Source organism: Pelophylax lessonae (genome assembly GCF_965119305.1).
Source record: "Pelophylax lessonae genome assembly, chromosome: 2".
NCBI classification, from domain to species: domain Eukaryota; kingdom Metazoa; phylum Chordata; class Amphibia; order Anura; family Ranidae; genus Pelophylax; species Pelophylax lessonae.
Genome location: NC_138769.1, coordinates 652,879,858 through 652,943,109, shown reverse-complemented (window position 1 = coordinate 652,943,109; position 63,252 = coordinate 652,879,858). Strand labels below are relative to the sequence as shown.

The following is a 63,252-nucleotide window of genomic DNA, read 5'->3' as shown; positions in this document are numbered from 1 at the left end:
GCCCTTGCACTACATAGAAAAGGTAAATCTGAAGGAAAAAGTCTACGGAAAATCTTATAGTGTGTATGGCCATACATGTTCAATTTTTGTTGTACAATTTTCTGATAGATTAACCACAAACCACATAATGTGATGTCAAAGCTAAACAACACTTTCACTTGTATCCAATTAGGCAGGCCTTTGTACTACATACTTGAAGGTAAATTTCAAGAAAATTGGACAGAAAATTGTAAGAAAATTGGATCATGTATGGCCATACACACTATAAGGTTTTCTGAAGACTTTTTCCTTCAGATTTACCTTTTCTATGTAGTGCAAGGGCCTGCCAGATTGCATACAAATTGAAAGTGTTTAGGTTTGACCTCATATTATCTGGTTTTGGTAAATCTAAAGGAAAAAATCTTCAGAAAATCTTATAGTGTGTATGGCCCATTAGTCTAAATGAAAAAGCCACTTTATGCTCATTCTGAGATTACTGAAAGCATTTCCTATGTGTGTTGACTTGATGTAGTAATTTTTTTATATATATATCTACATATCTTTTTTTGGGTTGTTGAATTCTGAGTTCTGGGGTTGCACTGCATATGTTCAATCAATTTGCAAATTCTCAGATTTGCAAGCTCAAACACTGCTATTTTTCAGAGTGTAATGTGGCTCTATATAGGAAGCAACAGTAATATGGCCCCCCACTCAACAAATATAATAATTTCACACATATACAATGTTTTATTTTTGGGGCGTTGCTTGTCATATATAACAACAGACAGTTGTAGGTAGTTCAGGGATTTGAACACCCAAATACATTGTTGCAAGGCAGCTGTGCTAACCACTTAGTTATTTTGGTCAGTTTATTTAATCAAGCTCAAGCTCAATACATATTTGCAACATTTTTGCAAAACACAATTTACACAAACATAATCACTTTGTTACATTTATTTCATAATATATGCCACTGATAGTTTCTTAGCCTATCAATTTAAGTTTAAAATACTAATTTTTCACAGAAATAAATGTTTTAAACACCTATATATAATTTCCAGCATGCAGGATTATTTTTAAAAATTTGTTGATTATATACAGTTTTACTAAACTAGGTTAATTATTTGGGAATTGTGGTCTCTGAGGTTTTTTTTTTTTTTTTTTTGTTATCTTTATACCAAGCATACATGCACTGGCACCTTAAGAGCCCATTCACATTGAGGCGACACGACTTCGGGGGGTGACCTGTGAAGTTCGCGTGCACCGCTGTGCACCGCGACTTGCAGAGACTTCACATACTGGAAGTCTATGCAAGTCGCTCCGAGGTCGCCCCAAAGTAGTACAGGACCCTTTTTCTAAAGGCCCGTACACACGTACCGATCGTCGGCATACAAACGTCGGTGGACGAAGGATCTGCCGATTGTACGCGTGTTAGTATGGTGCCTCCGACAGATGTCTGCGCACAATCCGCGGACAAAAGTCTTTCGTGCAAACATGAAAATATTTGTATGCCGACACCAGAACGGACGATTGTTCGCCTGTCAGTACACAATTCGGCCGACAGACCGCAGATTTGCAAGACTGGGCATGCTCAGAAAATAGAAAACACAGGGAAAGTTAACCATTACATGACATCACTTCTGCAGTCGGCGGACAAAATTCTTGTGCTGTCCTTGTGCTGTCTTTGCACTTTTCAGCAGACACCGACATCCCGGGGAGAAAAGAGGAACATTTGTAAGCCGACCATCGGTACGTGTGTACGGGGCTTAAGTCGGAGTGACTTGTGTCGCTCCTATTAGAACGGGTCCTGTACTACTCAATGGACCGTGACATACCGCGACTTGTCAGGCTGACAAGTCGCCTGACAAGTCGCGCTAATGTGAATGGGCTCTAAAAATTAATATAGTTTGATTAAATTAGTCCATCAAAAAATTTTAATAAATAAAAATTATTTGAGCTTGAATTGGGTCTAAATAGAATATATATATATATATATATATATATATATCATTATTTTTTTTTAAAAGTACAAATCACACATGCTTTGAAAAAAATGTCATTAGCTTTAGGTAGTTAAGTGGTTAGCACCGCTGCCTTGCAACAGTGTATTTGGGTGTTCGAATCCCTGAACTACCTACAACTGTATGTTGTTATATATGACAAGCAACACTAATACGGCTTCTCCCCAAAAATGAAACATTGTATATGTGTGAAATTAATATATTTTTGGGGTTGGTTAGATATAGGAAGTAACAATAATATATTGTTTTTTGCATATATATATATATATATATTATTGTTACTTTCTATATCTAACCAACCCAAAAATATATTAATTTCACACATATACAATGTTTAATTTTCGGGGAGGAGCCGTGTTAGTGTTCCTTTTCATATATATATATATATATATATATATATATATACATACATACACATAGGCAAATCAATAAATAAAAAACATATATATATATATATATATATATATATATATATACATACACATATAATTATTTTTTGGGTATCTATATACACATACACACACACACATATATATCTATATATATATATATATATATATATATATATATATATATTTATTTTTGTGATTCATATATATATATATATATATATATATAGACATACATAGATATGTGCAAAAAAAAAAAAAAAAATTATTAGCGCCGGAATAGCGCCGTTTTACCGCGAATTTGCGGCGGTATTTGCCGCAAATTCAATAAAACTCCCACTAACGTTTTCAAAAACGTTATTTTCAGCCTAGTTTTTGGTTTGGAGCATGCTCACATGAGCTATCTGCCAGAAATTGACTCTGGAGCTATTTTTGCAATTTACACTTTTATTAATATCTTTTTTTCTACTTAACATTTTCACACAGTTTAAAAGCAGTTTAGCTCAAAATCATATAACACATCTTTCCCACACATTTTTTATTTTTTTCCTGCCATATTTTGTGATTTTGAAAAAATTAGTCCACCTTTTACCTGGACTGTTTTTAAGTCCAGTCCTGACATTAGTTGATCTTAATGAATCTCACAGTTGGCTTTATTTTCCGCCCGCCGTTCTTTGAATACCAATTTCAGACTTAAAAATTCACTGGTTCGCAAAATCCAGCCGAAACGCCAATTCTCCGTACTATGAATCAGGCCCTTGGTGTCAGATTTGTCTGCCACAATGTCACAGTCCCGCTAAAAAGCACAGATCGCCGCCATTACTAGTAAAAAAAAAAAAAATTCAATAAATATATCCCATAGTTTGTAGACGCTATAACTTTTTGCGCAAACCAATCAATATACGCTTAATGGGATTTGTTTTACCAAAAATATGTAGCAGAATACATATTGGCCTAAATTGATGAAGAAATTTGATTTTTTACATTTTGTTATTGTTTTTTTAAATTGTCTGGGTTTTTTGTTTCTAGCACAAAAAATAAAAACTGCAGAAGTGATCAAATACCACCAAAAGAAAGCTCCGATTTGTGGGAAAAAAGGACATCAATTTTATGTAGGGACAGCGTCACATGACTGCACAATTGTCAGTTAACCACTTAAGCCCCGGAGGATTTGGCTGCTCAAAGACCAGGCCCTATTTTGCAATTCGGCACTGCGTGAATTTAAGGGACAATTGCGCGGTCGCGTGACGCTGTACCAAAATGAAATTGGCGTCCTTTTTTTCCCAAACACAGAGCTTTCTTTTGGTGGTATTTGATCACCTGTACGATTTTTATTTTTTGCGCTATAAACATAAAAATAGCGACAATTTTGAAAAAATAACAATAGTTTTCACATTTTTTTATATAAAATTCTCAAAAAAGAAAAAGGAAAAATCAAAATGTAACATTTTAGGCTAATTTGTTTTCTGCTACATATTTTTGGTAAAAAAAAAATTGAAATAAGCGTATTTTGACTGGTTTGCGCAAAAGTTATTGCGCTTACTAACTACGGGAAAGACTGCGGGACTTCGACATTGGGGCGGACAGATCGGACCCCTGACTGACATTTTTGACACTTTTGGGAGTACCAGTGACATTACTGCAGTAATCAGTGCTATAAATATGCACTGTTACTGTCAACATGACACTGGCAGTGAAGGGGTTAACTTTATTTGTGATCAAGGGGTTAAGTGTGTCCCTAGGGGCATGATTCTAACTGTCAGGGGGCGTGGCTTGTTAGATCATCACAGAGATATACAATCCTACATAGCAGGATCGCATAGCCTCTGTGATGATCTAAGGGAGAATGACAGACGGCTGTGTTTACATCAGCCGTCTGTCTTTCTCCCTCTCCTGAGGGAGATCGCGAGTGGCCGGCGGACTTCGGAGCCACCCGTCACACGCGCGGGGATGGTAGGGAACGAGCGGGGGAGGGAGTGCGCCGGCGGCGGCGCGCACTCGCCCCCTACAGGCTCGTGGGCCAGTGACGTACCCATACGTCATTTTGCCCAGGAGAGGCTGACTGCCGCAGTATATAGTCGTGCGGCAGTCGGCAAGTGGTTAAGAAAATGCAGTGCTCTATCACAAAAAATGGCCTGGTCATGAAGGGGGGTAAACTTTCCGGGGCTGAAGTGTGACTTTCTAAGCCTAGCAATTGGCATTTTCAGAGAGGCTCAGACATGGCAGCCCAATGGTTTTTCTCAGTACAGGGGCTTTGTATCAGTCAAGGTAAAATTGTCTGGGTTTTTTTTTTTTGTGCTTTTGTTTTTCAACCTAGGTTTCTGTGCAAATATGTAAATGGAGCTATTTATCTTTGTTACTGAATTATGTGCCTGAAGCAGTCTTTCTTAAATAGATCAACTTCAGAGACATCAGGTCTTGGGAGTCCACTTTAATTGACACTTTAAAAAAAAAAAAAAGAAGTAAATTAAACAAAAAAAAAATGTTTTGGGTTAAAAATTTACAGTTGAATAGTATTTAAGAAAAATCTATTTAACTATGAATTCCTAACCACAGAAAAGTCTCTTGTGTTGCTCTCCTCAAACTCTCCAAATTCCTTTTTTTTTTTGTTTTGCTGCTGTGATCCAACTACCTGTTAGACTCAGAGTGTGGCTACATTATTCTCCATGTTCCCACTGTATTGTAGGAATGTAGCCACACTCTCCTGCAAACCTGGGATGGACTATGGGATTTGTATGATGCAGGGGGAAAAGGAGAATTTCAGGAACTCATGGAAAAAACCTAAACCACTTGGTTACCGAAACAATTCTGACACTTCTCACATACATGTAAAAATCTACTTTTCTGTGCTAGAAAAATACTTAGAACCCCAAACATTTTATATATATATATATATATATATATATATATATATATATATATAATATATATATATATTTTTTTTTTTTTAGCAGAGGCTCTATAGGATAAAATGATGGGTGTTGCATTTTTTTATGTTGCACGGCATTTGCGCAGCAGTTTAAACACAAACGCAATTTATTTGGAAAAACTACACTTTAATTAATTTTATTGCACACAAACACAATATAATACTACATTTAAAAGATGATGGTAGGCCGACGAAATACATACCTAACATGTCATGCTTTAAAATTGCACCTGGTTGTGGAATGGTGCCAAACTACGGTACTTAAAATTCTCCATTTTTATTTTTTATTTTTTTTAGATATATAATCTTTATTTTCAAAACTTATACAAAGTTTACAAACAAGATCAAGGCGATCATCAACCATTTCCATCAAAGCCAGGCACATAATTAGAAAAAAAAACATATCACAAATCGCCTTGATGGTACATAAAATATGAATAGAACAATAGAAAACAAAAAAAACAAATGACATAACACAAAAAGGATAGAAAAGAGTGATATAAACTTTGAAGTATCGCCTTACCTGGCCTGAGATATAGACCAGGAGTTAGCAACATTGCAAGTAATGATGCTGGACAAGGACCGATTCAGCAGGATAGGAAGGCCATCTTGACCATCATAGTAGTTACAAAGACAGTCAGCGGCCCCCGAAATAGGAGCACCACACAGGAGGTTTACCCTGGTGTCCATAGTACGGTCTGCCGAGTGCCATAGGTCACCAAGATACCAAAATTTAATTGTCTTTGTCAATTGAGCATTATTCCCCTGGCACCTATTGTCTTATGCAAAATAGACAATAAACAAACCAATAAACCAAAAAGTAAAAGAAAACAGGGGGAAAGAGTAAGGTTGGACACCTACTTATACATGATTAGAAGATCGAGACCAATCACACCGGCATGTAACATTATGCAGGAGTTTGTAATACCTTGCATAAAGAAATTAATAAACATCTCCACTTGGAGATCAAGTTGGTAAACCAAAGTTAGGGTCTGCTAGCTTTAAGGGGCGACATCAAGGCTGGATGGAACATAGTCTGAATCTTTGGTATGTTCCCTCCAAGTCGCCCAAATCGTATGCAATTGTTAATATGTACCTCTGCAGGTCGCTATCCACTCCTCTGCCTCCATGATCTCATTGACCTTCTTAATCCATTCCTCATGTCTAGGAACCTGTACCCACCTCCAATATGTAGGTCTTACTCATTTGGCAGCATTTAAAAGATGCGGCAATGCACATCTATTATATTGGCTAAGCGGTATAGTAGGCACATGGAAGAGGAAGTGAATTGGAGATCTATGTTCAAAGCTTGATTAATCTGAGTCTTAACATCCACCCAGAAGATTTGAATTGTTGGAAACTCCCACCATTTGTGTAAAAGCGTGCCCTGCTGGCCACAGCTCCGCCAACAGAGGTTGGGGACAGAGGAGTAGACTCGTGCCAAAGCAGTTGGGACACGATATTGACGAGTCGAAATTTTGTAATTATTCTCTTGGGTCTTAGAGTCTATAGAACTAGAGTGGGTCAACTGATACAGACATGCTAATTGGTCCTCAGAGAATTTGCTTCGTAAATCACGCTCCTATTCCCGGATATAAGCTGGTTTGATTATGGGAGAGACTAAAGTAAGCAGCTTATATAGCTCAGATATCATATGAGATGCAGGTTCCTCAGCAATAAACAACCTTTCAAACTGGGTAAGGGTGTGCCCGTATTGAGCCCCTGTGTGTGGAGAAAAAAAATGTGGAGCTGTTGGTACCTCTAGAAGTCCATGGGGAAGCCACCGTATCGCCCTCTAAGGCAAAAGTTTCCCATTTACTATAAATTTATGCCAAGTAGTGTTTCCATCATTGGCCCACGACACAAAAAAGGCCAGGCATTCCCCCCCAGTGGAAACCAGGTAAAGCCCCCCAGTGGTGCGAACGGGGACACAGAGGGTGCCAGGGAGTATAGGCGATTGATGCAGTCCCAGACCCTTAAAGTGCGGGTCGTCAAAGGAGACAAGCTTCTGTGCTCCCTAGGCATCCAGGGGGCATACGATAAATTGCACCGTGCCTTGAACTTCTTCAAGTTGACCCACAATTTAGTTTTAATATGGTGCCTTCATTTGAGAATTCTCTTAAGGGCCACTGCTCTATAATATTGTTTAATATCAGGTACACCTAAGCCACCTGTCCGTTTTAGATCGCTTTAACACTAGCATGGCTATCTGCGCTTTCTGATTGACCAGATAAAATCGGTAAACATGCTTGTGAGCTGGGTGAGACTCGGGTACCATCTGCAGGAGGAAAACATAGGCGCCTTTAACGCCTTTACAGGTTACCAGTTTAGAGATACACAGGAGGTCTGGTGCTACAATTATCACTCTCGCTATGACATTCGCAGTGATACCTCACATGGGTGGTTTGATCACAGTTTACATATGCATGCAGGACTTGCGTATGCATTCGCATTTGTTTGTAAGCAAGGGGGGACAGGGGCGCTTTACATTTTTTTTTATATTATTTATTTGATCCTAAACTTTTTTTTTACACTGTCTCTTTTAAAGAAAATTGTATTAATTATTAGTATCACAAGGGATGAAAAACATTCCTGGTGACAGCCTGGGCCATGACAGGTTCTCTTTATGGGGGGGATCTGGGATCCTTTTAGACCCCAAATCTTTCCTCTTGCCTCCAATGCAGGCGATCAGACACATAATTATCCATCAGCTGTGCACCTGCAGGGCTCTGAGGAAAATTGCAGGGTCTGCATCCCTTTAGATGTGTTCCCATTAAGTATCTCACCAAAAATGACATTTTTGTTGCAGGGGATGCCTGAAATCTGACTTGTATCTTAGTGCAGACTTCTGGGAAAAATGGTGAGCCAATCACACAAGCAGGAAATTATGTTTCTGGGGGGTGTTCTGTACACATTCTTTGTATTCAATACCTCCAGCTAGCCATATTGCATTGCATTTCCAGAAAATTACAAAGCTGCTGATTAAAAAAGAAAAGGTAATTTTTAATAACCATTTCAACCCCAGGTTTACCCCCCTTCAGGACCAGGCCATTTTTTGCGATACAGCACTGCGTTATTTTAACTGCGTGGACGTGCGATGATGTACCCAAAAAAAAAAATTGATGTCCCAATTTTCTCCCCACAAATAGAGCTTTTCTTTGGTGGTATATTTATTTGTTTGTGAAAAAGTTATAACGTCTACAAACTATGGGATATTTTATGAAACTTTTATTTATTTTTACTAGTAATGTCGGTGATCAGTGATTTTTACCAAGACTGAAACATTGCGGTGGATAAACTGACACTGTTCACACTTTTTTGGGGACCAGTGACACTAATACAGTGATCAGTGCTAAAATAATTGACTGTCACTGTACTAATGGCACTGACAGGGAAGGGGTTAACATCAGGGGCGATCAAAGGGCTAAATGTGCTCCTAGGGAGTGCTTTCTAACGGTGGGGTTGGCTTAACTGTGAGAAGCAGAAAGACAAGATCTCCATCTTCCTCTCTGACAGAATGGCGGTCTGCCTTGTTTACATAAGCAGACTGCCGTTCTGCCTCTCCTGTGAACGATCGGCGGGTCACTGTGGACATTGCATCTGTTGGACCCACTAATTGGCTCCCACTGTGTCCAATCACAGCAGAAGAAGGTCACCAGCAGTGCATGTGTGCTCCAGACCCTGTGAACGAAATCACGTACAGGTATATCTGCGTGGGGTGGTCCAAAAGTGGTTAAGCGAAGTAGAAAGCTATAGTAAGAAACCGTTTAATCTAAAATATAAGACAGGGCCACCTAATAGTAAATATATATGGATTATTTTTGGAGTATAAGGATGGTGTCACTGTAAGCGGGCCATAAACCAGCACACCATTTATATAGAAATTCAGAAAAAAATCTGAAAAAAAATTTCCTCAGAACTTTGAATATTACCATTATGGACACAACAAATTTTATCTGAAAACCCTAAAAAAAATGTGTTCAACTGCCATGACAAGGTTTTCAATTCTACGTTCAATTTCAAGACCCACGTATGATTCCCCCCCCAACCAAAAACTACATTCACAGTTAGAATTTCATTCATTCATGAAAAGTGTTCTATTCTTTGCTTTTCCTTGTCTCTGAGACAAACACAAGTCATTTTGACAATCTGCTGGTAACTGGGCAGCTTTAGTCTCCCCACTATCCCTGTGTACCTGTCACCCTGCATAGTTACATAGTTACATGGTTAGTGAGGTTGAGAAAAGACATCAGTCCATCCAGTTCAACCTATGGTGTGTGTGTGTGTTTGCTGTTAACCATACATTGTATACCTCTGTATGTTGTGATCTTTAAGGTGCCCATCTAATAGTTTTTTAAACTATTGATGCTCCCTGCTGATACGACTGCTTGTGGAAGCGAATTCCACATTCTTACCGCTCTTACAGTAAAGAACCCTATACGCAGTTTAAGGTTAAACTGCTTTTCTTCTAGTTTTAGCGAGTGGCCCCGTGTCTTATTAAATTCCCTTTCTCTGAACAGTTTTTTTCCTTATGCTAGGGTCACTAGTACCATATTTGTACATTGATATCATATCCCCTCTCAAGCATCTCCTCTCCAGAGAGAATAGGTTCAGTGCTTGTAGTCTTTCCTCATAGCTGATGTCCTCCATTCCCCTAATTATCCTTGTTGCCCTTCTCTGGACTCTCTCTAGTTCCAGCACATCCTTTCTAAGGACCAGAACTGGATTGCATTCTCAAGATGCGGCCGGACCAGAGTCTTCTAGAGTGGAAGAATAATCATTTTATCTCTGGAGTGAATCCCCTTTTTTATACATCCCAGTATTCTGTTGGCTTTGCTTGCAGCAGTTTGGCATTGCATGCCATTGCCAAGCCTGTTGTCTACTAGGACCCCTAAGTCCTTTTCTATCTTCGATTCACCCAGAGGTTCCCCCCCAGTGAGTAACTTGTGTTCGTGTTTCTGGCATCCAAGTGCATTACCTTACATTTTTCAACATTAAACCTCATCTGCCATGTAGTTGCCCACCCCATTATTTTGTTCAGGTCTGCTTGTAAGTTTAACAGGTCCTGTATAGAATATATTGGCCTGCTTAGCTTAGTATCATCCGCAAATACCAAGATTGTGCTGGTTATCCCATCCTCTAGGCCAGTGGTTCTTAACCTGGGTTCGATCGAACCTCAGGGGTTCGGTGAGTCACTCTCCGGGGTTCGGCGGGGGGGACAAAGGGGCAATTGCTCCCCCCGAGAAAATATTACTGATTGTGAGGCCGAGCGCACCCCGGGAAATCAGAGCTGCAGTCGGGACAACTCACAGCCATTACACATAGACACTTGACACTCCGCCCCCTGTACCTCCCCCAGCAGGTTTCCAGCCTATCTCCTGCAGGCTGCTTGCTGCGTGAGTGGGCGGGATGGGGATGTACCTGACCACGGAGATCGCACCCACCTGGAAGAGGGAAGTGTGAGCAGATGAGCAGAGGGAGCCGAGTGAATGTTCCTGGAGGTAGGCTCAGCTAGCTGTACATGGTGGATTCGTTTACAAGGACCTCTATGCTACGTCTGCTGAGTTACTGCAGCTTAGCATAGAGGTGCTGTTAGCTGACAGATGGAAATGCATGTCCTTTTCATTTAGCTCAATAAAGCATTGTGAATACCCCCCTGGTGTGTGCCCTCCTGATACCCCATGGAATGCTCTCCCAACACCTCCCCCCAATGTGTGCCCTCCTAACACCCCATGGTATGCCCTCCAAACACCTCCCCAAAGTGTGTTCCCTCTTGACACCCCATGCTATGTCCTCCCAACCCCCCCAGTGTGTGCCCTCCTGATACCCCATGGAATGCCCTCCCAACACCTCCCCCCAGTGTGTTCCCTCCTGACACCCATGGTATGTCTTCCCAGCTCCCCCAGTGTGTGCCCTCCTGATACCCCATAGTATGCCCTCCCAACACCTCCCCCCTCAGTGTGTTCTCTCCTGACACCCCATGGTGTGCCCTCCTGACACCCCATGTTTTAATGGTTTTGTTCTTTGTTCTTAATGGTTTTGTTTTTTGAGATACAGTCGCCAACTCTTGCAGGGAGGCCCCAGCGAGATTTGAACTCGCGACCCCTGGTTTACAAGACCAGTGCTCTAACCCCTGAGCTATGGAGCCTTTTTTTTTTTTTTTTTTTTTTTTTTATGGTTTTGTTCATTTTGTGCACCTATGTATAAATATATACCTAAATATATACCTATGTTTTGAATTTGAAAAAATCATATTTTATTTTTTCAATTAAGAAGGGTTCGGTGAATGCGCATATGAAACTGGTGGGGTTCAGTACCTCCAACAAGGTTAAGAACCACTGCTCTAGGCCATTTATGAATAAATTAAACAGGATTTGTCCCAGGAAAGATCCTTGGGGGACCCCCCTTTCCACTCCTGACCAATCCAAGTACTCCCCATTTATCACCACCCTCTGGACTCACCCCTGGAGCCAGTTTTCAATCCAGGTGCTCACCCTATGGTCCATACCTACGTACCTTAGTTTGTACAGTAAGCGTTTGTGGCGAACTGTATCAAATGCCTATGCAAAGTCCAGATACACCACACCCACAGTCCTTCCTTTATCTATATGGTAACTCACTTCATCATAGAAGGTTAGATTGGTCTGGCAAGAACGATTCTTCCTGAATCCATGCTGATTAATACTAATAATACCGTTTTCATTACTAAAGTCTTGTATATAGTCCCTTATCATCCCCTCCAATATTTTGCGGACTACTGATGTTAGGCTAACCAGCCTGTATTTCCCCAGGATATATCTCAGCCCTTTTTTAAACATTGGTTCCACATTTAGTTTTTTCCAATCAGCTGGCACCATTCCCATCAGTAGACTATCCATAAAAATTAGGAACAATGGTCTGGCTGTCACCTGTCTGAGTTCATTAAGTACCCTTAGGTGGTAAGCCATCTGGTCCCAGAGACTATTTTATGTTAGGTTTTTCAAGTCTAGTTCTGAGTCTGTCTTCTGTTAACCATGAAGGTGCTTCCTGTGATGTATTATAAATATAAACATTACAAGCTGGGTTAGTGTAGCCTGCTAATTCTTTTGTGAAGACTGAGCAGAATTCATTTAGCACCTTTGCCTTCTCTCTGCCCTTTGTAGCCAGATTCCCTTCATCGTCTTTTATGGGGCCAATGTGTTCTGGCCTCACTTTCTTACAATTTATATGCCTAAAGAATTTCTTGGGTTTTTTTTTTTTTTTTTTTACTCTCTTCCACTATGGACCTTTCGTGTTCTATTTTAGACACCTTGATTGTGCATTTCTTATTGCACTCTTTGTAAGACTGAAATGCTGCCGATGACCCCTCAGCTTTGCATTTTTTGAAGGCCTTTTATTTAGTTTTAATATGCATTTTTATGTTGGAGTTTAGCTACCCAGGGTTTATTTTAGCTCTTTTAAATGTATTCCCCGTTGGAATGCACTGGCCAATACCCTTATTTAGTATGTTCTTTAAGCACTCTCATTTTTCCTCTGTGTTCTTTGTTCCTAGGGTTCTATCCCATTTTATATTGTCTAGCAAAGAGCGCAGTTTTTGGGAAGTTGGCTCTTTTGGAATTCTGTGTCCTTGTATTACCCTTGTGTTTCCTACTTCTATGATTTATACTTAAACAAATTAACTTATGTTCACTGTTACCTAAGTTTCCCCATATTTCTACATCCTTGATCAGGTCTGTATTGTTAGTAATCAGTAGGTCTAGTGTCAGTGCATTCACCATCTGACCCATGAAATAGTCCTGCAAAACATTTAGGAACTGGCGAGCCTTAGACGAATGCGCGGGTCCTTCTGCCTAGTCTATATCTGGATAATTAAAATCCCCCATTATAATGACAAGCTGTGATAGGAGGTCTGACTCCCCCTCCTCCCTCTGGTTAGGGGGCCTATAGCATACACCCAATATTACTTTCCCCACAGTGCCTTCCCTTTGAAGTTCTACCCATGAGGATTCATACTCCTCCTTAGCTCCATTCGTGATATCATCCCTCATATTTACCTGCACATTGTTCTTGATATACAGGCATACCCCACCCCCTTTTAACCTTCTCTATCTCTGCGATATAGGGAATACCCCTGAATGGTCGCCAGCCGATCATGAAAGCTGTCAAACCAAGTCTCTGAAATTCCCACAAAATCAAAATCCTTCTCATACATTAGAAGCTCCAGTTCTCCCATCTTGTTGGCCAGACTTTTTCATTTGCATACAAACCTCGTCATTTTGTTTGGTTGCATACTATATCCTCGTTCGATGTTATGAGGCTGCACGCTGCGCTGTGCCCATGACATGATTAACTGAGAGGAGTCACAGGTGCAGGAACTGAACACAGAGCTGCTTGGTAGCTGCACCCTGGAAACATGAAAGACATAATTCACATTTTTTGTCTCCTGTTATTTACAGGCCTCAGGCAGCTGTGACTACCTTGGTTGCCGAGGTGTCCCGGTCATGCCGCTATCAGGATCACACTGAATAGCCAGCGGCCACTTTCAGCAGGTGACTCTCAGATCTCATGACTTGTTGCTTGCTTTAACATCTGTACTTGTTAACCACTTGCCGACCCCTCCATAGCAGTTTTACTGCTACAGGACAGCCGCGCTGCGCACAATCACATATATATATATATATACGTAATCCTGCACTTACGTGTTTTGGACATGAGTGTGCATGCCGCAGCCGGTTCGCTCCCACTGTGATTTTTACACAGCAGGTGCCGCGGACCCCCGTTGATCGTTTAGCACATAGGCAGAATGGCAATCTGCCTATGTAAACAAGGCAGATTGTCATTCTGTCAGTAGGGAAGGCATTGATTCTGTGTTCCTGTAAAGCAGGGACACGGCTCTTTGCCTTCTTCTAGTAAAAGCACTTCCCCCACAGTAGTATATCACTAGCTAGGCATACAGTGAACCCTTTGATCGCCCCTGATGTTAACGCCTTCCCAGCCAGTGTCATTAGTACAGTGACAGTGCATATTTTTAGCACTGATCACTATAATGATCTCACTGGTCCCCAAAAAAGTGTCACATAGTTACATAGTAGTTAAGGTTGAATAAAGACAACAGTCCATCCAGTTCAACCTGTGTATTTGTGTGTGTGTCAGTGACGTATTCATTTCCAATATCCCTGATGATTGTGTTCTTTGAGATGCTCGTCCAAGAGTCTTTTAAAAGTATTGATACTCTCTGCTGATACCACCAATTGTGGAAGAGAGTTCCACATTCTAACCGCCCTTACAGTGAAGAACCCCTTACGCAGCTTAAGGTTAAACCGCTTCTCCTCTAATCTCATTGTGTGGCCACGTGTCCTCTTACACTCTCTGAGACTAAATCGTTTATTTTCTATGCTGGGATCGCCATTGGAGGTATTTGTAAATCGCTATTATGTCCCCTCTCAGGCGTCTCTTCTCCAGTGATAATAAATTAAGTGCTTGTAATCGTTCATCGTAATTAAGGTCTTCCAATCCCCTAATTAGCTTAGTTGCCCTTCTTTGCACTCTCTCCAGTTCCAGCATATCCCTTCTGGAGACTGGCGACCAGAACTGTACTGCATACTCCAGATGTGGTCGGAGTTTTATAAAGTGGTAGAATTATAGCTCTATCTCTGGAATATATCCCCTTCTTTATGCATGCTAATATTCTGCTGGCTTTGGCAGCTGCAGCTTGACATTGCAGGCTATTGCTTATTAGTCTATCTTCCACTAGAACCCCCAAATCCTTCTCCATCCTAGATTCCCCAGAGGTTCCCCCCTAAGGAGTAGTTTACGTTTATGTTTTTAGCTCCCAAGTGCATTACCTAAACCTAATTTGCCATGTAGTTGCCCACTCTGATATTTTGTTTAGGTCATTCTGTAAGATTTCTATATAAATCTATATTAAATCTATATAAAAAAGTAAAATAAATAAAAATATCCAATCATGGATGACTTGATAAAGCGCATAGCGTGAAACATGTAGTCATGGCAACCATATAGCTTGTGGTCCACCATGGTTCCTGGTATTTCCCCGCAAGTGGCGCCTGTCCGGCTGATGTCACTGCTACGGAACTACAGCAGAGTCCTTTCATCCTCGCGCCGGCTGTTTTCCGGCTTTGTGCACACACTGCTCAGCAGTCCTGGGAGACTGACCTCCTCGCACTCATGTTGCTTGCTGCCAGGTGCCCTTGTCCACTCCAGCCCAGGGGGATGTAAGCATTTTATGTACTTTGTTTTTCGGTTATCAATACAAATAAACTGTTAACCCTTTCTATACTGGATGTTCACCTGACTTCCTTATCCATTGCATCCCGGTGTGGTTCATGCGCTGCCTTCCTCATGTACTTTTGTCCATATCTGCACCCTTCCTATACTCGTTGGCTAGCAGCAGAAAAACCGCTGGGGAGCCTCACAGGCTTATTTCTATCCATCCACCCTAAAGGCACCCCAGGAGCGCCAGATTTGTGATTATTGCTTTGACTTCTGGACTGATTTTTTTTCCTATGGCTGCCTTGGGTGAAAATCTCTTTACTAAGCCATTAGTTGGCTAACAGCAGAACAACCGCTGGGGAGCCTCACAGGCTTACGTCTATCCCTCCACCCTACAAGCATCCCAGGAGCGCCTGGTTTGTGATTATTGCTTTGACTACTGAAGACAAGCAGACTAAGGACATGGATTACTGGAACCTTGTCCTGTGGTCTCATGAGACCAAGATAAACTTTTTTGGTTCAGATGGTGTCAAGCGTGTAGGGCGGCAACCAAATGAGAAGCACAAAAACAAGTGTGTATTGCCTACAGTCAAGCATGGTGGTGGGAGTGTCATGGTCTGGGTCTGCATTAATGCTGCCGGCACTGCAAAACTACAGTTCATTGAGGGAACCATGAATGCCAACATGTACTGTGACATACTGAAGCTGCGCATGATCCCCTCCCTTCGGAGACTGGGCCACAGGGCAGTATTCCAACATTATAATGACCCCAAACACCCCTTCAAGACAACCACTACCTTGCTAAAGAAGCTGAGGGTAAAGGTGATGGACTGGCCAACCGTGTCTCCAGACCTAAACCCTATTGAGCATCTGTGGGACCTCAAATGGAAGGTGGAGAAGCGCAAGGTCCCTAACATCCACCAGCTCTGTGATGTTGTCATGGAGGAGTGGAAGAGGACTCCAGTGGAAACCTGTGAAGCTCTGGTGAACTCCACGCCCAAGAGGGTTAAGGCAGTGCTGGAAAATAATGGTGGCCGCACAAAATATTGACACTTTGGTACCAATTTGGACATTGTCACTTAGAGGTGTACTCACTTTTGTTGCCAGCAGTTTAGACATTAATGGCTGTGTGTTGAGTTATTTTGAGGGGACAGCAAATTTACACTGTTATACAAATTGTACACTCACTACTTTACATTGTAGCAAAGTGTTATTTTTTCAGTGTTGTCACATGAAAATATATAATAAAATATTTACAAAAATGTGAGGGGTGTACTCACTTTAGTGAGATACTGTATATTAAGGCTTTCCTATAGGTAGTGTAAATATCTCCTAAACATGCATCGTTTAGGAGATCTTTACTGAGCTAGCAGTCGGTTACGTCACTGGCACATGCGCTCTGAAGGAACGGCCACCCGTGCTGTTTCTTCAGAGCAGTGTGCCGTGGCCGGTGGCTCCCACTCCTATGCGCGGGAGTGACCTAATCGCAGCTCCGGCCAGTCACAGAGCCAGAACCGTGAACCCAGAAGGAAGACAGGGTAGAGATGGACGCTGCCTTCAGCGATGGCATCGCATTGCTGGAACGCTTCGTTTTCAGGTAAGTTTAACATAATGTGCTAGTATGCAATGCATACTAGCGTATTATGCCTTTGCCTTGCAGGTAAGAAAAAAAAAAACAAAGTGCAGGGGTTTACAACCGCTTTAAGTCTGACTTTTATCCTAAGGCTGATTTCCAGGTTTGGATATTTTTCCATAGTTATATTGATCCAGCTTGGACCAATGCAAGTATGTTTGTACTATACCAGTGGAATCCCCTTTTGGTAGTGATGTCACTTCCTATACCTATAGGAGAGTTAGGCACTGCTACTACAGTGATCTCCATTTGCTTTCCGGTTCTATGCCAAGCAGCTGCCCTGTTACATTATAAACACAATAGGTCACTCGCTTGCTCAGCACAGTCGCCATTCAGGGAACACTTTACATCTTCTCAGTGAATGCAAAGTGTTCTCTGACAGGATGAGGTAGGGAGGTGGGAAGGTGACATTACAATCACCACCTCTCCCAGAACACATTGCATTCATTGAGAAAACACAGTGTTCCGAGGCAAGCGAGTGCCCACCTGTGTGCATTAAGCAGAAGGGCCCCCGCTCTCTCACAGGAAGTGTCTGAACAGACAAGATCATCAGGTATTACTTTACCCACTAAAGGACCAGGCCTATTTCTGACACATGTTGTTTACAAGTTAAAATCAGTATTTTTTGCCAGAAAATTACTTTGAACCCCCAAACATTATATAATTTTTTTTAGCAAAGACTCCGGAGTATAAAATGGCCGTTGCAATATTTTTTGTCACGCGGTATTTGCACAGTGGTCTTTCAAATGCAATTTTTGGTGGAGAAATAGATTTCACTGAATTTGAAAAAAAACTAAACAGTAAAGTTAGCCCAATTTGTTTATATATTGTGAAAGATTATGTCACGCCGAGTAAATAAATACCTAATATGTTATGGTTTAAAACTCATGGAATGGTGACAAACGGTATTTAAAAATCCCCATAGGCGACGCTTTAAACATTTTTAACGGTTACCAGTTTAGAGTTACAGTCTTCTGCTAAAATGATTGCTCTCACTCTGGCTATCGCGGCGGTACCTCACATGTGTGGGTTGAACACCGTTTATATTTGTGGGCGCGACTTATGCATGCAGGTTTTTTTGGTGCGCGACGGGGGGCGCCTACATTTTTTTTTCCTTATTTTTTATTTTTTATTTTTAACACTGTTTTTTAAAACAAAAAAAATGATAATTTTTATTGCTGTCACAAGGAATGTAAACATCCCTTGTGACAGTAATATCCATTGACAGGTACTCTTTATGGAGGGATCTGTGGTCTAAAAGATCCCAAACCCTCCACTGCACTTCAAAGTATTCAAAACGCCGAAATCTGCATTTTTGAGTACTGACAGTCTTTTGAAATTGGCGCCATTGGCAGCCGAGTATACCGGAAGTGACGCTGTGACGTCGCTTTCGGGTTACATGATTGGAGACCTGATCAAAGCGAAATCCGGCTTCGTTCGGCACTCTAACCAGCCAGTGGACGTGCCGGCTGGTTGCTCGAGTCTCCTGATGGAATGGGAGACCCGGGTAGAGCGGTGGAAGGGGGGGCGTCCCCTCCCACTCAGTTATCTTCAGAAAGCCAACCACCGGCTCTAAAAATTGGTACCGGGGTGATGCCTCTAGCTGCAGGCATCACCCCAGAACAACCACTTCTTCAAGCCGACATCAGTTTGCAGGAAGTGGATAATGAGGAAAAAAAAAAGTTCCAGTAAAAGCGCTATAGTCTCTAAATGACCCCAAGTTTGGAATGATCACTGTCCATGGAGTCTAAACTGCAGTGCAGACTAAGATCCGCCCATTAAAGGGTAAAACCAACTGATACACAGGGCCATGCAGCTCCATCAGCCAGCGGTACACTGAAAGCTGTGAAGACATAAATAAGAAAAAGAGCACACAGGCTCTTTGAGCAATACAGTTTTATTGAGCAGATAAAAGATAAAAGCAAGTTACACTCACAAGAGGGAGAAGGAGGCCACACCCTCTGAAACGCGTTGTCTTGGCAGCCCCGGAGCATCTCTTGTCAGCTGGGGAGAGCAGAGGCTGAGAGGAGTGAAATCCAGCATGCAGTAGCTGACAAGCTACACACGAGCTGCTCGTTCAGACCAGGGATCCCAAATCCATGGAGAGGTCGGTCCCACCATCACGATCATGTGACTCCAGACTGTGCCAGCTGACAAGAGACGCTCTGGGGTTGCCAAGACAACGCATTTCAGAGGGTGAGCCCAGGGCAAAGTTGCGAACCCCCCCCCTTTTCAAGATGTATGAGCATTATGTGTCAGCAGAAATCCCCCCCCCCCCAAAAAAAAATCAAGCATAAATTAAATTCTGTCTCCTCCATGCACAAATCTTTGCCCCCCATCCCTCCAGGTCGAATTCTCTCTCTCCCCCCACATTCACCCAACACAACCCCCCTCCCCCCAAAAAAAACAAACTCCCCTCCAAGCTCAAATCCTCTCACTCCAAATCCCCCCTTCCAACACAAATTCCCCTCCCCCAAGCCCTCATCCTAGCACAAATCCCCCCCCCCCCAAATTTCCCCTCCTAGCATAAATCTCCCCCAATCATCCCTACTAGCACAACAAAAATATTTTCCCTCTACCATTATATTTTTATAGCAAACGCCCCCCCTCAAATTCCCCCGCCTAGCGCAAATCTTCTTCCCCATCCCCCCTCCCAACATGATCCCCCCCCCCCCCAAATCACCACTCCTAGCACACCTCAAAAAATTTGACTACCTAGAACAATTCTTACCCCTCTGCTGCCCCCCCAAATTCCCATTCTCAGCACAAATCCCCATCCCCACCGATCTGCTCGTTGTGCCCCCCCCCCCCACCTCACATGATACCACAGTGCTCAGGGCAGCCACCCCTCCTGCCCACCCCTTGTCCCGGCCCTGGTGCTAAATATCATAGAATTTTTTTTTATAATAGCTCAAAGTATTGGCCAAATGTGGTGTTTTACATTTTTATATCAATGATTTAAATTTGAACAGCACGGGATATAGCCTATTTACATTCGTATTTTCCCCATTCGCACAGAAAGAATGTACATGCACTTTCACTGTGTAAATGGCTATGCAGCTTCTTTACTTTATTTATAGTAATGGTTTAGAACTTTAACTGCCCTAAGCAGACAGCATGCTGAAGATCTGGATTGTTGCTCTCGCACAGAGTGCAGCGGTACGGACATCCATAGGTCACTGACCTGGAAAAGGTTATAAAGACCACGACTTCTGACCCAATTACAGCATATTTGGGGTCAGTGAATCACAAAGCACTAAAGCCAGGCATAGCCAAGCAACAAGCATTTTTAGAAGGTGACCAGTAATGGCAGCCCCAATACTTTTCTAATAATAGGTGCAATCGCCCACTTTATGACTTATGTATAGTTGGTATTATGCATTTGCTTGGTTGATTTTTGTTTTGTTTCTTCTTTTCTTTTTAAAACTCTTTAAAACCACTTCAGATCCACCCCATAGCAGTTTTACTGCTACAAGGTGGAACCTGTGCGCGGGATCTAGTATATATACGTGATCCAGCTCTTCCAGGCAGGGCGTGCGCATGCACGCTGCCGCTGGCTCGCTACCAGGGCCATCTTACCGAATGGGCACGCTGGGCAGTTGCCCGGGGGCCCAACTTGCCCCAGGGGGCCCCACCTGCCAGCGACCCGGCCCCAGCCAAGCATTAGTCCCGATTCCTGTGAGCATCCCGCCACCGAACTTAGCAGGTGGAAAGCGCCTGTCGGCCCTGCGCTGCTGTCAGGCCACTTGGGCCGTGGAGGGGGAGCCCACAACTGCAGGAATGCCTGTCTGCCTCCACAGGAACAGGCACACACAGGACAGTCGAGTCTGACTCCCATCCGTGTGTGTAACCACAAGATCCAGCCACCGAAATTGGAAGCTGTCATTAGCCTGGCACTGCTGTACCAATAAATATCGCTTTATCGATAACTTGCATTTTTATTCTCGTCGGTGATTGTGTAGGCAGAGCCCCAGTGCACTGCATTGCCCGGGGGCCTATGGTGCTCTTAAGATGGCACTGCTCGCTACCGCTGTAATCACACACAGCGGGAGCCCAGAGGCGGGTACTGTGAACGCAATGTCTGCCAGCACCCGCCAATTATTTACTACACAGGCAGAATGGCGATCTGCCTATGTAAACAAGGCAGATCACCATTCGGTCAGTAGGAAAGGCATTGATCCTGTGTTCCTGCAAAGCAGGGACAGGGATCTTTGCCTTCCCTTAGTAACAGGACCTTCCCCACAGTACACAAACACTGGCTAGGAACACATTTAACCCTTTGATTGCCCCTGATGTTAACCCCTTCCCAGCCAGTGTCATTAGTACTGTGACACTGCATATTTTTTAGCACTGATCACTGCAATGACTGGTCCCCAAAAGTGTCCGCGCAATATCGCAGTCCTGCTATAAGTCGCTGATCACTGCCAGTACTAGTAAAAAATAAATAAAAATATCCCATAGTTTGTAGACGGTATAACTTTTGCGCAAACCAATCAATATACGCTCGTTTACCAAAAATATGTAGCAGAATACATATTGGTCTAAATTGATGAAGAAATTTGATTTTTTACATTTTTTTATAGCAGAAATGTTTTATAGCAGAAAGTAAAAACTATTGTTGTTTTTTTTTTTTTTTAAATTGTTGTTTTGTTTATAGTGCAAAAAATAAAAATCGCAGAGGTTATTAACTCCTTTAGCGGTAACCCCGAGCGTGACTCGGGGTGGTTTTTTCATGCTAGGATCGGTATCCCCGAGTCACGCTCGGGGTAGATGTGCAGAGCCTGCAGCGGGGTTCCTTACCTTCTCCTGGCGATCCAGCGATGATCTCCTATTGCTGTGATCGCCGCCGAGATTCCCGCCGCTCGTCCGTCGCTCTGATGACTTCCTGGTTCCGTTCCCTGCAGCAGCAATGGTGCATGGGAGCGGAACTGGGAGGGAAATTCAAAAGTTGCACAAAACACAAACACATAAAAGGAGGTGATACAGTGTAATCTGAGAGGATTACACTGTATCACCTTAGTATCAGAAAAATATCAAATATAAATTGTAAATTATAAATTCTATTATTAATATATATTATAATATTTATATTTTATAATATATTTTATATTTTATAATATATATATATATATATATATATATATATATTATAAATTATAAATATCAAAAAATTGTACCGCTTTTGGTACATAATTCCTGACATAATCATACCGCCAGGGAGGTTAAATACCACCAAAAGAAAGCTCTATTTGTGGGGAAAAAAGGACATCAATTTTATTTGGGTACAGTGTCGCACAACCGCGCAATTGTCAGTTAAATTAACGCAATGCTGTATCGCAAAAAATGGCCTGATCAGGAAGGGGGGGGGGGTGTTTAACCTTCCAGAGATCAAGTGGTTAAATAGTAAATGAAAAATAAAAATTGGAGATATGATGAAAAAAAGAGGACCAGCTCATGCCTGGAGGTCCTTTCCCCTGGTGGGAGAACAAGAATTTCAACTACTATGAGATTAATGACAGATATACTGTATATAAAGAATGCACAGGCTGACTGATCTATGTCTGAGGAGCTCATACACCGTTCAGCCAAACTTCACATTATAAGGTAGGGCAGTACACACACATCATCTATAAATGTAACACCCTCTATTGTATATAGTCATATCTAACTTGGTTTAAACACAGCATGCACTAAATCATTGCTTCATCTCCTACCATCAATCCTCCTTTATGTTAGGAGGAGTAGTTACTTCTCTGTGCCACGTGTACACACATTAGTTTGCACTTTCTTTTGCGCATTTTCGCACTACATGCATAGGGCAGCCTGTTCATTTGAATGGAATGCCTTATGCATGACAAACACACCATAGAAGCTCCTGCAACTTTTTGGGCTTTGCTTTGCATTTTTTTAAAGCCCGTTTTGACGCATGCCTGCTGACCACGTTTGGGGTGCCATTAACAATGAATGGCACTGCAAGCCACGCTTTTTTGTGCATTTCATGAACTGAACACTTAGATGTGATTGGAGCCTAAAAGTTATAGAATATTTACAATATGCAAGAAGAACAGAAATACACAGATCTTCACGTAGTTATATTATAGGAAATGTTTCTGCAATGCGGCAGTGAAAGAATCGGCTTTCTTTATCACTTACGGCAAGTGTCGTATGTCGTATGTTCTCATACATCACTGAACTGTCACTGGGACACTGATCTCTCAGTACTGACAGAGCACTCTTGTCTAGCAATTTGTTACTTATATACTGTAAATAATATACACATGTACAGTACATTATTAAACGCATACATTAAATTACACTTTTAAAAATGGCATGATGGATTACCCTATATATATATATATATATATATATATATATATATATATATATATATACAGTATCTCACAAAAGTGAGTACACCCCTCACAGTTTTTGTAAATATTTTATTAAAACTTTTCTTGTGACAACAATGAAGAAATGACACTTTGCTACAATGTAAAGTAGTGAGTGTACAGCATGTATAACAGTGTAAATTTGCTGTCCCCTCCAAAGTGAGCACACCCCTAAGTGGAAATGTCCAAGTTGGACGCAATTAGCCATTTTCCCTCCCCGGTGTCATGTGACTCATTAGTGTTACAAGGTCTCAAGTGTGAATGGGGAGCAGGTGTGTTAAATATGGTGTTATCGCTCTCATTCTCTCATAATGGTCACTGGAAATTTAACATGGCACTTCATGGCAAAGAACTCCCTGAGGATCTGAAAAAAAAAGAATTTTTGCTTTACATAAAGATAGCCTATGCTATAGGAAGATTGCCAAGACCCTGAAACTGAGCTGGAGCACGGTGGCTAAGACCATACAGCGGTTTACCAGGACATGGCGACATCACAGAGCTGGTGGATGTTAAAGACCTTGCGCTCCTCCACCTTCCATTTGAGGATGCCCCACAGATGCTTAATAGCGTTTAGGTCTGGAGACATGCTTGGCCTTGGCTTTCCCTTCAGCTTCTTTAGCAAGGCAGTGGTTGTCTTTGAGGTGTGTTTGGGGTCGTTGTCATGTTGGAATACTGCCCTGCGGCCCAATCTTCCGAAAGGAGGGGATGATGCTCTGCTTCAGTATATCACAGTACATGTTGGCATTCATGGTTCCCTTAATAAACTGTAGCTCCCCAGTGCTGGCAGCACTCATGCAGCCCCAGACCATGACACTCCCACCACCATGTTTGACTTCAGGCAAGACACACTTGTCTTTGTACTCCTCACCTGGTTGCTGCCACACACGCTTGACACCTTCTGAACCAAATAGGTTTATCATGGTCTCATCAGACCACAGGACATGGTTCCAGTAATCCATGTCCTTAGTCTGCTTGTCTTCAAAAACGGTTTGCGGGCTTTCTTGTGCATCATCTTTAGAAGAGGCTTCCTTCTGGGACAACAGCCATGCAGACCAATTTGATGCAGTGTGCAGCATATGGTCTGAGCAGTGACAGACTGACCACCCACCCCTTAAACCTCTGCAGCAATGTTGGCAGCACTCATACATCTATTTCCCAAATACCACATCTAGATATGACACTGAGCATGTGCACTCAACTGCTTTGGTCAACCATGGCGAGGCCTGTTTTGAGTGGAACTTGAACTGTTAAACCACTGTATGTAACGCTCCTGCGTTTTTATTATAGGCTGGATTTGCAGCTGCAAAATCTCCACTCAGTAGTCATGCAGAGATGTGTTGAATACCAGATCCAACTCTCCAGGACTCATCACCGTGGGCCTGTCAGCTTCAACATACAGATATATACACACTCAATGAGATGTTCCTGGAGTGATAGGATGTATATGATAGTATGAAGGTGATGTGCTGAAGGGACAGGTGTGAACAGTGACAAGGATGGTAAACACTTGATAGGTTTGTACAGGAGAGTTCAAGATGGTATTAGGAATGCAGATAGGTTAGTATTGAGTATGCTAACAGGTGGTGAGGACAGCAGATGACAAATACAGGATAGACTAACCCAGTGCAAGATAGATAGTAGTAGACAGGAGAGCTAGCAATCTAAGCAGCAGTGCAGATGATAGATGGTAGTAGGCTCAAGAGCTAGCAATCTATGTAACAGTGCAGATGATAGGATAGTATGGATAGGTAGTAACAGTCCTTAATGTGCATAGGTAGATAGTGCAAGTAAGGTTATGGAGGGTTCCCCTGCGGGGTACTTATCACAAGTAATGTTAGTAGTTAGAGAGGTCCAGTAGAGGAGGAATGATAGCGAGATACAGGGATCAGTAGCGAGGTTCCGGTCTGCTCCAGGTAAAGGGAATAGCTGGAGGTTCCGATCGTGAGTCAAGCTTGAAAGCATGTGGATACACAAGGCAGGTTGAACGAACAATGTGAGTGAGACCTCCGGCGGTTGAAATAGCCGCCCTGCAGGGCTCAGCAGTAACATCATCGTTCTTAAAGGTATATGTGTACCACCTGAAGAGAAAGGTGGGACGCATTACAGAGAAAGTGGTGATTAAGGGTACCGGAGGTACCAGAATCTTACACTGTATGGTCTTAGCCACTGTGATCCAGCTCAGTTTAAGGGTCTTGGCAATCTTCGTATAGCCTAGGCCATCTTTATGTAGAGCAACAATTCTTTATTTCAGATCCTCAGGGAGTTCTTTGCCATGAGGTGCCATGTTGAACTTCCAGTGACCAGTATGAGAGAGTGAGAGCGATAACACCAAATTTAACACACCTGCTCCCCATTCGCACCTGAGACCTTGTAACACTAACCGGTCACATGACACCGGGAGGGAAATGGCTAATTGGGCCCAATTTGGACATTGTCACTTAGGTGTGTACTCACTTTTGTTGCCAGCGGTTTAAACATTAATGGCTGTGTGTTGAATTTTTTTGAGGGGACAGCTAATTTACACTGTTATACAAGCTGTTCACTCACTAGTTTACATTGTAGCAAAGTGTAATTTCTTTAGTGTTGTTACATGAAAAGATATAATAAAAATATTTACACAAATGTGAGGGGTGTACTGTATGTGTGTGCAATAGGGACCTTTGACTGTAAGCTCCTTAGAGTACCACTAAACCCACATCTTAAAAAACTATCAATAAATGATGTAATACATGCTGTCCCTACACACTCAGTCTCTATGAAATTTGTTTTCTGTATTCTGCAAAAAACCTGGTTGATCCTGCTGCTCTCTATCTTCACCTTCATGTTCCCAATTCATCTAAGGATTTCACAGCTGTGGTGGCAACTCTGCACATGCTCAGTTTTCAGTGAGTGCTGATCTTTTCCTTCCTATGATATCTGAGCAGCTCATGTGACTATAGAGTAACACATGTGGGCATATACACAGTGGTAAATTACCGCCAACTCCCTACCTCCTCCTCCTCCATCCCCACTAACCAGCTAAACTGTCAGGGAACTAGTCAGAGGATAGTTGCCCACAGACCTGGCACATTAGCCAATTCTCAATATGGCCCCTCCCCACAAATATGCGCACTTGTATTGTGAACGCACATTCGCCCTTACAAAGACGTGTGCACACTGGCACAGGCAATGCCCATCAAATCCTGGCACCCTCTGACCTTTAAAAGATGACTGTGGCACATGGACATTGCTGACTGGTCTTCAGGTTCCTGCTTCCTGTTTCTGCTGTTGTTTCTGATCACCTGTTACCGACCCAGCTTGCCCTTGGATACCTCTAGTCTCATTCCCATCTCTGACTTCAGATTGCCCATGGATCTTCTCTTGCCTCCCATTCTGTGTCTGACCCCGGCTTGCCTAACCACGATTCTGTTACCTGATCTGCTGACCACTGGCTTCCTGACCTCTGCTACCGGCCTCGACTATGCCTTCCGCTGTGCCCCATCTGCTGTGATCCACCTTGGTGCCTACCTTCTGTACCCAGCGTGCGGTACCTATCTGCGGTACTCACCTACTGCTCCAGCCTGCAGTACTTACCTGCTGTATACAGTATGCTGCACTTGCAATTGCAACCTGTTTCCTGCTGTGTGCAGCTCTTCTGAGTCCTACTGCATACCTTATCTGGTGTCCACCTGCAGAGAGATCTCCATATCACCATCCCTCATCTGTGTCACAGCTGGCAATCCCTGCTTCTTTGGGTGTTCCCTGTTATCACCTTTAGGGGCACAAGCACTAGGTTGCAAGGAGAGCCCCCTCAACATATTGGCTTCAGGACCAGGTACGTGACATAAACAAAATGGGGGTGGGATATTACATGTAGATTAATGGAGGCTTCACCTCCCTCTTATTCTAAGACACAGGCTAGATGGGTATGACACAGCCTGTGACTGGCAGAAATCCGCCAACGCCATGTTATTTTCACAAAATAAAAAAGATTTAATTTCAAACATATACAGTATCTCACAAAAGTGAGTACACCCCTCACATTTTTGTAAATATTTTATTATATCTTTTCATGTGACAACACTGAAGAAATTACACTTTACTACAATGTAAAGCAGTGAGTGTACAGCTGTAACAGTGTAAATTTGCTGTCCCCTAAAAAAACTGAACACACAGCCATTAATGTCTAAACCGCTGGAAACAAAAGTTAGTATACTCCTAATTGAAAATGTCCAAATTGGGCCCAAAATGTCAATATTTTGTATGGCCACCATTATTTTCCAGCAGTGCTTCAACTCTCTTGGGCATAAAGTTAAGTGAGATACTGTATTTGTTTGTATGCTACTTTAACCTCCCTGGCGATCTGATTATGTCAGAATTTTTGTGCTAAAAGCGGTACATTGTTTTGCATGGAAATATGTTTTTTTATATTTTAGGCCTGTAATTCTTAGGACTAACCCACTTAAATCTGTCCAAACAAGACATCCCGGGTATGATAAAGTTTGAAACACAGAATCATAAATTATAATATAATAATAATACATTTTATTCAATAATATAATCAAACCAAAAACACTGAAATGTGTACAAACAAGGGGTGCAATATTACTAGTCACTGTAATAAAGGTTTAGTAAACATCTAGTTTATGAAATATTATGGGACTGCACAAAGTCCGACGTCACAATTGGGACAATAGAATCTGGTTTATTTTCTTATTTTCCTTCCACTGTCATCTCCCTTCGAGCAACAAACCACACACATCCTTGTAGGTGACGACTTTTTCTCAGTTGGTGGGATGTAGTCCATGAAGTGACGACCAATCAGGCATTCCGGGTTGACAACGCCAACAGTACGACGTCCAGATCTGTTCACAGCCACTGATGGTGTTTGGTGACTCAGAAAGATTTGTTCGGCAACTTTCCAAAAAAAGTCTGCATGATTCACAGGCTTGTCACTCTTTTTTTTGAGCAGAATGTATGCATACAACAGGCATTGCTCAAGAAGATGTCTGAAAATCTTTTTATAGCATTTTTTTTGCTGCTTCCTCATAGCTGGGTAGAATGTCATTGCTTGGTGGGTTCTGTCGACACCTCCCATGGTGTTGTTGTAGTCTATCACTACTTGCACCTTCATGACTTCTTTCCCACCTTTCATGCTTACCATAACAGTGGAGGTGTTATGCACTGTACTCATTAGGCACACATCTTTCTTGTCCCTCCATCACAGTGCCATCATGTTTGCCTTTCTGCCAGGCAACCATTTCTCCTGTCTTGAGCTTCTTTTTGCCAAACATTGGCAGCATGTCACGCCGGTTAGCCCTTACGGTTCCATAGGCATCGATTTCGTTGTGCAGTAGAACCTCATAAAGTTCAGGAGATGTATAAAAGTTGTCTGTTGTTACACAATAGCCCTGATTTAGCAATGGCTCAATTACTGAAAGAACAGAAGATGTTGCCATTCCATAATTACTGTATTTTTCATCAAATTTTGTTCCTTTTCCAGTGTATAACACTGAATTCCAAATGTAGCCAGTTGACGATTCGCATAGTATGTAGGATTTTACGCCCTCTTTGATGCAATGTATTGCACCCAGCTGAGCCTTCCCTTGCAGGCCATTAGACTTTCATCTATGCTGATGTCTCTTTCTGGCACATAGCTCCGTTGGAAATTCTGAAGAATCATTTGATATACTTCCCAAATTATTTTTATTTTTGGTGCAGGATGAGTAGTTTCATCAAATTCTTTATTATTTTCAAAGTGGAGATATTTCATTATGAGGGAAAATCTGTATTCTGACACGACTGTGCCAAAGAATGGAGCGGCTAGTAATGTATTGATTGTCCAATACCACTTCTGCAGGGGTTCCCCACCACTCCCTGAAGAATTATTAGGCCCAGAAATTTCATCTTTGGACACTGGTTCCCACTTTCTGCATCTTGCAATCCTCTGATGCGTAGCGCATTGTTTCTCTTTGTACCGGTTGGTCTCGGTAACTATTTTTTTAATAAACTCATCGGTCAAAAATAATTGTAGGTATGCCAAGGGGTTGTCATGGTCAACGCTAACATTTTGATCGCAAAATGTTCCATCAATACCACAACCCTTGAAGCCACCTATAAAGTTCTTCAAAGGTGGTACTGGGTCCCGGCTCGGATTACTCATGCCTATCCTGGTAGTAGCGATAGATGCTTTAGGCATTGTGGTCAGCGTAGTGACATTCTGCATATCTGATGGTGGTGCCCATGACTGATAGGCTTTTGGTCAAGGATTTTTGGCCTGCTGCAGACATTGTTCAATTGGACAGTACCCAAGGATGTCAGGTTGGCTCTCCTACATTTTCCTATACCGGACCTTTTCGAACCTCAGCAGAAATTGGTTCCTACCTTTTTATCTCTGCTAAATGTACCATAGCTCAGGCCTGGAAGACTCTTATGGTATCCTTCCAGGGTGTAAAAACTTGGTTGACCACTATAATGGTTAATGATCAGATGTCCAGTATTCATAAGGATTCACACTCAAAGTTTCTCAAAGTCTGAGAACCCTGGATAAGCTACTCCTTCCCATCCTTACTTCCAACCAGTTATGGTTGTTTATAGGTGTTGTCCGTGCCGGTTCCGAGTCTGTGATACCTTTTCCCTCTCTTGGTCCTCTCCTTTCTTGTTTTCCTCTCTCTTCCTTTCTTGTTCTTCATTCTTCCTTTCTCTTACCAGATGATACTTGTCATTGGGGATTGTTACCCCTTAGAGGACAGTTTGGCAATAATAGCAATGTTTGCTTTGACATTCCTACTGGTCCTTCTTAGTTTTGGCTAGTCCTTTGCTGATTTATCATTATACATTGCTTATTTGTACTTGTTCTTATATGTGACTGTTTAGCTCCGCCCCTGTGTAGGCAAACCGTGAGTTTGTTATGTTTACTCATTAGTTTTTATATTTTATATTAATTTAATAAATATATTGAAACAGAAATATAAAGAAAGGTCCAAAGAATACAACACCCAAACGTTTTTACTGAATTTAAAGTGTTTCCATAAAATGCAACAGTTTCAGGCTTAAGCTAGCCACATCCAGTGACAATTTAACAAGCAAGTGTATTTACACAAACAGAAACCGGAGGTAAGTGGGGGCCCAGCAACCAGCATCACCCAGAAGTGCCAGGAAAGGGAGTATCTATATATTTTTTTTTTTTTATGAATTAATTATTTAGGAGAAGCAGCAGTAAACAAATATTATAAGTACAAGTATACAGGAAGTATCAATTGTTACAGGTAATAGTGTAATACAATAGTAGGGCCACTAACATTACAGAGGTTGCCAAAATCAGAAATCAACATTCCAATACTATAAATACCAATTCCAATAATATAATTACACTGTCAATACGCATGTGACCACCGGTTCTCAACTACTTTTTTTTTTTATTATCATTATTTGTATAGTCGAGTTTATTAAACCCAGGGACTTCCTTTTTTTTTACATTTCTTTTTAATTTATAATTTGTACAAAATACAACAATAAACCAGTTCAATAAACCTTCCTACTGTTGTTGGCCTCTGAATATGTAAAGTGGAAGAAAAGCCTAACTATCACCCCCCCCCCCCCCCCCAACAACCTTCCACCCCCAACCTTTTCTGCCTATCCTGTATAAAAAAAGATGTGTGTACTTACCTATTTTTAATACACTCCAGTCTGATGTGATGTTGATTCTCTGAAAATGATCTGCCGTTATTCATTTTCAGAGTGCAACTAAGCAGCCACTGTCAAGCATTCAGGAGGTGATCCTGCCTCTCATTTTCTGCTCAATGGCTATTTTCAATGGGACTAATGAGGCAAAACCATAAGCCAAGCGTATAACCGCTGGTCAACCCCCCCGTTTTAATGCTCCCCCTGGCCCTCTACATTAAAGGCCGAAGAGTGGTATGATACGGGGAGATAAACAAAGAAGAGCCCTCCAGTCAGACATACGGTTAGCTTAGGTTTAACAGGTACCAGGATGACCCAAACAGTGCCCTGATCATATGAGAGACTTGATGATAGCGGAAGTTGACTATGTGAGGAATTCCAAACTCCTCCTGAAGGTGAAATACGCAATCGGGTCATCATCCACGAATACATGCTCCAAGAATAAAACGTCATTGGAGAACCAGTAACGTGTGAACAGGAGATGGAATTGCTCTGGGAAAGAGGGATTGCCCCATGTATGCCTTAGTGACTAGTTAAAGTTATGACTAAGGCCTCATAGGCGAAACACGTTTTCTGATTTCATCAGCATCAGCAGTTATGTTCTGTGGTTCCTGAATGAAGATGAAGATTTTTTAAGAGCAACTACGGATGTGCAGGTTATCTTTTTATATTTGCACTCAGTATAACGGCTGTGGATCGGGCACCCAGGAGCTCTTATATCGGTGAGCTGTATGGGTTGTAGCACTGTTGCTTCAGTTTGCATACCTTAGTGACCACATTGGACAGAAAGTGATGAGAAATCTGAGATGTTTCAGTACTCAATCTCCCAATGAACTGAAGGTGCAGTGGGATAGGTAGGATGAGAACTAACAAAGAGTACAGTCACAGAGACCAAAGGAGTGGAGTTTTGTGAGGAGGGTGGGGGGTGGGAGAGGGTAGTGCACTGTATCAAAAGCACAACAGTTTCCATGAAGTGTTGAGGGCGAAATCCAGACTGAAGGGGTTCAAGAAGTTTGTTCTTGGTCAGTTGGTTGCCCAGTCAGTTGTAGACCATGAGTTCAAGGAGTTTGGAGGACAGGGGGAGTAAGGAGATGGGGCAAAGGTTGTTAAGATTGGTGGGGTCCAGTGAAGGCTTTTTAAGGATGGGGGTGAATAGTGCATGTTTTAGAGAGTTGGGGAAGATGCCAGATAAGAGCAAGAGAGGTTGAATATGTGAGTTAGAGAGTGTAGAATAGAGCCAGAGGGTGAGCGAAGAATTTGTGAGGAAGCAGGATCCAGGGGTTAGGTGGGCATAAGAAAAAAGTTTAGCAACCTTGTTAATAGTAGCAGGGTTGAATGAGGGAAGTAATCATTGTACCTGTGGACATGAGGTCTTAAGTGGGGGAGGTTTCTGTGCATTGGAGGTCTCCTCACGAATTGTATCAATCTTATTTTTGAAGTGATTGACAATCTCCTGGGCAGTGAGGGAGTTAGTGGATGGAGGCATTGGAGGATAGAGTAGAGAGTTATTGGTAGAGAAGAGTTGACGGGGACTGGATAAGAATGGGTTAATGAGTGTGATAAAATAGGTAAACTTGGCAGTGAGGAGGCAGGTATTATATTTCTGGAGGGCAGATTTATATTGGTTAAAGACTTCTTGGGACTTAGTCTTACGCCACAGGCACTCAATAGTGTGGCTACATTTTCAGAGACTTCTGTATAGTACCCCTGAATGGTATACCACTATGTCACTTCCCTGCCCCCAGTCTGCGACAGTAAAGGACCTCCAGCACACTTGATTGGTCTCTACTGTTGACCCTCCTTTTCCTAGTCCGAGTTCTACTGTACAAAAAAGGGATGATACCAAATCAAATTCTGGTATCTACATTATCTGGGCTTAAACATGCATTTAAAACTGAAGATTAGGTATGGTATGCTATGGTAGTTACATTTATCCAGCTTGGGCTATGTGCCATACCTGTGGGATCCCTGTGGAAGCTGGAAATCACTTTAGTAGGCATCACTACTACAGTGACCTTCACTAGATTCTGGGTTCCATTCCTAGTGGCTGCTCTGCTGTTTACTCAACACAGAAGGTCGCCTGCTTGGCATAAGCAACAAAAGAGGAAAGCAGCAACTCTTTTTGGCTCTGAGGAAGGGGGTTCGCCCCTGAAACGCGTCAGCCTAGACACAGCAGCCTCATGTGCCACACTGCATACCATCTAATACAGTGCAGTTCCTTGGCTACCTTGGAGACTTTATGTGTATTATGTTAATGTGTGTCCATACACACCTGCTTTGCGAGTATAATGTATACTTTTTAACATCTTTAATACATTTTTAGTGGTAATGCACTAGGTCGGTGGCGCCCCTTTTTTCCTCTTTTGTTGTTCCATAGTTGTTTTCGGATACCCTTGATCCTGAAGGGGCAGCAAGACCGCAAGCTTTGTCCACTCAAGTCTGAAGTATTCCTCTTCCCTCCGGCATGTTTTTCACTTGAGCGCATGAGAATTGTTCTACTGCTTGGCATGAGCGCCAGAAAACCCTTTGCATTTTCTTTAATGACTGCAAAGCAATCTCTGACTGGACAAGGTGAAGAGGCGGGGCATTGATGTCACAAACTTCCCCTCATCCACTTGCCCTTCCTCTCCACCTCATTCAGTCAGAGACTGCTTTGCAGAAAATGCAATGTGTTCTCTGAATGGTGCTAAATGGGCGACCTCCTTTATTCAGTAAGCACAAGGGCAGCTGCTTTACATGGGACCCAGAAGCTAGTGCAGATGACTGTAGTGGTGGAGTAGTGGTGCTTACTACATTGATTTCCAGCTTCGAAGGGGATCATCTAAGTACAGCACATACATACTTACAATGTTCCAAGCTGAACCAATGCAACTGTATAAAAATTGCCATACCTGGAATTCAGCTTCAAATATTTTTCATGAATATATACTGTTAGTATATGTTTTCACAGACAGGCATTTGTTTTTTTGAAAGAGCATTCAACAACACATCAATGGCTTTTCATAATGAAGCCAAAGTTATTTTTTGTAAGAAAATGCTGCGAGTCAGCCAGTAGAAATCTATGTTGTTTCCTGACTTAACATCCTGGTGGGATGGAGCTGTATGGATGAGACAATATCCCACCACACAATGGGAACACATACTGTATGTTCTGTTCAGTTCCCCTTTGCCTTAGTTGTGATAGAGGCAGAGAGGGGAGTAGTCCATCCTTTTCCCTCTCCACCCTTCCTTCAGGGAGGAGATTGTATTAGCTGCAGCTTGTCTGGGGAGACTGGTGAACCAGACCTTCCTATTCACACCAGCAAAGCTGCAGCCAAACTACTGCAAGGGAGATGCGTACCCTTCTGTTATCTATAGGACCAGCATGGCACCGGGTGACTGTCAGGAGTGAGGATCCAGTACGCAGTATCACAACTGACAGCAGAGGCCGTGGGATGCAACAAGACCTCCTCATTGGCTGATACGATACAGTGTGCAGGTAAGAATTTTTCTACAGGTATGACAAGTGAAAACTTGCTCATTCATCACCACTAATAATATTAATATCCTTGGCTGACTTTTGCATTTATGTTCTGTAAGTGAAACTAATACTTAAAATGCAGAACCTTATTTAAAGTCTACTTAAAGCCATTTTTTTAAATTTGTTGGGAAAAGTGTTGAGGAGTCAGAAACCATGCCAGATTTTTAGTGCTGTCTGGAGAGATTCTTTTCTCTTTTTTTGTCTTGCTGACCACATACATGTACATATGCAGTAATTCAAATAAGGTTGATGTCTCGATCCTGGGACATGACCCAGCATCAGCAGGACAGAGGTCTAAAATAAGGAACACAGGGATCTGTTAGCACAAGTGCAACTGTCCCCAGTGGAATATTTCCTCTTTATTCCTGTTCTGGCGACAGCGCAAAAGTTTTGATTTCTCATCACTTTCAGAGATTTTTTTATATCAAGAAAAACTTTATTAAACATTATAAACAACAAACAGAACAGAGTCCAGATCAGACAGACCATAGTCAAAAAGGAGCATCTATAATACAATTAGCCATACATTGCAAAAGAAAAGCAAACAGCAAACAGCCCGCATCATCACAAGCAAGGTAAAATTCTCTACATCCACTTTCAGAGATTGATCACATAGATGCCAACTCTCCTTGCAATTTCGGGGCAGTTGGCATCTATATAACCAAAGTTACCAGGACCTAAAGAGATGGAAAATTCAAAATTTTGAGTTGTCATTAGAGCAGGAATTCAGGGGAAATCTTCCAATGGGGTAACTTGCTACCATGACAGCTGTCTGTCAATATGCCATTTTTTCACCTAGGAGAGATTTCCTCACATTTCCTATTGTGTTTAGGACAAGGTGTGAAGGGAAATCTCCACAGTGGAACAAAAAAGGCATAAAAAACATTCAATCATTCAACCTTAGCTTTACATATACTTTGAAAATGAGAATTTATTAGGATTTAGTTGCCATTTATGCCTATGCATTGTAATGCAAGTTAACACATGTTCACAGGTTTGCCATTGCATTTTATGGTGCTAGCCCATATCTAGGTAGTGTGTTGATGGCAAGATGGTGAGTTGCCCAAAAACATACATGTGCATCTTTTGATGATCAATGCTCGTTTTAAGGACCTATTGATGGGAATGGCATCACATGGCAACACATGAGAATACTTTTGCATAAGGCAATACAGAAATTCATGATAAACTTATACACACAGGTGTAAAGCCAGAATGTTTAGCTTTCTACTTTCCTTGCAAAGAGAAAGCTTCTAAATTGCAAATGCAGTATTATAATTTTTACAAGTACTTATATAGCGCTGTCAATTTATGCAGCGCTATATACATATATATTGTACATTCACATCAGTCCCTGACCTAAAGGAGCTTAAGGTCCCTAACTCACATTCATACATAGACATACTAGAGCCAATTTAGACAGGATCCAATGAACCTACCAGTACCAGATGTTTTAAAATGATGTTGCTGCTTTTTGTGCAGCCCTTGAATACACCACATTGACTGTTATTCATACACTATATATTCTTAGTTTGGACATACTCTGCAATATACAAATAAAAAAAATATTTTTTCACAATGGCTGTAAATTTTCTTAATAGATATGGGTTTGGGTTGAAGCCTTTATCAATACCCATATAGAAAATACCAACTCCAGGTTTGCCTATTATTTACAAAGGTTGGTTTTTCATGATTTTCATGTTTTACCGGTATAGTGATCTGTACCTTAAGCTGGTCATACACTAGTAGATTTCCCACAAACGTTCATACCAACATTCGTATGAAAATTATCTTCAGTACATTAGATGACTTGACAATGTGTACTCTTAAATTTGACTTTGGAAAAAAAGAAATCCCCCCCCCCCCAAAAAAAAAAAAAAAAACACAACCACTATCAAAATCAAATCAAAAAATCTAAATTTACATCCTGTTCCTTCAAATGTTCACTGCAGTCAAAGAAGAACGTCAATTTGGACCCCACTACTGTTCAAAAAATTGAACGAATGCTATTAAAACAAATATTTTCTAAAAACATTTCTACTAATGCATGGCCAGCTTTTTTTTTTTTAAATTGATAGAAACAGAGTGCACATGGGCTCATAAAGGTCTCTATTCTGTTTCAATGTATTTATTGGTTTTATGACTCAGTGTAGAAGATCCAATATAAGTCACCCATGCAGGGGCTAAGAAATGGTCATGTATTACAAAAGATTCCATAAGAGTTTCAAACATAGCAATCATCAATAAACAACTCTATATTATGGAGATAGTATCAAAGAATAATTAATGCTAAATGAAGGTTTATTTTACACTGGTATCCGGGAGGTGTTAAAAACAGACAGCTGAGCCATGGTTTTCCCACACCCCAGCCACCTACCCAAATGCTAACACTAGCCAGTCAAAGCTGTACACATACTACAACTGTGATGCTTTGCTTCAGGGCTACAACATTTAACTTGGGATGCAGATTTTAACAGGTGGCACCACCTGTCAAATTCGCCCATTGAGTTGAATTGGAGCCCATGTGTGGTGTTATGTTTACTTCAAAATCTCCATTGGTATTTAAAAAAAAAGGCAAACATTTAGTATTGCCTCCTGAATGAACGTCTGCCAACCGCTGCTATACCACCCTCTGAAAAATGATCCACCTCGGATCACTTTCCAGGAGACGATAAGCATTACTGCCAGTGTGAAAGAAGCTTTAGTAACAAGATATTAAGAACTGTAGGACATAACCAATTGGAAATTATCTTTGTGCAGTATAATGTAATCCAAGGCTGCTAAATCAAATTATGCATTCAACATAGATACATTTCTATCACACTGTTACTACTGTACATTTGCTAAATATGTAGTTCTTATGTTTTTACAACTGTTCTCATGGTGCCTACAGATCACAGCCTGGATTCCCTGATGGCAGACGTAGTGTGACTTGTGTGACAAGATGTACAGGTGAGCTACTCTATAATTAAAATGTCTGCAGACACGGTGTTTTGGCATTTCATTGTCATGTGTTCTGCAAAGGACGTTTCTGGTCAGAATGAAAGGTGTGCCTCTATTCATGCTTTAATTCTATGAAAACATGTGCTACTGTATCTGGTTTTCAGCTATGTGCAGAATTTTAACAAGCTCAAGTTGAGCTTTCTAATTAATCCTACATGTAACCTTTGTTATGAATTTTTCATATTGATTTTATTACACAAGAATTACAGGCAAAACCAATTATTCAGCAACAAGATTTAATAAAAATTGCTCAGTATGTGTGTATTTGCATTTTGTCTTTGGTTGCACGGTTAGAACATGAAGTGATCGATATTACATTATTATTGTAACTTCAGTATAATTTTACATCATCATTTTTTGGAATTTTTTGAGGTACAAAGTGGAACATTGAAATATTAAATAATAAATGGGCCAGCCTACCTGAAAGTGATCCGGTTATAGATGGAACCAGGTGGGCTGTTCAATCCCATGGCTTCTTATACTGAATGTCTTAAAGCAGAACTTAACTCACCAATTTAATGGTTTCCAAAAACAGTTACATTCACGCTATGCCTTGAATTATTACTGCTGCAGTTACTAGTGAGCTTATGTTAGTTCTTAACCAAACGGTCAAGGTAACAAATGGCCGGTGCCATAGCTGATCACATGTGCAACACCATGACAACTGCAGATCAACCAGAAGCTGCGGCTGCCGATGTCCTGACATTATAGTGAACTGGGTTGGCGGCCGAACCTACAGGCTCAGCCACAACACGAATCTCTGATTCCTGCCACTACAATTTGCACCGGCTTAAATTCCCGGTGTAAATGTAGCCTTAGATCGCAATTTCTTTGGCTGTAAAGAATGAGAGGGGTTAGTTACGCTTCAGAAATTAGATCTTCCTGCCAACATTTTTGATTCTGTTTCCTCCACCTAAAGGTTTAAGGTGTTCTCATCCACCTTTGTACATACCATCACCTTTTTCTGCATTCCTACAATATAAAATAACTAAAAAGAAGATTGAGAGCCCTTCAAAATGGCAACACAGGATGTGAAAACCTGAGAAATTAGGGTGGAGATCGTACCTGACAATAAAAATAAGCTTGATGTGTTCAGTTCTTCACCCAAACCTACATGAGCAAGCCCGCAGGAAGCTGCCCCTGTTCTGTGCCAATCATAGGCAACTGAGGCCTTTTTGCAGCCCTGCAGCCGCACTTATACACACCACTTGTACAGTATACATGCGGCTGTGGGGTGGTGAATGCCATGACTGTTTATGATTGGCACAGTAGAATGGCAGCTTCCTGCAGGCTTGCTCAGGTGGGTTTAGGCTAAGGTCTAAACACACCTGAGCTCATCCCTACCTGAGAGTTGCAAGAAACTGTTAGATGGTGCAGCATCTACCAAAACTTGAACTATCAGTTTTGGTTGGACCAACCCTTAAATAAATAAAATTTAGTAAACTGGCCTATAGTATGTGTTTTGTTTTCCTATACTCCAGTAACCAACATAAAGTTATGTAATACTTTCAAATGTATGACAGTTGTAATCATCGAAAAAAAGGAGTACCGTGTTAGAAGGCCCTTACCCCTAATGTTATACAAAATTAAAAGACGGAGAAAAGCGGGGCTTTGCAGGCCAGTGGGAGGAGAAGGATCACACCAAAACCAATATATAAAAAACAATTTACATTTTATTAATTTTCAAGGTAAAAAACATGGGCGATCATGCACATGTTGGCAAAGACATAACACATAGAAAAGGATTAAAAAAACAGTTGATAAGAGTCATTAAAATAGAAATACATTCCACGAATGGAAAGAAAACCAAAGCCTGTGTAGGATGGAAGGTAGGTCTCAGGTGGAGCGCCGTCAATGTAGGTCCCCAGCAAGCCGACGCGTTTCGCTCAAGGCTTCCTCAGGGCCAGAGAGCCCGTAACAGACCGGTATTTCCTTTTTAATGACTCAGGAGATGGTAGGTTATGGCAGTGCGTAGGGCGGAGTGGCATCAGTGTCAGGAAGCCACTTTATATACTATATAGGGTCACGTCCTGTTATAGCCAGGTAGCAGGGAAATTCATTACTATGTTTGTATATCCGGTGGAGTCCAATAGCCAACACTCTAGTGGCAGCACTACCAGTGTCTTATTGCGGGTACCTCCTCATTCAAAGGGATCAAATAAAGTAGTTTTTTCCTTGTATATACACGCAGGGAGATGTGATGGTTGAAGCCTATCTGTAGCATACGAATGGCTTCAGGCAGGTATACCATACCATCTTAGCATCCTATTTTAGGGAGATGGAGGTGCTGACATATACCAAACCGTCAGTGGCCCTTCCGTGTGACCTACGCCGACGAGCCTGCTTGTATATACAAGGAAAAAACTACTTTATTTGATCCCTTTGAATGAGGAGGTACCCGCAATAAGACACTGGTAGTGCTGCCACTAGAGTGTTGGCTATTGGACCCTCCGGATATACAAATGTAGTAATGAATTTCCCTGCTTCCTGGCTATAACCCTATATAGTATATAAAGTGGCTTCCTGACACTGATTATGTATTGGATATTTACCCATATATACACATGAGAACAGATATGAAAAATTTGGATGCTATAATTGAGTAGTGAGTCACTGATGCCTCTCCGCCCTACGCACTGCCATAACCTGCCATCTCCTGAGTCATTAAAAAGGAAATACCGGTCTGTTACGGTCTCTCTGGCCCTGAGGAAGCCTTGAGCGAAACGTGTCGGCTTTCTGGGGACCTACATTGACCGCGCTCCATCTACCTTCCATCCTACACAGGCTTTGCTTTTCTTTCCCTTCGTGGAATGTATTTCTATTCTAATGACTCTTATCAATTGGTTTTTTAATCCTTTTCTATGTGTTATGTCTTTGCCAACATGTGTGTGATCGCCCATGTTTTTTACCTTGAAAATTAATAAAATATAAATTGTTTTTTATATATTGGTTTTGGTGTGATCCTTCTCCTCCCACATGGCCCGCAAAGCCCCACTTTTCTCTGTCTTTTCAAGTTGTAATCATCCTGGGGTACTGTATAGCTACACAATTTTTATGACCCTACCAGACATAGTACAGAATTATAAAGGGTTATGGGGTTAACATGCTTTAACAGGATCTTTACATTGCAAGTGATTCTTACTAATTTCTGTCCCCCACTCCCAGAAATCAGTAATGAGTGAGTTATGTGTAAAGATTAAATTGGTTACTCACTTTCACATGTGTATTTGTGTAGGTAACAGGTTCAGAGTTTACTGTCTGTGATTTCAGCTGACCATGGAGTGATCCACCTTGCGGATAACAGAATGAGACAATCACTGTGCTATTCCACCTACATATCGCTGCTTGTTCTATGGGGTTGTGGTAAGTGTCATGCTTCTAATATCATTTATATGTATTAATTCTTCCCAAATGTTGTTTAGATCAGATTCTGACCTTGAGATGAAAATTAAAGAATGGAATACTAAAGTCCACACCAAAAATGACTTGTGGGAAAAATACAGGCACATTTATATTAGGCGTGTTATGACTTTCTGTTCAATATACAGTTGTTTGCTATGTTTTTTATTCTTAAAACTGAAGTCCAGGTTAGTCCATGAATCTTCTTCCTCATGTGCCACTTGTTACCACTAATACATTTGTCAAAAGATCCATTTGTATCCAAAGTTCTGATGTACCTTTTTGTGCTTCATTAATTCTTATATACCAAGGACTGGTCTGTTTCTTCATCTATTTTTAACATGTTAATTTGTCATAAGTTGTTCTGCCTTTTTTAACTATGGTATCATTATTTTTTTCATTTTAGCTTTCAGTAATCCTGGCTATCTCCTGCTTAAACAAACCCACCACATAGCCTTTAGCAAGTCTTCAATTCAAGTAGAATTTCACATCACAGAAAATTCCAGTATATCTACAAATGCTACAGTATCTCTACTGGACATTAAGAAGAAACAGGTAGTTACAATTAAAGAACTTCCTGCAAACACATCACAAGGTGTTTTGGAATTTGAGTGCGTCTATTTCACATCGGCTGGTCAATATCAGTTTCAGATGAGCCTGGAGAGAAATAATGACAGTACTGTTCACATTGCCAGCAGCTTCTTAAATGTAACCTGGCCAGTGTTTCACATTGATCTGAACAGAACCTCAAAAGATATGCAAAGATCCTTCCAGGTCGGGGTCTTCACTAATGAGCAGCTTTGCTCAGGGTTTTCTGGTCAGGAGCCCAAAATTTTACTAGAAGTTGAGCATACTCAGAGCTTCCAAGGGCTGTCAGAACCAAGCACTGATCAGTTCATGCTGTATAAAACGTACAAGGATGTCCCTTTGTCCACATCACAGTGGGTAGAATTTGAATGTGCATCTGTTCACCCAGAAGCCTTTATCACAGTGTCTCTGAAACCAATGGATTCTGAGTCAGAGATTGCCTACATTGGACCCATTGATCTTGTAAAGACCTTTAAATATAAGCTAACCACCGTGACAGAAAAAAAATGTGATTCCTCAATGGCCGTCAATGTTATAGCACCTCCATGTAATTATGTTGAGGGCAAAATTATTGTATACAAGGAGTCTCCTAGAAGCCCAGGAGAAGTTGTCACAACCTTAGCTGAAAATACTCTGCAAAAAGGGGAGCGGAACTCTCAGTTCAACTGTACATTGTTTGAGATCGGCAAAAATAAGTATTGCTTTGAGTTCTTGGTGTCTTCAAGCAGCAGTCCCAACTTCTCACTTCCAAAAGCCAAACAGTGTGTGGAGATTCGGAGAGAAATTGGTGCGTATGTGAACTGTTTAGATTTCTTACAACCAACACTCTTGTTTTATTATGTGAAGGCCACGTCAAGTGAACAGAACACATATATACTAATATACCTTAATAGGATTTAAGGGTCTATCTTTATATGGATATTTCTTCTCAGCAGCAGCCAATTTTATAAAGCATTCGCCAAAGAATAGACAGCATTATCTTCTCCTAAAAAAATGAACCCAGATATTACAGTAATACACTATGACCTAAAGCTGTCTTCAAACATATATTCTTCCCACATATTATACCTAATAAGTAGCAATTAGTTAGGTATGTCAGACTTCAACTGAATAATCTTCTTTAACATCCTTAAGAACCTCTTAGGTTCCCTTGTAGTCCTCTCCAGATCCCATGAGCTACAAGATCATAAGCTAAGTCAGGGGTGTCCAAACTTTTGACTTTCCTGGGTCACACTGAAAGAAGAGGAATTGTCTTGGGCCGCACATAACATACACTAACAATAAGGGTAACTGATGAGCATAAAAAGTCAGGTTAATGATCACTGCTATAGATAATGTACCTATCTGAGTAATAAAATGTAATTTAAAAAAATATATTTTTTATTATAAAAGTAAAAGTGGGCAACATAAAACTAGTGTGATGTTTGATACTGTTTTTGATAAACTAACACATCCATATCTGGTTCCATGGATGTAGTAGTAATTCTCAATAAATTCTCAAGGTGGTCAATAAATATTATGGTCCTAATTTGGCTCTTCATGTGCTCCATCCTTGAAAATAGTTGCTCACAAATATAGGTGCTGCTGAAATCTGATGACATGAATAAGGCATGATTGTGAAGAGTGGGATATTGTTCTTTGAGAACAAAAAACTGATAAAAGTCCAGTTAAGAGACGCTGTCAACTTTTTCTTTGGCCTCATGTGTTTGTTAAGTGTGTAGCACTGCCCCCTAGAGGACTGCTGGATTGTTGGTGGAATTGGTGGAGGACTGCTCCTCTGATAGGCAGACAGAGCCAAAACGATACTCACTCTCTAGCACCTACCTAGGAGGGTGCTACAAGTGTAAACATATTTTTACAAAAAATCCCCCCCCCCCCAAAATTAAAAATTTTAAGTACGTTTACAATTATGTGTTCGGCTGCATTCATAGCTGTCTTGGTCCGTATGTGACCTGTGAGCTGCAGGTTGAACACCCCTGAGCTAAGAGATCATGAATGACCTCTTAATTTACTAAAACAGAACCCCCCCCCCCCCCCCCACCCAGCATGCCAACATGATACATAGTTTTATTATTTGTCCCACAGTTTTATGATTAAAATGGAAGTAAAGGCTACATATAAGTATGTTTAAAAATGCTGCTTCCCCCTCCTCCTACCTATGCTATATAGTGCTGGTAAAAAAAAAAAAGTCTTTATAAATACCTTATTTCAATTCTCTCTGGTCATGTGATGCAGAAGATCCAGCTTTCCTGTGTAAGGAAGTGCTTGGCAACAGGGCTGAATTCTGGGAGTCGTGATGTCACCCACTGGCTTCCATTGCCCAATCACTGTTGGTGTTCCCTCCTTTTCCCTGCAGCTGCAGCCACATGACAAAGGGAAGCAGGAGCTTCTGTATCACGTGACTGGACCAGAGTAGGGTGAAGTAAGGTATGTACACAGATCTTTTTTTACCAGCCCTATACAGCCTAGGTAGGAGGAGGGAGGAAGCAATGGTTTTAGGCAAATGTAAAGGTATCCTTAAAACATATGTATTATCCACATGGATAGTTTTGGTTTGGTAAGAAACATTTGCATTTATTTCACTACCCTTTAATGACAATTATCAGATTTGCTCAACTTAGAGCTGGTTCACACTGAGGCGACACGACTCCTTAATACTTCAGGGGCGACTTGTGCATTACATTGCACCACGACTTCGGAGCAACTTGCAGGGACTTCACATAATGGAAGTCTATGCAAGTCGCCCCGAAATAGTACAGGACCCTTTTTCTAAGTCGGAGCGACTTGTGTCGCTCCTATTAGGACGGGTCCTCTAGCGGTCAATGGACCGCGAGGGAGCGTGACTTGTCAGGCTGACAAGTCGCCTGACAAGTCGCGTTAATGTGAACCAGCTCTTAGAGTTTAATCTGACAGACACAATACGATCTGCCTCTAATTTTTTGAATATAAATATTAGTGATTGAGCATCCTGTAAAATATGTATACCAAAAATGCTGTGTGTTTGATAGTGCTTGTTATTAGTACAAACCCGATTCCAAAAAAGTTGGGACACTGTACAAATTGTGAATAAAAACAGAAAGCAATGATGTGGAAGTTTCAAATTTCAATATTTTATTCAGAATACAACATAGATTACATATCAAATGTTTAAACTGAGAAAATGTATCAGTTTAAGGGAAAAATAAGTTGATTTTTAATGTCATGGCATTAACACATCTCAAAAAAGTTGGGACAAGGCCATGTTTACCACTGTGTGGCATCCCCTCTTCTTTTTATAACAGTCTGCAAACGTCTGGGGACTGAGGAGATAAGTTGCCCAAGTTTGGGAATAGGAATGTTGTCCCATTCTTGTCTAATACAGGCTTCTAGTTGCTCAACTGTCTTAGGTCTTCTTTGTCGCATCTTCTGCTTTATGATGCGCCAAATGTTTTCTATGGGTAAAATATCTGGACTGCAGGCTGGCCATTTCAGTTCCCGAATCCTTCTTCTACGCAGCCGTGATGTTGTAATTGATGCAGTATGTGGTCTGGCATTGTCATGTTGGAAAATGCAAGGTCTTCCCTGAAAGACGACGTCTGGATGGGAGCATATGTTGTTCTAGAACTTGGATATACCTTTCAGCATTGATGGTGCCTTTCCAGATGTGTATGCTGCCCATGCCACACACACTCATGCAACCCCATACCATCAGAGATGCAGGCTTCTGAACTGAGCGCTGATAACAACTTGGGATGTCCTTGTCCTCTTTAGTCCGGATGACATGGCGTCCCAGTTTTCCAAAAAGAACTTCAAGTTTAGATTCGTCTGACCACAGAACAGTTTTTCACTTTGCCAGAGTCCATTTTAAATGAGCCTTGGCCCAGAGAAAAGGCCTGCGCTTCTGGATCATGTTTAGATATGGCTTCTTTTTTGCCTATAGAGTTTTAGTCAGCAACGGCGAATGGCACGGTGGATTGTTTTCACCGAGAATATTTTCTGGAAGTATTCCTGAGCCCATGTTGTGATTTCCATTACAGTAGCATTCCTGTATGTGATGCAGTGCCGTCTAAGGGCCCGAAGATCACGGGCATCCAATATGGTTTTCCGGCCTTGACCCTTACGCACAGCGATTGTTCCAGATTCTCTGAATCTTTGGATGATATTATGCACTGTAGATGATGACAACTTCAAACTCTTTGCAATTTTTCTCTGAGAAACTTTCTGATATTGCTCCACTATTTTTCGCCGCAGCATTGGGGGAATTGGTGATCCTCCATCTTGACTTCTGAGGGACACTGCCACTCTGAGAGGCTCTTTTTATACCCAATCATGTTGCCAATTGACCTAATAAGTTGCAAATTGGTCCTCCAGCTGTTCCTTATATGTACATTTAACTTTTCCGGCCTCTTATTTTTACCTGTCCCAACTATTTTGCAATGTGTAGCTCTCATGAAATCCAAAATGAGCTAATATTTGGCATGACATTTCAAAATGTCTCACTTTCAACACTTGATGTTATCTATATTATATTGTGAATAAAATATAAGTTTATGAGATTTGTAAATTAGTCCATTCCTTTTTTACTCACAATTTGTACAGTGTCCCAACTTTTTTGGAATTGGGTTTGTACCCTACATCTCATTTTTGGCTAAAATCGAATAGTGCATAGTGAGCATTACACCAACCTAGTGCTGTAAGTGAACCCTTGACAGGACACAGAACCCCTCTTCCAAATCCCACCACCTGTCAACATGCAGAATATTCAGCATACTTCCACTGTTTTCATCTAGTAAAGTTCTTTATAAAATAAATGCATCAACAGCAAATCGGATCTTCTACCGTTCAAAAAAACGTCAGTTTTGCATTTATTGCATCCAGAGAACTGTATGTAGGTCAGGTAGTTTAAAAGACAACCTCATGCCCTTTAATAATGTAACCTATTCCAATATTTGACTTTGTACCCATTGCAACAATCTCTCCTCTGATGTGTTCCTGGCTAGCTTCTCTTCATATTGTGCATTTGTGCCGTGGCCCCATACATACCTATAGGAGAGCTGTACTCCGCTAGTGCGCTGGAGCCCGCCATGAATATGGCTACCCATAGAAATAAATGGGAGTCTAAGCGCATATGCAGTATAAGGAGGAGCTGGCCTGGACCAAGTTGAAGGAAAGATTGAAGAGGAAGGGAAGTATTGGACCAGGCTAGCTGTACTCAGGGGATTGTTAATTTTTATGAAATGCAGCTTCTTTTATTATTTAGACTTCTCTCAGCGACTTCTCTAATTATCTCTTATTTTCTTTTAGAGACGTGGAGTTTGTGGCAGCCATGGAGTTCCTGTAGTACCACCTGTGGGGATGGCCACAGAGAACGGTACAGAACCTGCCTTTCGTCACCATCTGTAAAGCCTTCTTGTAGTGGAACAGCAAAAGAGACCTCTCTCTGTTCACTAGAGGACTGCTCAAGTGAGTATCATTTTTTATGAGAAGTAAGCCTTGTATACACCTGTGGTGTTTTATGTGCACTTCTCTATATAGAAAGTGCAATAAATATTAATACTGTGGATACAGTGGCACCTGAGCCATTTTCCTGAAAGTGGAGAAGGGCATTTGTCCCATACAGTACTGAAGCCTGGCCTACAGGTTTTCAGATAGCTGAGTTTGATTTGTGAGGCTGTAGAATAATTGATATTCTGTGTCTACAAAGCCTGGAGGACTTGTTTTAAAGAGAGGAATCATTTTTCTATTTATGAGCTCAATGGGATCTTACATGTCTGTGAATAAATAAAACTTATTTACTATTTAATGCCAAAAAGTAATTTGTTTATAAAGTTGAGGGATTACATTTCCTGTCCAAAAGTGAAATGTTCAGTTGGCTGAAAGGTAAAGATTTTAGCTATAGGTGGAACCTAGTGGGTTGCGTCAACCCTAGTATTTTTGTATGCCCCAAAGGTAAGACCTTGCCATGTTCCTGATTCTGTTTCTGTCCATGTTAGAGTTTTGGCTGTTCTGTTTCTGCTTAACTCTATAGGTTTCAGCACCTGCTACAATTCCCATAATTATACATTTATTTATTGTATATAAATATACAATAAAATATCTAGCATGGATGGTGAGAACCCTTCATAATGGTAACACCAGGTGTGGAGAACCAGAAACACAGCACAGAGGTCTCAATAACAGAGACATAAAAAAAATGTCAGCTTTTTCCAAAAATTAAAATGACAGCTCTCTGTGTAAGGACCCTTTAACAATCCTCAGTATACATTACAGACTCTTGATTCTCTCTAAAGCAGAATTTCTCAGACTGTTTGCCTTGAGGAACCCTGGATATCAATTTTGTGTCTTGTGGAATCACTGCTCAAACCAATTCATTGGGGGTCAGTAGGAAAAATGGCCCTTTCATTGATGGTTATTTGGAAGAATGGCCCTCTTACAGTGGTGGTCATAATACCACCCTTAAAGACAGCTAAAAGAGTTCTGGTTTCATGCAACTGGCTCTGCTAAGTTGCATTGGCTTCAGGTCTATTTAGGCACCATCAAATGGGAGGTCCATTAGCCACAACTCAAGGAACCCCTAGCTGCCTCCAGAGGAATCCTATGGTTCCATGGAACCACGATTGAGAATGGCTGCTCTAAAGGATAGATACAGTTTTTGCCAGAATAGAGAAATTAGGCTGGAACCTTTCCAAATAGCACAACAACACACAGAGTTTTCATATATATGCATTGTGGTGAATTATAGCACAAGTGAGTGTTTATTTATTCTATATATATACTGTATGTGTTGCGGTGCCATTTAGAATAAATGAGAAGACATATACTGTGTATATATATATATATATATATATATATATATATATATATATATATATATATATATAGTATGTGTGTATATTGCGATGTCTTCTCATTTGTGTGTGTTACCAGCACAGCACAGCTTCAATAATAAGCTTGTACATGCTAATATGAAGGTCATCACATTCAGTGAACATGTTAAAAGCATTTAAAGGAATAATATAGTCCTTTCAAAATTTATTTAGAATTAAAATAGTTAAGCTTAACATAGCTGACTTAGTTTGTAACTACAGTAGCTCACAAAAGTGAGTACACCCCTCACAGTTTTGTAAATATTTTATTATATCTTTTCATGTGACAACACTGCAGGCATGACACTTTGCTACAATGTAAAGTAGTGAGTGTACAGCTTGTATAACAGTGTAAATTTGCTGTCCCCTCAAAATAACTCAACACACAGCCATTAATTTTTAAACCGCTGGCAACAAAAGTGAGTACACCCCTAGCAATAAATGTCCAAATTGGGCCAAAAGTGTTAATCTTTTGTGTGGCCACCATTATTTTCCAGCACTGCCCTAACCATCTTGGGCATGGAGTTCACCAGAGCTTTACAGGTTGCCACTGGAGTCCTCTTCCACTCTTTCTTGATGACATCACGGAGCTGGTGGATGTTAGGGACCTTACGCTCCTCCACCTTCCAATTGAGGATGCCCCACAGATGCTCAATAGGGTTTAGGTCTGGAGACATGCTTGGCCAGTCCATCACCTTTACCCTCAGCTTCTTTAGTAAGGCAGTGGTCGTCTTGGATGTGTGTTTGGGGTCATTATCATGTTGGAATACTGCCCTGCGGCCCAGTCTCTGATGAAAGGGGATCATGCTCTGCTTCAGTATGTCAGTACATGATGGAAATCATGGTTTCCTCACACAAAAGATTGACACTTTGGGCCCAATTTGAACATTTATTGCTAGGGGTGTACTCACTTTTGTTGCCAGTGGTTTAGACATTAATGGCGGTGTGTTGAGTTATTTTGAGGGGACAGCAAATTTACACTGTTATACAAGCTGTGCACTCACTACTTTATGTTGTAGCAAAGTGTAATTTCTTCAGTGTTGTCACATGAAAAGATATAATAAAATATTTATAAAAAATGTGAGGGGTGTACTCACTTTTGTGAGATACTGTATATTCAGTATGTACATGGGGGAAGACACACTTGTGTTTTATTTGCACAGTCTCGGCTTCCTAAAGCTTAGGTCTACACTAGTAGGTCTAACGCTGGACATACACTAGTAGATTTTCAAACAAAAGTTCGGATGAACCTTCCTAATACAATCGATGACTTGAATGTCATTATAAAGTATTTCAAAATGTCATTTGCTTTTAAAATTTGATTTTCAAATGAATGAGATTTCCCAAATTAAAACCACATGCACTTATTAGAAACTTGTCTCTTCAAGAAAAATTTTCCTTTTGTTCCTTTGAATTTTCTCATCACTGTGGTTGAAAACAATGTCAATCTGCCCCCCACTAACCATCACAAAACTGAACAAACGTTCTTAACCACTTTAGGACCGCACGCGGTAATACTACTGCGGCAGTGCGGCACGATACCGCTCAGCCACGTAGTATTAACGTCATGCGCGATCGCGGCTCCAGAGCGCACTCCCGCGCGCCGCGGGTCCCGATACCGATGGCATTCGGTAGGGAACCGATCAATCACCAGATACTGACCAATGATTTTTGGTCAGTGTCTGTAGATCGGTCCCCACCAATGGCAATCTGTCCCCTGTCTGTGTAATGTAAACACAGACAGGGGAAGTGATGTCACTGTCCCTCCTGAAGTCCTTTCGGTTCCAGGAGAGAGACAGAGACATCAAAAACGTGAGTTCCACTAACACTACTCTGACACACCTCACATAGGCACATTTAACCCCTTCATCACCTCTGATCACCCCCTGATCACCCCCAAACCCCTCACAGTGAACACTATATACAGTGGTATACAGATATTTTACTGATCACTGTATAAGTGTCACTTGTGAGCGTAGTTTGCGCCTGCGTTAGGCCCAAATAGGGTTAGGGTACCCGCCACCTATCCCCTAATAAAGTTTTTACCCCTTGATCAGCCCCAGTTAAGCCCTTCACTACCTATTACTCTGTGCACTAAATACAGTATATAGGTAAATACTGATCACTGTATTTAGTGTCACTAGTGACCCTAATTTGCGCTTGCGCTAAGCCCAGATAGGGTTAGGGCACCCGCCACCTATTCCCTAATAAACTTTTAACCCCTTGATCTTCCCCAGTTAACCCCTTCACTCCATATAAAACATATAAAATTTACGCCATTAGAAAACCTAAAGATGGAGATTGATTTTCGGGGTCCCGTACACAGCTAGGCTCCCAAAAAGTCTCACATATGTGGTATCCCTGTACTCAGGAGAAGCAGCAGAATATATTTTGGGGTGTAATTACACATATACCCATGGCATGTGTGAGAAATTTATCTTTTAGTGACAACTTTGTGTTAAAAAAAAATTTTTTTTTTTTTTATTCATTTTTCAAACACCTGTGACAAAAAAATTAAATATTCAATGAGCTCAACATGCCTCTCAGAACATTCCTTAGGATGTCTACTTTCCAAAAAGTGGTAATTTGGGGGGGTCTTGTACTGCCCTGCCATTTTAGCACTTCATGAATTGAGATAGGCAGTCAGAAATTAAAGCTGCGTAAAATTTCAGTATTTACACCATAGTTTGTAGACGCTATAACTTTTGCGCAAACCAATAAAAATACGCTCATTGAATTTTTTTTTGTCAAAGACATGTAGCTAAATATATTTTGGCCAAAAAAAATGACATAAATTGAGTATATTGGATATTTTTTAAAAGACAAAGTTGAAAATGTCATTTTTTTGCAAAATTTTCGCTCTTTTTTTATTAATATCGCAAAAAATAAAAAGCGCAGAGGTGATCAAATACCACCAAAAGAAAGCTCTGTTTGTGGGAAAAAAAGGACGTAAATTTCGTTTGGGTACCACATTGCATGACCGCACAATTGTCAGTTAAAGTCGCACAGTGCCGAAGCACAAAAAGTGGTCTGGACGGAAGACAGCAAAATCCTCCGGTGGTAAAGTGGTTAAAATGAAATATTTAGACCAAAATTCTACTCGTGTATGACCAGCTTTACTTTTCACAACGCTACAAGTCAGCTGGCCAATTGGAAATAAAGCACAAACTGTGTCCCTAGTTTGTCGTCATTACAAAAAATATATGAATAAATAAAAAGGGTATTATATTGCGTTTGTGTGCACTAAAATTAACTTTAGTGTATTTTTTACAGAAAATATGTGTTTAGTAAACCGATGCACTAAAATCGTGTAACATAAAAAATTTAAACTACCAACATTTTATTATTCAAGGTGCCTGCTTTCATGTTTGGAGGCCTAAAATGTGCATTTTAACATGTGAGCAAAAGAAGAAAAAAAAAAAGAACAGTGAAAGTTTTTCCCCTCTAATCTTCCAAATTTTGGATTTACCACTGACAATAGTTACAAGAACAAATGGTGAATTTCTCCATTGGGGACCTGACAGGAATTTTAACCTACTATTAACCACTTCTGGACCGGAAGGATTTGCCCCCTTAATGACTAGGCCATTTTTTGCGATTCGGCACTGCGTTAATTTAACGGAAAATTGCGCGGTCGTGCGACACTATACCGAAATAAAGTTAATGTCCTTTTTTTCCCACAAATAGAGCTTTATTTTGGTGGTATTTGATCACCTGTGCGATTTTTATTTTTTGCGCTATAAACAAAAAAAAGCGACAATTCTGAAAACAAAAACAACATTTTTCACATTCTGCTATATTACATTCCTCAAAAAAAATGTAAAAATCAAAAATGTTCATCCTTTTAGGCCAATTTATATTCTGCTACATATTTTTAGTAAAAAAAATTTGCAATAAGCGTATTTTGGTTGGTTTGCGCAAAAGTTATTGCATCTACAAACTAGGGGAAAGATTTATGCAATTTTTATTTTTTTCTACTAGTAATGGCGGCGATCTGCGATTTTTAGCGGGACTGTGACATTGCAGCGGACAGATCGGACCCCTAACTGACATTTTTGACACTTTTGGGGGGACCAGTGACATTACTACAGTAATCAGTGCTAAAAATATGCACTGTTACTGTAATAATGGCACTGGCAGGGAAGGGGTTAACCTAGTGGGTGATCAAAGGGTTAAATGTGAGCCTAGGGGAGTGTTTACTAACTGTGGGGGGAGGGGCTTGTGAAATGGTCATAGAGACCTGTGATCCTATATCGAAGGATCACAGGCGCTCTGTGATCATTGCAGAGAGAAGAACGGTCTGCTGTGTTTACAACAGCAGACCGTCGTTCTCTCTCAGCAGGGAGCGATCGCGGGTGCCCAGGTCTTATGTATTGGCATTTTTGGTGTCTAGTGGGGGCTCGCCCCCCCCCCCCCCCCAACACCAAGTAGGGCTACTTCGGTTTGCGCAGGAGGGCCAGCCTGCCGCAGTAAATGTGCGGCGGGCGGTCCTGAAGCTGTTAAAGACTAAAACAAGGTTTGCTTTAGCTATTATACCTTAAATCTGGAATCTCCAAACTTTTTGGTACAAGGGCCATATCAAATATTCATGGGCCAAAAAAAATGATTAATTAACTGATTACATTTATATAAATTATGATGTTTTACTTTTGTTTTTTTATCAGCATGATATAGAAAAGAGAACAAACTTCAGTAAACAAAGCACATACATTCCAAATCAACTTGAGTCCCAACTTACATCAGAGTCTTACATCAGGGTCCCCATCAGAGTCCCCGGTTACATCAGAGTCCCCATCAAGAGACCCCCATACATCATAGTTTCCATCAGAGTATCCTCTTACATCAGATGTCCCCATCAGAGTGACCCCTTATACATACCTCCAAACATTTTGAGATGGTAACGAGGGAGACCTATTAAGAAAAGTATACATAGGACACACCCCCTGACATACCCCTTTAAAAGAAAGTTATGAATAAAAAAAATGATTAGTTAACTGCTTTATCTCCGAAAGATTTACCCCCTTCATGACCAGGCCATTTTTTGCAATACGGCACTGCTTTACTCTAACTGACAATTGCATGGTCGTGCGACGCTGTACCTAAATACAATATATGTCCTTTTATTTCCCACTGACCCACTGATTGGCTTCTGCTGCGTCCAATCACATCAGAACAAAATGAGGGGGAAAGAGGGACTTTGTTCCAAAATCAGGAACAGTCTCTTGAAATCAGGGACAGTTGGAAGCTATGCTTACATCAGAGTTCCCCCTTGCCTAATGGTCCCCATCAGAGTCCCCTCTTACAGCAGAGAGCAGTAGGCCGGATTTGGCCCACAGGTTGTAGTTAGGAGACCCCTGTTTTACAGTACCCTTCAGTTCCAGTCTAGGAATGACAAAGTTGGCAACATCAAGCTTTTAGCAAACATAGAACCTAAAGCTAGCAAATGTAACTTAGAACATTTTTGGTTTATGAGATGTGTATCATATAATATATATATATATATATATATATATATATATACAGTGGGTACGAAAAGTATTCAGACCCCCTTAAATTTTTCACTCTTTGTTATATTACAGCCATTTGCTAAAATCATTTAGGTTCATTTTTCTTCCTCATGAATGTACACATAGCACCCCATACTGACAGAAAAACACAGAATTGTTGACATTGTTGCAGATTTATTAAAAAAGAAAAACTGAAATATCACATGGTCCTAAGTATTCAGACCCTTTGCTGTGACACTCATATATTTAACTCAGGTGCTTTCCATTTCTTCTGATCATCCTTGAGATGGTTCTACACCTTCATTTGAGTCCAGCTGTGTTTGATTATACTGATTGGACTTGATTAGGTAAGCCACACACCTGTCTATATAAGACCTTCCAGATCACAATGCATGGCAGAGCAAATGAGAATCATGAGGTCAAAGGAACTGCCTGAAGAGCTCAGAGACAGAATTGTGGCAAGGCACAGATCTGGTCAAGGTTACAAAAAGATTTCTGCTGCACTTAAGGTTCCTAAGAGCACAGTGGCCTCCATAATCCTCAAATGGAAGACGTTTGGGACGACCAGAAGCCTTCCTAGAGCTGGCCGTCTGGCCAAACTGAGCTATCGGGGGAGAAGAGCCTTGGTGAGAGAGGTAAAGAAGAACCCAAAGATCACTGTGGCTGAGCTCCAGAGATGCAGTCAGGAGATGGGAGAAAGTTGTAGAAAGTCAACCATCACTGCAGCCCTCCACCAGTCGGGGCTTTATGGCAGAGTGGCCCGACGGAAGCCTCTCCTCGGTGTAAGACACATGAAAGCCCGCATGGAGTTTGCTAAAAAAAACACCTGAAGGACTCCAAGATGGTGAGAAATAAGATTCTCTGGTCTGATGAGACCAAAATAGAACTTTTTGGCCTTAATTCTAAGCGGTATGTGTGGAGAAAACCAGGCACTGCTCATCACCTGTCCAATACAGTCCCAACAGTGAAGCATGGTGGTGGCAGCATCATGCTGTGGGGGTGTTTTTCAGCTGCAGGGACAGGACGACTGGTTGCAATCGAGGGAAAGATGAATGCGGCCAAGTACAGGGATATCCTGGACAAAAACCTTCTCCAGAGTGCTCTGGACCTCAGACTGGGCCGAAGGTTTACCTTCCAACAAGACAATGACCCTAAGCACACAGCTAAAATAACGAAGGAGTGGCTTCACAACAACTCCGTGACTGTTCTTGAATGGCCCAGCCAGAGCCCTGACTTAAACCCAATTGAGCATCTCTGGAGAGACCTAAAAATGGCTGTCCACCAACGTTTACCATCCAACCTGACAGAACTGGAGAGGATCTGCAAGGAGGAATGTATATATATATATATATGACAAGACATTGTGGTTGTACTGTGTGTAACCTTTACATAATTTGTACTCCATGTACAGGGTTACAGTTTTTTTTAACATTCTTTACATAACACACCTCAGTATCCCTTTCCATCCCAGTGACTTGTCTTTTCTCATTTTCTCATCCACTGAATTTTTATTGTGCCTTCAGGTGAAAAGCTGACATATGGAAATGTTAAGGGATTCATTAGAAATGAATGTTCGTTGTGCATTCATTTGGATCCACACCTGCAAAAGATATCTTTAACAAGGCCTGGAAGCAGGGGGATTGTTTTACCAGTCAGTGGGGTCTACATGTATACTGCACAAAAATGTGTGGTGTTGCCCACAGCAACCGTTCATACACTATAAATACAGTACACTATATTACCAAAAGTATTGGGACGCCTGCGTTTACACACACATGAACTTTAATGGAAACCCAGTCATAGCCCATAGTTGGCCCACCCTTTGCAGCTATAACAGCTTCAACTCTTCTGGAAAGGCTGTCCACAAGGTTTAGGAGTGTGTCTATGGGAAGGTTTGACCATTTTTCCAGAAGCACATTTGTGAGGAAGGCCTGACTCGCAGTCTCTGCTCTAATTCATCACAAAGGCGTTCTATCGGGCTGAGGTTAGGACAGGCCAGCCAGTTTCCTCCACCCCAAACTCGCTCATCCATGTCTTTATGGACCTTGCCCTGTGCACTGGTCCAAATCATTTGGTGGAGGGGGGATTATCGTGTTGGGTTCTTTTTCAGTTGTTTGGCTTGGCCCCTTGGTTCCAGTTAAGAGAACTCTTAAGGCATCAGCTTATCAAGACATTTTGGACAATTTAATGCTACCAACTTTGTGGGAATGGTTTTGGGATGGTTCCAACATGGCTGCGCATCATGCACAAAGCAAGGTCCATAAAGAAATGGATGAGCGAGTTTGGGGTGGAGGAACATGACTGGCCTGCACAGAGTCCTGACCTCAACCCGATAGCACACCTTTGGGATGAATTACAAATAAAAAAGGGTTGGGACTTTTTATGAGAGACATGACATGACAAGGCTGGCAGGACAATAATACCAAATTTATTGATACATACATATTATTGTCCTGCCAGCCTTGTCATGTCATGTCTCTCATATAAAGTCCCAACCCTTTTTTATTTGTATTGAATTAGGGATGGTGACGCACGGCAAATCCCGTTTTTATTTGTATTGAATTAGGGATGGAGACGCACGGCAAATCCCACCTTGCGTCTCATTTAAAGTCCCCCTCTTCCACTTTGGTATGAATTAGAGCGGAGACTGCGAGCCAGGACTTCTCTCAAGGCCATCTCTCCAACATCAGTGCCTGACCTCACAAATGCGCTTCTGGAAGAATGGTCAAACATTCCCATAGACACACTCCTAAACCTTGTGGACAGCCTTTCTGGAAAAGTTGAAGCTGTTATAGCTGCAAAGGGTGGGCCAACTCAATATTGAACCCTACGGAATCATACTGGGATGCCATTAAAGTTCAAGTGTGTGTAAAGGCAGGCGTCCCAATACTTTTGATAATATAGAGTATATCTGGTCAAATCTCTTTAGTCAAGCCAGGACAAAATGATGACTTTCTGCTTTATTGTTTTTTTCTTCATAAATGGCCCCCAAGAGAAATATACCATAATGTGCTAGCATGTGCAGCATAATAACACATTATGACATATTTACCTGTCAAACAATACCCTCCAGCGCTGCGTTGTCTACTCTGTTCAGCTGCTTGAATGGCCGGGCTGTGAAGATGTCACATTTGTCATGACAGCCGACAGGCAGAGGGAAGCATTTATGACAGAAGAGGCCAATAGTTTGGGCAGCGCTGAGTTGCGCTGTATGTGTCCTTGGATGCACACAGCCCGGCTCAGGTGTGAACCCACAGGGGTGCTACTATAGCAAGCCACATGCTGTGGGGATGGGGGGGGGGGGGCACACACAGAAGAGGAGGAGCTGAGAGTGCCAACAGAGGACCCCAGAAGAGGAGGTTTAGGACCACTCTGTGCAAAACCATTGCAGAGCATGCAAGTATAACATGTTTATTATTAAAAAAAAATTATCCTTTACATCCACTTTAAGTATTTATAAGAAACTTAATGAAGCGCTAAGGAGCTGCTGAATAAGATGGCTCCTCTGTTCTTTGCCTCGACCTTCCCAAAGGCCTCAGCCCCTCTGACACAGCAGGTTGAGTGTAAAAGCAAGTAAACACAGTGAACCATGGCAAACAATTCCTTTTTGCCAATAAAAGTGCTATATCAAAAGCAGGCACCAAACCAGTTAACAAAGGTAATCTCAAAGTATTATAACTCATTAAAGTTGATAACCAAGCCAATACAAATAAATTGTCAATTGTGGTAACACAGTTCAGCATACAAGTGCTAACCATAAAATGACACAAAACACCCAGGTCAGAAGAAACAGTAGCAGTGCCACCTAAAAGGCCACAGTGAGCAGCAATGAAGCTTGATCTAACAAATTGCTGGGACTATTTTGCCAGTTTGTGCTAATGGCGGCTATGCTAGGCCTAAACCGACTGGGTAGGCACTATCCATAGAAAGTAAAGAAATGGGAGAAGGGAACGGAAAGGACTTGATAGATGGTTTTTTGGGAGGGGCAGTCCTTTATGTTTTTCATCTACCGGCTAACATTGGGGCATTTTAAGAAGCATTTGTGCACTTAACGACAGTTTTCGTAAGCTAGCTTGCAGTAAAGGTGCTGTATAGGTGCAGTATACTTAAGAAGGAGCTCCAGTCTCCCCCCAAAAAATTTAAAGTCAGCAGCTACAAATACTGTAGGAAACTTATTTGCTCTAGGATCCAACGCTGTCCAGGTGCCAGCATCTTAACTAAGATAAACTGCCAGTGAAGCCTTGCAGCTTCACAGCCAGCTTCCCACTGCGCTTTGTGAATGGTCCTGTGACTCAGAAGGCTGTGGGGGAAGGAGGGGGGCCGAACTTCCTCTCGGATCGCATTTTGAGCGAAGTTCCTCTTTAAAGTGGTTGGCATTTTTTACCTTAATGTTTCAGACTACAATTCCCATGATCCTCAGCATTCTGCATAGAAGTCCATAGGCTTTCCTGATTATAGTTCACCTGCTGACTGGAGGGGATATAGTGCAACACAACATCCACCATAGCAGTAGAAAGTGAAAAAAAAAAACGAATAAAAAGAGGACAATGTCTCCTTCTCTGCGTTTCTGTAGTCCAGCACCTGGCTAGACTAATGTTGGATGAAAGTAAAACTGACTGATTGACTGACTGACTTGTGGGCGGCGCGCTGCCGGAGGCTCGCTCCCGCTGTATTCAGACACAGCGGGAGTCGTGCCAGGGAGGAGGGGAGGTGATCACCGCCGCTCTTCCCCGATCGTCGGGGATCGAGTGTGGAGATCCACCCGCTTGTGTAAACAAAGCAGGTGGATCTCCTAAGTGACAGCCAGTCACAGATTACAGGATTCAGCATAGCTGAGCCTGCGATCTGTGCCTGTGTCACACAGCCCCCTCCCCCCACACACGTCAGTAAGCACCAGGCATACATTAACCCCTTGATCACCAATAAAAGTTAACCCCTTCCTTGCCAGTGTAATTTTTACAGTAACAGTGCATATTTATAGCACTGATTACTGTAGTACTGTCACTGGTACCCCCAAAAGTATAAAAAATGTCAGTTAGGGGTCCGATCTGTCCGCCGCAATGTTGCAGTACCGCAAAAAAAAATCGCAGATCGCTGCCATTACTAGTTAAAAAAAAAACAATAAAAATGACATAAATTTCCCGTAGTTAGTAGCTGCGATAACTTTTGCGCAGACCAAACAAAATACGCTTATTGCGATTTTTTTTTTACCAAACATATGTAGCAGAAAACAAATTGGCTTAAAATGTTAAAAAATTTTGATTTTTAAATTTTTTTGGGGGGGGAATTTCATATAAAAAAATGTGAAAAATATTGTTATTTTTTCAAAATTGTCGCTCTTTTTTTGTTTATAGCGCAAAAAGTAAAAATCGCACAGGTGATCAAATACCACCAAAAGAAAGCTCTATTTCTGGGGAAAACAATTTGGATACAGTGTCGCACGACAGCGCAATTGTCCGTTAAAGTAATGCAGTGCCGAATCGCAAAATATGGCCTGGTCAGGAATTGGGTAAAATCTTCCGGTCATAAAGCAGTTAAAAATACGCTCATTGAGAATTTTTTTGTCAAAGACATGTAGCTAAATACATTTTGGCCTAAATATATGACAAAAATTTAATATATTGGATATTTTTTAACTGTCAAATTAGAAAAATATTGTTATTTTTTCAAAATTGTTGCATTTTTTTATTAATATCGCAAAAAAATGAAAATCACAGAGGTGTTCAAATAACACCAAAAGAAAGCTCTGTTTGTGGGGAAAAAAAGGACGTAAATTTTGTTTGGGTACGGCGTTGCACGACCACGCAATTGTCAGTTAAACTCGCACAGTGCCGAATCGCAAAAAGTGGCCTGGACGTAAAGCAGGAAAATCTTCCGGTCCTAAAGTGGTTAAAAAAAAAAAAACAAAAAAACAGAAGTGAGGTAGAAAAGGAAAATGGGAACTCATAGTGGACAGAAAGGCAGAAAACACAGTAAGCAAACTATTTTGTAAAAAATAGATTACAGGGTTATTAAGTAGTGGATGTGTATGGATTAGAGTTTAGTGTCACTTTAAATAATACAATTTTTTAAAGATGTCTACACATCAAAAAAGAGGGGCAACTGAAGAGGAAAAAGGGACAAAGGGACTTTGTTCCAAAAGAGGGACAATTCCTCCTAATTATGGACAGTTTGGCATAAACCATATAGATGACTGTTGACTTCAGTAGGTTAAAGGCAGAGATTTGCGTACAGTATATCTAATAACATGATTTAAAAGCTCAACTCCAGGTTTCAATATAAGAGAAAACATTTTTTGGCCAACAATATTTTGAGCAAAAAAGTAGCTTTAGTACTCACATCCTCTCTGGTCCTATTCCCTGTAGACTCACAACTCTGTGATCCACCACTAGTCTTCTTCTGGGGTCAATATTGCCCATTTTTGCTTTACCTTGTCGGATTTGGTGCAGATGCACACTAAAGGTCTCCAGCTGAGCACGTCTGGGCTTCTGGAGTGTCCTTAAACATCTAAGGAGTAAGGGACTCCATGCCATACGTGGTCTCAATTTATTCATTGCTCTGCATTTCTCAAACTATGAGCTCTGTTAGACTAAAGTTAAAGACCTTGGCATGGCATTATGGCTTCACGTATTCAGAAAATTTTGTTTTTAACGCAAATTGTTGAAACAGTTTTTTATGCTGACTGATTGGATTGTGGGATGAGGTACTCATTTCTGTCTATTTCTGGGGAGATTATCGCTCACTTCCCTGTGATTCTTGTTTGGGGGAGGGGGGGGGGGATTAAATCTCATACTGTATAACTGTGGAGTAAAACCTAACACCTAAAGCTTGCATTCCTTTTTTATCTGTCCCATTTAAGAGCATGTGTGTGATTATTGATTTTTGGATTTTATTAGCTCCTATTGAAAAACAAAATTGGCATGCCAATTCATTGTTGATATTGTATGTGTTGTTTTTTCTTTTTATGTAGCTGTGAAGCCCTCAAGCAAATCTACCACAAATGCCAATGATGTTCCTAATACGAGTAACACCGTGACTATCACTGGAATTTCTCTCTGTCTCTTCATCATTTTTATTACTGTAATTATTACCGTATGGAGAAAATTTGGCAAAGGATGCAAGTGCCGCCCAACAACCAGGCATAGCTCTGCTCATTCAGTGAATTGTTGGAAAAGCTCAGATGAGGAGAATATCTACCAAATGAGGGAAAGCTTCTCTGATGCAGGGGAAGGTCAGCCAGAAGGGATGGAAGATGGAGTCAACATACCTTTAAATTACAGACAAAACAACCGTGACACCCAAGAGGTGGCTGCAACTGAAGATGACTGTCCTCAAGCAAACAGCCAGAAGATAATTCCGCCAATTTTCAGTTATCGTCTTGCTCAGCAGCAGCTAAAAGAAATGAAACAAAGGGGCCTGAAAGAAACGACAAAAGTATACCATGTCTCTCAGAGCCCAATGGCTGATACTGCTCTAGACATCGCTATGGCTCCACCGCCAGTCAATGATAATTTAGAGGAGATGGCAACAAATAAGTTTAGGATACAATCTCCATTTTTAGAGACAAAAAATAGCCATAGCAGAAATGCTGGTGAAAGGACTCACCCAAAGTTTTCACAGGCACCTGGATACAGCCCCAATCAAACATTGCCCAAAGCTTCCCACCTCAAGAACACGGATACTAAAGCAAAGTATGACAGAGGGTATCAAAAAAATAATTTCCGAAGAACATTAAGTTTTCATGAAACTAAACACCTCAAACCCTACAGGGAAAGAAGTCTAACATCCCTTTCTCCAAGGCAACCAATGATTTACAACTCAAGAACCCGTATGTGGGAAAATTCTACAGTAGACAGGTCATATAAAAAACCCACAGGACTGGAAAGAAGTCCAGAATACCTTACACGAGGCATCTCCCTTCCTTTAGAGGCAACTGGACATTTGCCCAGAAACCAATATGCTCGACCAGGGGAGAAACCTGACTTAATCAGTAACAGGCATACTACTGGCAGGCAGTCTAAAATGGAGCGACCGGATCAGAACCGAGTACGGAAAGGACCTTCACCAGTTGAGAAATCTTGGAACAGGACCAAAAATGTCTCACCTTCTCCAAAAGATATCTACCACAGAAAAAGCCCACAAAGTCCTGTTCATTTCCGACGGGAAAAGTGCCAGAGTTTTCCTTGGGGCACGGATTATTCTTTCTATGACAACTCCACATTTGGGCTCACTGAGGCTGAACAGCAAATGCTTGACTTACCTGGATATTTTGCTTCGAATGAAGAAGATGAGACAAGTACATTAAGTATTGAAAGACTGGTGATTTGATCAGATAGTTTTTTGTTTTTTGTATACTTTGCACAATGTTTAGACTTCTTATGAATGGGGACTACTGACTGTCACTGTTAAGAATTACAGATCCCAGAACACTGGATAAAAAAGGAAAGTAGCTGAATTTCTGGTATTTGAAAAAGAACCATGATTAGTAGTGATAACAAACTATTCCATACCCTGATTCAACCCCAACTCTTCTCAGTATTATCTACCAATTACACATAGAAGCCTGACACAGTTTGGACATAAAAAAAGTGTCTTGGTACCATGACGGTGTGATTTTTTTTTTTTTTTTTAATTTTAAGCTGTGGCTTTGCCCTTCCAGTTATTGTTTTTTTTTCAGTGTGTTTAATAAAATTAGATGGGGGCAAAGTATTATTACTTGGGTAAGTAAGTTCCAAGCTTATGCTTATCAGCAGCCATGATACAGCGTGGACATGATAGTGAAAGAATCTTTGTGCTATGATCTTGACATGTTTTTGGTGTATTTTAGAGGGAGAAATCAGGATTTTCATGGCTAGCCACCCAGAGACCATTGATAAATGTTGCAACCATTGCTGCTCTCCTACCATATCACCAGAAAGCATAAATGCCAAAGCTAGAGTAATGCCCCCGCTTTTATTAATTTCAATAACTATGGAGGGATTTGCATTTTACAGCTGTTAAAGCAGGTTAAGAGGGCTGAAGCTTGTAGCTTCGTCAAGGCCGAAGATCAAAGTGTCCAGTGGTGTGTGTGTTTGGAAGGAACTTGGGCAGGCATATATACATTATTAAACATGGGGCATTTTCAGCTATATTATTTCTTCTTGCCTCTTATTTAGTAGCGTGAACTATTATTTCTT

General features: G+C 41.3%; 1 protein-coding gene across 2 annotated transcripts; it reads left to right on the top strand.

The window, feature by feature from the left end:
- Positions 1-34,407: 34,407 nt before the first annotated feature.
- THSD1 (thrombospondin type 1 domain containing 1) lies at positions 34,408-62,650 on the top strand. 2 transcript variants are annotated; one of them, XM_082245912.1, is made up of 6 exons: positions 34,408-34,692; positions 37,628-37,686; positions 41,008-41,100; positions 41,543-42,511; positions 47,008-47,166; positions 61,047-62,650. In XM_082245912.1, the coding sequence occupies exons 3-6, from the start codon at positions 41,043-41,045 to the stop codon at positions 62,402-62,404; spliced, it is 2,544 nt and encodes an 847-aa protein (XP_082102038.1). In that variant the 5' UTR covers positions 34,408-34,692; positions 37,628-37,686; positions 41,008-41,042; the 3' UTR covers positions 62,405-62,650. The 2 variants fall into 2 exon arrangements, with proteins under 2 accessions (XP_082102038.1, XP_082102037.1); XM_082245911.1 differs by having other exon boundaries at positions 40,973-41,100.
- Positions 62,651-63,252: the final 602 nt, after the last annotated feature.

What these genes read in the sequence shown, in the direction of transcription:
- THSD1 (XM_082245912.1), top strand. Translation starts at nt 41,043, where the DNA reads ATGAGACAATCACTGTGCTATTCCACCTACATATCGCTGCTTGTTCTA. An exon ending in GCTTGTTCTATGGGGTTGTG is followed by an intron (nt 41,101 to 41,542) that starts GTAAGTGTCATG and finishes TTTTCATTTTAG; the next exon opens with CTTTCAGTAATCCTGGCTAT. An exon ending in GGAGATTCGGAGAGAAATTG is followed by an intron (nt 42,512 to 47,007) that starts GTGCGTATGTGA and finishes ATTTTCTTTTAG; the next exon opens with AGACGTGGAGTTTGTGGCAG.